The sequence below is a fragment of the Haliaeetus leucocephalus genome, unplaced genomic scaffold (genome assembly GCF_000737465.1).
Source record: "Haliaeetus leucocephalus isolate CR32 unplaced genomic scaffold, Haliaeetus_leucocephalus-4.0 Scaffold702, whole genome shotgun sequence".
NCBI classification, from domain to species: domain Eukaryota; kingdom Metazoa; phylum Chordata; class Aves; order Accipitriformes; family Accipitridae; genus Haliaeetus; species Haliaeetus leucocephalus.
The window spans coordinates 3,149,262-3,219,312 of NW_010973138.1; the positions used below are offsets into that span (position 1 = coordinate 3,149,262).

A 70,051-nucleotide genomic window follows, 5' to 3' on the forward strand; every position below is an offset into this window, starting at 1 on the left:
CCTCCCCGCGGGGACGTGCTACAGACGAGGGGAGCCGGGACACAGCTCCCGTCTCCTTGCCTCCTGAAGGAATGGTGCCACCCAGACAAAGATGTGATCGCCGGGAAATAATGATTGAAAAACAGCTTTAATGTAACTCCCACTCCTTCCCTTCCAGCCTTATCTGCCTGCAAATGTTTTCTCAGCACTAACTGATCTGAGTGCTGTTGTCTGGTATGTAGCTTGAGATGAAGGTTTTGATGGAGCTTGACTGGAGTGCCAGAAAACCGTACACTCAGTTATGGCTCTGACAAATGGATCCCTCTGAGCTGCTGAGTTTAATGTGTTGTGGTTTTTTTTTTAATTTATTATCAGCATGTTCCTATTCTGGGCCGGTGAGAGAGCAAAAGCCAAGGGGAAGGTATCCAAACAGCGTATTTTTGATCTGGCTCAAAACAAGGGCTGTTAACAGGAAAGTTTCAGGTCATTCGTGTTAAAACCAAGTACACCAAAGCTTCCAAATTTAAAAAACAAAAAGTACTGTATTCTCCTCTTTTTGCCTCTTCTCTGCATTTTAAAGAAACACGAGTATTTCTCAGAGGGAAAACAGTTCCCAAAACACTTCCAGCATGTTTCTAGAAAGCTTGCAGGATGTTTTTCCCCAAAGCATCAGCAAAGGAGACATCCAGAGCCACCTACCCAAATTTTCCAGTGAGTGCTCAGCCCAGGGACCACCTCCGCATGGCCAGTGAGGACCAGGGCAAGGGACGGCGACCCGACACCCTGCGTGGCACCACGTGCCTGCAGCAGGGCTGCACCCCACCTCGGCAGGACCCGGGCTGGCAGACACACCACCGGGAGCAATGGCAGGTCCGTCTTCCAAACGTCAGCAGGCTGGGAGGTGAGATGAGCCTATCTCGTGGGCAATTGCCCATTCTGTCTTGCACATGTCCTGCAGAGTCCTGTATAGAGCCAGCAAAGGCATACAATGTTGTTAGACAAGTTTAAAGTTCACTGATACATCAGGCGTGCTGTTAAACGCTCGTCCTGATGGGTAAAGCATGCCTTAGGGGACAGCTTTGGCTCAAGCCTGGGGTTGCTCGTTGCCATTACAATGAACAGCTTGATTTCACCAGCCTATGTGAGATCGCACCTGCCAGCAGAACTGCACCAATGCAATGGAAATGAAAACCAAGCCCAGTTTAAGTCGTTGGACTTTTCACCTGATTTTCAGCTGAGAGCTGTATCATTACAAGCATATCATGATTGATACAGGCTGCGACACTAGCCCATACCCATCATTTTTAAAGAAGCATTTGGGGCAATACGACACCTGCAGGAATGGCTCCTACCCCTTTTTTTCCTGGAGAAGAAAGCTCCAAATCCAGCTAAACACAACAAGCTAATCTGCCGTCGGGCATGGTGTTGGTATGAAATGGGACGCAAGGCAAATCTGACGCAATATTACCTTCAAAGAGATTGAAAATTCAAAAAAGTTTTCCTAAAAGCTCAACAGAAATGAAATAATTTTTTACATCATTCCTCTTTGAAATATTTCTGCTTGGTTTCAAGATGAATTCCAAGAACTGAAATATGTTTTTCACAAAAGAAAAAAAGGCCATTCAGTGAACATATCTTTCTTTAAAAACCTGGAACTGATCTATAATGTATTGCCACGTCAGCATCTGGAATAAAATTATAATTATTTTACCTTTTTTTTTTTCAGGGCGACCTCATTTATCAGTACAGTCCTCCATCCACCTGCCTGCAACCCTGCTCTAATACACTACTTTCTGTTACCTAAGAGTATTATTTGCAGTGATTTAGTAAATTGAGCAAAACCACTGTCTCTACAAATATTTATAAATGCCTTTTAAATATTTATACTTTAAAAAATGTACAGGGGTTTTTTCCATATTGGGTTTTTGGGTGGGATTTTTTTTCAGGTGAATGACAGTGAATACTGGTAGCCAGATGTCCGTCTTCCCTGTGGTTTCCTGGGTATCTAATTCACACTTGACATCTCCTATATGGACAGCTTGCAACTTTTTTTTTTCTTGTTGCTTGAGGACTTCTCTGGCACATGAGGCAGGGAACTTGTGGATGAGGACCCAGCCTGCAGAACAGGGGCTGCAGGTCCCTGCTCCCGTCTGGTGGGAGGCAGCTCCCTCGGGACCGCCGGGATCTGCAGCACTGAAGCCCCCCATGCCAGCGGGTGCCCTTGGTCTGTCCTTCACCTGCTGCTAAAACACTCCTGTCTCTGAAGGCATGCCTGGTTGGGGTAGGGATCTCCCTTATTTTGGTATGCTAGGCTGGTGCTCACAGCGCTTGCCTTTGATAAGGGGCACCCTGGGCGTATTTAAGAGTCACTAAATAAGATAAGTAGCCGGTGGGACAGGGAGCGGACCCTGCTGAAACGCCAAGCTGAAGAACCCTGAGCTTTGTGCTCTGCCCCATCGGCAGCCGCGGCTCAGCTCTGCCCGACGGCAGCCACGGAGCTCGGGTCTCTCCACCGTCAGGATTGTCATGACTTGCATGTTTAGCCTTAGCCCTCTTCCACTCTGCCCCAGTAAAGACAAGCTTGAAGTTGCAGACATCGTGGGAGTGTACACAGTGTCCGGCTGAGTATTTATATATTTATTTCTGATTGCTTGCTTGCTTGCCAGATGACCTTTTAGGAATGGCATTTTTTTAATCATTAAAAGGATGTTTAAAAAAAAAAATTGCAGATATATTCAACTTGCTCTGCTTATAAGCATTTTATCTTCTCTCTAGTTTATTTTCTCCCTCTCAACCCTCTTTTTTCCAAGAGAACGAAACCATGATCTGCCCTGGATCAGGGTGTGTTGTGCACACCCAGACACAGGGGTGTCAGCATACCCAAAACTCCTCTTTTGCATAAGTCAGGCCAGGAAAACTGGCTGCCCACAAGTTCAAAGCTTATTAATCTTTCACACACCACAGTAAAACATAGATGAGTAATAAATGTACCTGTCCTTGTTTCCTCTTGCCCATTAAACCAAGTCCCTGGTTTTGGGGATTCAGGAAATGGAATTGTAATTAAGAAAGGAAAAATTCTTTCTACCTGGAAGCAGTCCTCGCACTAACCACTGCAAAACATATCCCATAGTATTTTACTGAACAAATGAATGTTGCCCAGTTGGTTCAGCCCACAGCTCCACAAAGCACTGCACTGCCCAGCAAGGGCATTTGCCTGCATGCAGCCGCTAAGGACACAGACCTCTTCTGCCAGTATTATTTAAAAGTCTCCACGTTAATTAAGTATGTCCAACTTATGTTTTCCTCCTCTGCCCACTTGAGCATGGAAAAGCTGTGGTTGGGCAGATGAACCCACACTTCTGCCATGGGTTACCCACAGCAGCCTCACTGCCTCCACGCCCTGGGGTCTGCACAGTCATTACAGGGAAATTAGAAGCTAATAAAATGCAACAAAAATCTATGGCAGAATAGCAGTGTGTGATGAATGCCTCAGAGAAATGTGTACATCTGAATCATCACTATTGGGCTTCAAATATTAAATCATCAAATCTTTAAGCAATCGGAGATTGCCATATCTCTAGCTCAGTTAGCGTAAGGTTTCCACTTAAAGTGTTGAACTGGGATGCCTGCATTTTCATCCTTCCCCAAATTTCTAAGTACATAGAGTTGCACTTCTTGTGTTCCTGGAGGTAATCATGAAACCATGCTACTTGTTAATATAGAAGAAGACACCCGGTGTAAAAAGCTGATGCAGTTTCTTAGGTGTCTAAGAAGATTTTTGATGACTGAACATTTCAAAAATAGATAGCTCAGCAGCTTTAAATAGGTACATACTGCACTTTTCTGGTATATTTTGAATGTTAACCCATACCCTCTGCAATGTACTTAGTACACAGCACATTAATATGAAGTGACTGTTTAGGACCATCTATCACTTTCCACCCCACTCTGCAAGTCAGCGGTTTCACCGTCCATGCCTACCCTATACAAAAATACAGCCATCCATCTACTTTCTTATTTTCCTTGCCCTCCCCCAAAATTTCAAATGTTAGGCAGCAAGCTTTCATAGTGTTATGGTCACCCACAAAATCAAGACAGACAGAACAAGTGCTCAGGGCAGCCCCAGAGAGTTACGGGATCAGGGTACAGCAACAGGTACCAGACCGACAGCTTCAGAGATAATTTATCTCTAAATAATGGTACCATGACAAATACAGATCAGTAGCACTATCTTCCAGGCTGAAACAACAGCAAAACCAGTAATTCACCAATGCTGGGCTAAACTTTGCATCCAGGAGCACAAAGACTTATGTGGGGGTGGCGGGCAGGCAGCAAGGCAGGGCAGGGCACGGCAGCTTCTCCGGACAGGTGGCTCCGAGCAGCTGACAGGCTCAGGGAACCCCAAATTCCCTGTCGGATGATCCTCTTCCACTGCCGAGCTGCAGAAGTGCCATGGGGCCGCGTTTGGTAGCTCTCATGCCCCAGCTCTGCTTCCCCAGCTGTCCCAGCTGCACAGGGACCCAAAATACCCCACAAGGCAAAACCCGACCTACACCTTTTGGGGGTTAGAAGTTCCCTTTTTGGCAGCATCCTGCCACGGAGGGTGTCTCTGAGCCCATGCACACAAAGGAAAGAGAGGAAACAGTTCCTTTTAACAAAATTTCAGGCAAAATTTGAGGACATCATTGAGCTTTGTTTTTGTGAAACTTTTTTTTTTAAATCAAACTTCTTTAGAGAAAATGACTCGTACAAAAAAATTCATCCAACTCATAGAAAAGAATTGCTACAGTCATTATTTTTGCCCAAAAGGCAGCTGGGTTTTCTTTTTTCTGTGAGCAAGCCATGTCACCGAGGCACAAAAGCCTCCCCCTGCTCCCTTGGGTACAGCATTTGGAGAAACTTCTTCTTCCAGGCCCTTGCCCTCCAGTGCCCTGCTATCTTCAATCACAACCTAACTGGCAAGCCGGTGGGGTGGGTTTTTTTAATATGTCAACAAGTACGGCGTCTTATTGAACTTTTATCTTTACTAGTCTCACTGAGGTTAGGGAGAGTTTACCAGGCGACACACAGTTTATGAGTGATTTTCCATTAGCCCGGTCTGAGGCATTAGCATCCAACCACCCTCAAGGGCGGTGTCTGATGAGGGTTTGGCGAGCGTAACCCTCCCCTGCTGCCTTTGGGGTCAGGCAGCATCGTCCGAAAGCAAGCGGTCACGAGCCCCCAGCCCCATCCCGCAAAGGTTGTTTGCTTCGCAAAGGCTTAACCAAACAGAAGGGAGAAGTCAGTGTTCGAGATAAGTCATCTCTTAATGCTGCATTGCACCAGTATTTCCAAGGCTGCTTCTCTCCATGCACACACCTGCAACAGCGCCTAATTTCAACAGGCGGCGAACAAGCTGGCTTCCTTCCCATCACACCCCATGATCTCTCAGTGGGTAAAACATAGAAAAATAAGCATAAAACCTTGGTTTATAGCAAGTACCATTGACTTCTTGCCAGTGAGCAGGAGACGGCTTTACACTTGCAGAGGCACTCGCTGTTTTGGCGCAGGAGACTGAGAAAGGGACACGGCAGCTATTGCCCCTGGAGCTGCTTCTCCCCCTCCTGGGGCAGGACCTGCTGCCCAGGTGCCACCCCACTGGGTGACGGCATCAAGTGAGGAAGAAGCACTTGCTGAGTTTCTGCCGTCGGCTTCACATCTAATTTGGAAATGAAAAATACGGCCTGACAGGCCACCCTTTAGAAGTCTCTGACCTTCATCTATGGCACGTCAATAAGCCCTGCTGCCAGCTTTTGGGACTTGGATGCACCCCGCGGGTTACTATCGGGTGGGCCTGTCTGTAACCCAAAGTGGCTTCGTCACCTCCCAGGGGATTATCCCAGCGCACATTTCTGAGTCCTGACGCCGATGGGGATCAAATGTCTGCCAGGCTCTCATGATGTTTGAATAGTAGCGGACAAGACTTCAACATGCACCCTTAAGACACCATGCACCAAAACACCTGTGTTTTTAGCATGAGTCACTTGAGAGAAGGTGTTGATCTGACATTAGGAATAGTAACAGTCAGGCAAAGATCATTACAGGTTAAAAATGTACTGCTAAGAACAGGAGTGCAGAATACTTTGCTAAGGATATATAGCACTGGTTGAATTAACTTTCTTCAGCTACCTCTGATATACTGCAGGCATCCCTAGGTAGCAGATCTCCACCAGTGAAACCCTGGTTGCTAATGGCAGCCAGTTTCTCAAGGGAAGTTCCCAGCTTCCTTGCAAAGTCCTGCAAAGTCTCGGCTGTGTCACCACAGGGAAAAGCCACGCAGCAGTGTGAAGGGGACCTGCCATTCCCTGGCTCCCCAGCTGCTTCCTCTCTTCAGGTGAGAGACATTTCCAGATCCTAGAAATATTCCTGCTGCCATCCTGTTTCTCAGTGTGCCAGGCAGCCTGTCCTGTATGTTCAGTCTATGCTGTCGTACAGTCATAATCTCTCCTTGCTTTATTTTTCATGCAGCTCCTCATGCTACGTAAGGTACGATGTGCAGTGGGCATCTGTTGAAGAGACATTATTTCCCCTTTCTCCAGAGTAAGATTCTTTTCCAGCTTTATGTTTTCTCTCTTCCTGAGTACAGAACAACTTTCAATATCCACCATTTGGGGGAATTCCAAATTTGGAAATTTGGAAATTTTGCTTGACTACACCAACCAACCAAGGTCCTGTTGCCTCCTCTCATAAGTTGGACAGTGCAAGACTTCGATACCTGGAACAGCTTTTCCCCGATCTTTCAGTGTGAATTTATCCTTTTTGACCAGGGCTTCAAACATTACACAGTACCTACCCCAGAGGAGGTGCCACTGCAGTGCTTTGCAACGCTACTCAGTATTCCCTTCACTTCTGAAAATAGCTCCTTAGCACATCTACTCATTACATTTCTTTTTGCCGCTGGTGCATCACATTACAGCTCCCCATGGCTTGGAGATGAACCTGTGCACACAAGCCTTTCTCCTCCTGTGCCAGTCCTAGGAGTACAGGCTCCCAGTTCGTAGCAGAAATTCTTATTTGCCCCCAAAGCACATGATGCTGGTACTCCATACCACCAAATTTTATCTCACTTCTGTACTTCAGGGTCTTCTGCTTCTTTCTGGGACACCATCCTGTTCTTCTCCACACTGGCAACACTCCCCAACTCCTCACCAGTGCCAAACTTCATCAGCACACGCATCCTGTGCTGGGGCCGCTGGTTAAACACAGTTTCCCGGACTCATCCTTGGAGGTCTTTGCTGCCTTGGGCACATCCCGGCCAGCCCACGGGGGGCTGCCCTGCCACTCCTTCCCCACAGCCTTCTCCTCTCCCAGCGCCGGGCATCAGGCAGAGGCGTCCTTGCCACTTCCAGCAACAGCCGGGCAATACATAACCCACCCTGCCACGGTCTGCATGGCTGGGTGACTCCTCGTTCAGATTTTGGCCACCCAGGTCCCCGAGCTCCTGCCAGAGCTGCTTCCTCCAGCTCCTGCATTTGTCTGCAATGGGCCACACTGGCGGCTGCCCTGAAACCAGCCTGAGGCTGGCCAGAAGCTGAATATAATTTTCTTTTACTGCCTCTAGCTTTCATCAAAATCTGATTAGGAGCACATGGACACCAGTATCAGACCCATTTAAGTTGGATGTAGCCAATAGTAATGCAGCACGCCACATCATTAAAATCCAGCAATGCTATAATCCTTATGGAAAAGTACTGGATGGAGTGCATAGAAAGCCAAAACTTCTCTAACACACCATGCTCCATCACTGACTGCTGGGAATCACTCACATGCAATGGCCAGAAGATGCTTCCTAGCCCAAAGGGGATTTTCTTCCCCCATTTTCTTTCTCGCTTTTCTTGCTTTTCCTTCCCTCCACCCCTGACCAGGTAAGAAACATCACTGAGTTAGTGCCAAGCTTTCACTCCCAAGGTGCTGCTGCTAAGTTAGCTGTAAGGGCTGGAAGAGCCCCCCTTTTTTGGGAGCCCAGGAGAAGCACCCACGAGCAGCCTGGCCCTTTCCAGCTGCCCCCCCGCAGCCCCACACACAGCCCTGCTACCTGCTATTTGCCATGCCCAGCACATCAGCCGGGGCTGCCGCTGCAGGGATTATTGTCTCCCCAGCCAGAGGGATGCTGGAAGAGGAGGCATCTGCTTTATTTATTTCTTTGGAGGTTATTGTGAAGGTGATTGGCTTTTGTTAAAATAAAATATTAAAAGAAAGAAAGAAAGAAACAAAGAAAGAAAGAAAGAAAGAAAAATCCCCGGGGGGGAGGGGGGCAGGGAGGGAAATACAGGCTGGACAGCAAGAATGGAGGTAGCTTGCGTGCTTTGTGCTGCCTGGCAAGCCCTGGGACTGCTAACTTTATCAGGGTAATGTGATTTTAAAGGCTAAGGCCATCAATAGCATTGCTCAGCATGCTGCTCTGGCTCTGTGCTCACCTGCAGCCTCTGATCTGCCCCACCAGGAGCTGGTGGGTGCTGAGCCATGGATTTTGTCACACACTTGCACACAAAAGCTCCTCTGGCACGGTAAGTCACTATTAAGAAAAACTATATATAGTCTCTTCTAGCCTTACTGCTCAAACATTGTAAAGCTTGAAGGTTAAAAAAAATAAAAAAATTTCACCAGAAAGCTGGAAATTGGAACTGAGAGAAAAATGGCATCCATCCAGGATCCCGTCCTTAAAGTCAGCGGAGCGGAAAGCGCCGTGCTTTGCTACCAGCTCCACAGCCGTCGCTCCACATGAGCAGTCAGCTGGGAGTCGGGTGCTCTGGCTCTGACAGCCGCCCTCACCCCTACCTTGGTGCACTCCCGGTATCTTGAAGTCATCTCCCGTGCTCGCCGGGACCCCCCCTCTCACAGTGACCCCTCGAAGGCTGCTCCTGCAGGACAGGCAGCACGTGATTGCAGTCGGAGAGGTGAAGTCCTCCCAGCCCAAAGAGGAGAATGGGCCTTGAGTGCCCAGCTTGGACCACCATCAAGTCAGCTTAAACTACCAAGCGTTGCTGCGCAGAGCTGTTTGCAGCAGCGATACGACAGTTTTTATTCTAACTCTGAAAGCAGCGTGCTTACCAGCTGCCAGTACATAGTGTCCACGATGGGAGGAAGGCTTCCTCGGGCTCCTCTCCAGCCACCGGTACCTCCCAGCCATCTGACAGCATCGAGGAGGTTGACCCTGGGAAAACTACTGAACAGTTTAATTTCTCTCCAATGAATTTCCCTTAGAGTTTTCTTAGGAGAAAATCTCTTGCACAGTTTGTTGGCTCAGAAGTGCTCTCATGCAAGAGAAAGCATGGCAGAGGTTGCCTTTTGGAGCTGTTATTCAAAACCGTTTCTTACAAGCAACAGAATGAAGGTCCTAATATTTATTTTCCTAGAAAACAAACCATTGGCTAGCCCTATCTACTTAGTTACTTCATGATGATACTTGTAGTTGCTTCTTTTACACTTCAGCAGTCTGTTAAACTTGACAATCAATTGTTTAAAAGTGCAAACAGCCACCATCCCATGACATATATGGATCTGTAGGAAGCATAGCTTGAAGCCTTTCTAATTTTAGCTTGTTTCAGTATACTAGAAGTTTATGGCATCAATCATCCAAGGAAAATGCTTTACATACCAAAGTGTCACAAAAAGCAGCGTGCTGTTTTGTGTTTAACTGGGGTGCACCAGAATAATTTTGCATCCAGAGTTTCCTGAAGCATGTGAAACACCGTGTACCAGGTGCACCCTGTTAACCAACTGCAGTTGCTTTCTCCCAGTAAAATATAAATGATATAAAAATCCAGACAGTATGTTTTCAAATGCATTTAAGTCAATATCTCACATATTTGTGCTCCTGATTTTCATTCAGCTGTAGTTAGAAAAGACTTAATTCTTTGCCTAGTCACACTAAATTACTGCAGAAAGTATTAAGCTTAGGTAAGCAGAATTAGCGTTATGGCTAAAATCACCAAGCAGCAGTCAGCTTTCAGTTTATCCTCTGCATACTCACAACCTCCTTTTCGTCTGGCAGAAAAGATGATCAGCACGTGCTAAAGAGCATTGTCCCAAGGAACGCACCAAAGAGCTGTGTTGTGAGTACGACCATCCGCTACCCCGTTTGCATTTTCACTACACATTAAGCATAACCTCGGTCACCAGCTGAAGACCAGGGGAGTGCGTCACTCTTGTATGGGAGGCTTAGCATTCCTCACATTCCCTAAGGGGCTTTCCAGATTATACCCTCTTGAGAAGATGGTTGCCATATTTCTGCCTTAACAAGTAATACCTGAATATGCAAGGTGTGGTGGTTTTGTTTCAAGCCCAAAGCCTGTGGCCCTGCCTGATGTACCGAGTACGCTCAGGCTCTTTGTTCTGCACATCAGTAGGGGGAAAAGAGGAGCCCGAGGTTCATCGGCCGTGCAAAGCTCAGGCAGCCGGGGGATATGTCAAGGCTACCACGAACATGCCGGCTGTTGCACAACACACGCTCACTGCACTGGATTTACCACGTTTCCAGAATGATTAACAGTTCTGTTTTCATTTTGTCTACCATACTCGCAAAAGTCCAGCCTTTTGCTCGAAACTGCTGCAGCGATGACTGGCACCCCAATTCAGCTGCCAGGGAGGTGCAGAACATTTTTCCCAGGAAGAGTAATCACCTGCAGGAACATAAGAAATGGTCAGAGCAGTGGCTCACCTAACCTGGTGGTACTCAGTCTTTGAAAGTGGAAATGGGCAATGCTATTTAGGGACAGCAAGTCTGCTGCATTCAATTTCTTCTGCCCCCAGTCCCCAGCACCCATGTTTCATTGGATTAGGGATATTGGTGGGCACATCCCAGGCTGTAGTATCTACTTACGAGCCTCCTGTTCCTGACATTGTCCAATACCTTCTTGGGCCTGTTGACATTGTCAGTCTCCGTAACATCCTGTGACAACAAATTCCAGAATTTCCCAACCCACCGTATAAAAAAGTACTCTTCTTTATCTCTTTTAAGCTGATCGACTAATTTCATTGTGTATACTAACTGTGTATACTAATTTCCATTATTGTATTGCAGGATTTTTTTGACTAACAGTTCTGCATTCATCTTATTCACTGCCTTTCTGATTTTTGTAAATGCCTTGGCTTCCTCTCCAAATTGAAAAGTCTTTGCAGTCTCCTGATGGAGCAGCTGTTTCATCCTCTCTAATTGTTGTTTCCTCTGTACCTCTTCTTATGCCACCACATCTTCGCTGAGATGCAGAGAACAGACTGCACAAAGCGCTCAAGATGTCAACTCAGCAAGGCTTTATATGGCTGCACAGTCAATACCGTCTTCCTGATGGTGCCCAGCATTTTCCTGGGTCTTGGCTGCTGCTGCATGTTGAGCTGATGATTTTGGTTAGCTGTAAGTGAGGAGCCCAAGGTCCTTCCCTCAGCTGGACCTGCCAGCTCTGAGCTCAGCATCACCTACAAGTGTAAGAGCAGCGCAGACAGAGCACACTGCTTCCCTATCCATCCCTTCCCAACAATTGCAACTTTAGATGTATCCTGAACAAAAAAATGTACCCACTCAGGACATTCAGGAAACCTCCACAAATTTTTCGTCCACTTTATTTGCTCATCATTGTTCAAGCACTCACAGTATAGGAGATCTCAGGCCGAAAAGCCAGCCTCTTCTCAATCAGAGTTAAACATAAACTTGTGTTTCCTTTGGAGATTGTTTTGTCTATGAAGCTATGGGCTACTTTGGCAATAAGCATTTCTCATCCCCTCCCTTCCTCTATAAGCAGTTTTTATAAATCTCATAAAAAGTAATTGAAAAAGGGACTGAAATCCAAGCTCCTTCCTCCTCAGTGAACTTCTAACCAACAGTTACAGTGTGAACACGGATTAAATTTCTCTGCCTCCCTGACCCAGTGAATATGAATGTATCCATGAAGACTGACAAGGCATCAGTAGAAGGGACTGGGACAGCTCTTTCATTCAATGAAGGTTGTGTATGCTCATGGCTGGGTTCTTATACACAATACCAGAAACATCAGCAGGAACCTAAGGCAAGGTGAAGGGCTTTGCATAGCCTACAACCATAACAATGAAGAAAACTTAACTTTACAGATCTTAGCACAGCTTGCTAGGGTTAAATTAATGCTTTTGCAGACAAAGAACAGATATGACAGAAAATGCATTTATTTAAACTGCTGTACAATGGAAATCTCAATCATTTTCAAAAGCCAGCTGAGGGAGAAGTGACTCACATAGCTTGTATACAGGAAGCTTCTTTGCAGTTTTCAGTGCTGAATTTCTTTTTCTCTGAATACGTCACTTGTGTGAGTGCAGTTATCTGCTGAGTGGCAGCAATGTTTGGCAGCATATAAACATGGAGAAAGACATGGTTCCTGCCCTGAGGAGCTTACAATCTAAAATGTGACATGGACGATACTATTCCAACATATAACAATCAACTGAAATATCATCAGTCAGATATAAGAAGACCCATTTTAACAAGTAATTGGAATACCAAATATATATATAAAGGCCACAGGTAGTACAGAGTGGTGTCTTTGTTCTGTTATGTATTTATATATAAGTCTACAGGCATGAAAGTTAGTGATGGTTTGCTTGAGAGTGAGTTTATTTTCTTTGGCGGGGCTGCTCCAGCTTGTGCTTCCTGAACAAAAATAAGGAAAATTAGATTAAAACTTAACACTCCTTTGATTTTACATGTCTGAACACTGGACAACACCGGGATGAATTAATTCCCATGCAACAGAGGAACCCAGTTTTGGGAGATGTAGCATGAAAGAAGTGACAGATTTTCTGCCCTGTTGAGGCACTGGGTCTCCACATCAGCATATGGTTGGTGAAACCCATGGCAACCATCTCAGAGGCAGAGTTAGCTGGGAATCCCGCTAGTTCTAGAAAGAGCGTATCACACTCTGTGTCTGCAATCAGGACAGAGTCCTGCCACCCAAGGGCAAAATCTGCTGGAAAGTCCAACATTCTTGTAGGTTAACAGTTTTTCCCTACTAAGTGATTGTCTGATCTTTATTTCTGTGCAGAGGAGAAGAGACAGTAGGAGGAAGAAGAAAACCTGAAAATTAAATTTGAAACCACATGCTGACAAACCTTGAGCAATGCTGGATGCTCATACAACCATCCAGGCACAAATTGTGCCTCACAGATGCTTCCTTTTTTGAGGTTTTAAAGTCACATTTGGCCTGGTTTTTAAGGCAATCAGAGTAATTTTATAGTGTGCTGTATTTCTGGTCAGGTTCTTCTCTCTTCCTGTCATTTTTTTTTAACATTTCAAATAAATTTGAGAGAGGTCTTAATTTGAGACACAAAGCTCCTAAAAGTTTCACTGAAATCAGTAGCTGAGTAGGAGAGGAGGGTGACGGATTCTTATCCCAGATGAAAGAGAAGCTGCAATGAGTCTAACAGTTAAGTGTACTTCTGGCCCATCAGTTTGGCACTTGTGCATATATACTGACCACTCAAGCAGTACACACCTAAGCATGCTGCAATTTGCATTGCTCATACTTAGAGGACACAGCAGAGAGCTACGGGGTACCGTAAGAAGATGTTAAGGAATATGCCCAAAGCAGATATCAGAAGCCGGGCAGGGAGGTGAAGGTTGTAAGAGTGAAGGGGAATGGATCAAAGGGCCTGCAGTATTTGGCAGACATTAGGGATCACAGAGACAGCTGTGTAGGAAAGTCAGATTCATTGTTGCCACAGAAATGGGGAAAACTAACAGACTCATTAAGGACAATAGTTCTGACTAACAGTTACGTGTCAAATGCGTAATACCTTTTTTTTATTTTGGTATGTTCTTTCCATTCTTGTCATTGCATATAAGAACAATATATACAAAATTTTCAAGTTTATCTTGGTTGAAGAACATTTTGAAACTGTGCTGCGTATCTTAATAGTTACCTGAAAACCTGTTCAAGAAAGAATGTGTCACAGGGAAGTGTACTAAGACTCTTCTTGCTCCTCCACCTCTTCCTTTTCTTCTCCCTCTTCCTGCTTTTCTTCTTCCTCCTTTTTTATAGAAAATAGTTGTAGTTATCATGTAGGAATTGAAGGAAAATAAACAGTCTTGAAATGCAGAGCTCTGCTTTTGCAACTGTTCTGTTTCTAGTAAATGCAATATTATTTGAGCTTAACAAATAGAACAGAGAAGAAATGCACAGAGCTTTTAATCTTAACATGCCAAGGCTCTAGCTTTGTGGAGTTAATAGGCAAGTGCTGGAATATAAAAACCCTCTTCTTAGAGAATTTAGAACATGATACCTGGTTAGGCTGCAAATAGATGTTCAAGATCAAAATGAGAATTTGAAATATATGTAAATATGACAAAAAGTTTAGTATTTTTAATTATATGCTTTCTTGGAGCAGTAAACAAGTCAAGATTCATGGCATAGGAACTAGACTTCTGAATAATCTAAAAATCATTCAGAGTCAGATAATACAGCCCTGTTTCTGTTTCAAAAGCTATTCTTCCTCTCTTTTATATAGGAGAAATGGTACAATTTAAAGGCAATAGACCTTTGTTTCAGTCAGCCAAATGAACAGTTATCTGAAAGCTAGCATTTATGTAACACAGACAGCAATCTGTGTTTATTGTCTTTTAAGAGCTAGTAAATGAAGCTTTAAAGTGTAGTCCTACTCTGAAAAACAACCGAAAATTGCATTGTAGGCTTCTCTGCTCCTTCTCTTCCAGCAAACTGTTCAAAGGCGCTCCTGTGTGTATAAAATGTCCTACCTTTGTATACTACCTAAACTACAAAAATTACACCAGGAATTTCTTCCTGGCTTAACCAACCAATCAAAGAATACATAATCAGTTTTCAGTCAGGACTGCAGGTAGTATATGAGCAGCACAGACCCTGGGTTTTCCTCTCAGACACATACGGTCTGTAGAAGAGTTACGCCCGAGTCACTGAAGTAAAATGCTGTTTAACCATGTGCTTGGGAATGGATCTGTTGTAATCAGATTCCTGGTTTGAATAGTTGTTTTTCAGGGAAAACCACTGCACTAAAGGATCATCCCTGCAAAATCAGAAATGTAATACAAACTTACGCACAGGTCAGCTGGATTAGAAGTTCTTGTGCAAAGGAATATTGCCTCTTTCAGCATTTCCCCCAGCACTCTTTGAAACAGGGCCAAGCAAGCCCACAGACAAGCAACATCTTTCAGGTATTAAAAACTTCAGTTGAAAATTCAAGTCAATGACCTTTTACAGAAAAAATGGGTGTTTTTCTTGCTTGAAGCATCAGTTAGTGGTGCCAGGGTGCACTAACCAACCTTAACAGCCCTCACCAGCCTCACCAGGAGCCCCCACGCTTTGCCATGGGCCCATGAGCTCCATTTCAGCTGCCAGATCCACAATGCACAACTCTGACAGCGGGCACGTGTATGTATACACATGTATAGATACATGCATTGCAGTTTGGAAGTGGGAAGATGTGAATGTGTCCTCTTATTAATTGCAGGTTTGTAGTTGAAAGCAGCCTAAAGTAGTCATTAGTTTTACTGGGAGCACTGAAGAAAAAGTTCCAGGCACAAACTTGCAATGCTGGGCAAAACAGAAAAGTGTATAAGGAATTGCACCTGGGTCTTACAAATTCTGGCAAGGAAAATATTTCCTTTATAGGCAGAACTGCCTAAATTGTCAGAATGACTCTTTCATGCTCACAACACTAAAAATGTAATCAGCATGATGTCAGTTAGCAATTGTCAAAGATATAGTTGTCTTGGGAGTCCTTGGAAAATTTTATTAAAGAATCTGTGAAAGACAATTTCTCTTCCATTTACAGTTTTTAATGATTAAAGGCCTATCTTTGTTCCCAAACAATAAGACTATGACATGACAAATAATTATCTCTAGCAGAATATAATACTAGTATGTTTAGTTTCATGAATAAGAATTTACTAACTTTTGAGTTACGCAATGAGACTGAAAAGGAATTAAATGCACACAAACAAAAGATGAAAGCAAAATGTACAAATATACTATACCCCTGTTGCTGCTTGTTCTTCCTGGCTTTCCTATACAAGATATTCAAAAGAATATGTTTAAAAGATAGATCAAACAAAGAATATCAGAGGTCATATAAGGCAAAACGCAGCAGAAATTAAACATTGAATTTAGGAAAATTACGTGGAATTCAGTTAATTTATTTTGAGATAATGTCCTCCAGATTAACTCACAAAGTACATTTAAGCTAAGCATTTACTTTGAAAAAGAGCTATAAAATCATTATATACAGCTCCCTTTTTCTCAGTTACTTACAATCAAATTTGCTTCACTGACAGGCAAAGCATTAGAGCTGGGATTTTGTTTACTTTTTCAGGTGTTTTGGGGCTTTTTTTTTGTAATTAGCTGGTCTGCAAAATGAAAGTTAAATCAGAATTCTCCAGACTCCTATCTATGTTATATATATTATCACTCAGAATCTGGCTTGCAATTCTGTTAACTGTTGTAGGCTGGAACAGATGCCTTGGCTCAACAGTACTGGGGAATAAGAAATAAAACAAGCCGGTTTTAGACTGTAGATTGAGCAAAAGTGATGAAGACAAGAGAAATAATAGAGAAAGAAAAATTCCAGTGAATGGAATTTAATGTTAGATACCACGCTGGTTATTGGAGAGAAGAGCTAATCTTACACAAAATCATATCATAGAATCATAGAATGTTTTGGGTTGGAAGGGACCTTAAAGATCACCTAGTTCCAACCCCCCTGCCATGGGCAGGGACACCTTCCACTAGACCAGGTTGCTTAAAGCCCCATCCAACCTGGCCTTGAACACTTCCAGGGATGGGGCATCCACAACCTCTCCGGGCAACCTGTTCCAGTGCCTCACCACCTTCACAGTAAAGAATTTTTCCTAATATCTAGCCTAAATCTACCCTCATTCAGTTTAAAGCCATTACCCCTCATCCTATCACTACACTCCCCATTAAAGAGTCCCTCCCTATCCTTCCTGTAGGTCCCCTTTAGGTACTGGAAGGCTGCTATAAAATCTCGCTGGAGCCTTCTCTTCTCCAGGCTAGACAACGTCACCTCCCACAGCCTATCCCTACCCCTCTCCCAAAGAGAAAGAGCGAATGGAATAGTACCATGCAGAAGGCATGAGTGGTTGATAGGAGTTTGCATAGAATGAGTTGAGATAAGGAAGTGAGCTGCAGTGCCAGGGTTTATATATGGCCTGGGGAATTGCTAAGATGGGATACAGACTCGCATTATAATATGATTTTTTAACATGTTTCTAAAATAATTCTGCCCTGAAGTAAGCCTAATCTGTACTGCAAACTGATTTAACTGGGACACCTCTTAAAAAATATTCTAACCCCCAAGCTAAAATCTAAAGTTAAAATCAGATAGTAAAAATAAAGAAAAATTATTACCATCACATCTACTGACCAGTAGAACCCTTGCTGTGCATAGGAGGTCACAGTTTTTCCTCAAAAAACTCAAAAACAAAGGGACAGACAAAGCAAGAAGGGACACTATATCCAAACAAAATGGTTCCTCAACCTTCTCCATCAGAGGATGGGGATTAGAAATAAAATAAAACAAAAAGATTAGGAGGAAGTCAAGGATAAGCTTGATGAAGTGATTAGGGAAGGAAAGTATGCAACAGGTTTAAGGTGAAAAAAAAATTCATAATCTAAGGAAATCCTAGTGCAGCTGTCCTTTGTTGACGCAGGCTGAAAGCTGTTCCTGTTACTTACTACCAGATCTGTGTAAGAGACTCTTGTGGATTAACCCCAGCCAGCAACTAAGCACCACACAGCTATTAGTTCGCTCAGTCCCCCGCAGTGGGATGGGGGAGAGGACCAGAAAAAAGGTAAAACTCGTGGGCTGAGATAAAGACAGTTTAATAGGACAGAAAAGAAAGGGAAAAAAATAATAATGCTAAAAGAATATACAAATCAAGTGATGCACAGTGCAATTGCTCACCACCTGCTGACCAGTGGCCAGCCAGTACCCGAGCAGTGATCTGCCCCTCCAGCCAACTCCTCCCAGTTTTGTACAGCGTGACATCATATGGCATGTTGGGGTCAGCTGCCCTGGCTGTGTCCCCTCCCAAATTCTTGTGCCCCTCCAGCCTCCTCACTGGCAGGGCAGTACAAGAAGCTGAAAAGTCCTTGACTTAGTGTAAGCACTGCTCAGAAACATCTAAAACATCAGTGTGTTATCAACATTGTTCTCACCCTAAATCCAAAACACAGCACTGTACCAGTTACTAGTAAGAAAATTAACTCTATCCCAGCTGAAACCAGGACAGGGACTTTCTATTTCAACATCTGCTCCGGGCTTTCCTGGATGCTTGCCTGAATGCAGGGCTGGAGCTGCTGAAGTCTAATGTGAGTCTAATGTGAGTGTGTGGAGAACAACCTGTCACTGTGTGCACTTATCTCTGCCCCTTTCAGGAGGCAGCTGCTGACTTAAGAGTTTTGTTTCTCAGAGGGCTGGGGTCTCTCGCTGGTTTTCTCAGGGTCATACCAGCCTGAGACTGAAAGCTGGAGCTTCTGGACTTCTGCATCTCTCAGCAAGGGCAGCAGAAGCAACATGCCTCTGCTGAAGCTGCAGCCTCCACACGTACCCACGTTGACCACTGGCTGCCATTCCTGCTACTGAGGCATCGGAGGAGCCTTCTGAAGTCATCTGGGACCTTCCGTGTAGCTCCACGGTTGAGACAGTAACAGTTTATTTTGTTATCTGTCTTATGCTCATTGGCAAAGACTAAGATACCTTTACCTCACCAAGACACTTTTAGAATTTCTAGAATTTTTCCATAGCACTGGCATTTCTCCTGCAAAGTCACTAGAGAAAAGCTGGCTGGGTTACACCCCACAAGAAAGAGTCCTTTTTAAGCTGGTTTGAAACTGAGTGCTAAATAATGCCAAAATGCCAATACTAGATTCCCACTGGTACATTAATTCAGAAGCAGAACATAAAACTGCAATGTTTAAATTATGGCATTTTGATCTGAGGGTTTGTGAAAAGGGTAAGTTGACACTCCAAAAGAGTCCTGACTACTGTTCAAAAGATGCAACTGTTTGGCTACAAAACACAGTGGGCCACTGATAAAAAGGTCACCCTTTCAGAACTCAGTATGCAAAGACCAGCTCTTAATAAGCTAGAATGAAAAAAGACATGGGTGGGGAAAGTACACAGAAAACATCTATTCAGTGTGGTCAAGCAGTCAAACAAGTTGTGCTGGGCTGCAGAATGAGAGAAAGAGAGGGAAATACTGAAAATCCTGTGTTGATACTACATGTATCCTTTAGGACCTAACATCCAGTGAAGATACTCTAACAGCAATCAAACAGTCTTTAAATGTATTTAACTTCATAAAACCCTGACCAGGTAAGGAAATGTTATTCCAGCTTTCTGTTATAAAGGTAAAATGAGATACAAAGACAAAAGGCAGAATTCATCTCACTGTAGCTGCCTCAAAGTTATTCTTCTCATCTAAACTCATCCTTTGTGTGCTGTCTGTAGTGAATGAGAATACCAGAATTTCTACAGAATGATTCATGGCATCCCAACAGAAGTGATAATTGGGATGAACTGTGGCAAGGTGGGCAGATGCCACGTCACTGAAGTGATTTGTCCTAGGTGACATGGAAAGTGGGTGGTGGAACAGAGTGAAAAATGGGGTTTGTGCGTCCCTGGCAGAAGCCCCTCGTACGTTGCTGCCTGCAGTGGTGAGTATCCTCTCTAAAAATGAGTGAGACGGGAATAGAAACAGTGCTTTTTTTCTTCCCCCAGGAGCTAACATACACCTGGCATGATGAAGGTGGGTATCAGAGTTGGACAATTTCAGGAAGACTTTTCCTCCTTCTTATGTAAGACCATGTAAGAACATTTTGACACTGCCAAGACTATGCAGGTGAAAGGGGAGGATTTGTAAGACTAACTATATTTTATGCCCTCACAAGCACAGAAAAATCTGTTCAAACACACTGTCTTGCCTGGTGCTGTCTCCTCTGCCAATCCCCTCCCTGTAAAACTAAAGAAGAATGTATTTTCCACTTACAGCTCCAATCCATTCTGTGAGAAATGGAGCAAGGTGCTTGTTGTATAGGAGTGGTATTGCATTATGTCATTACAAAACCTCTCATACACAGCTGCTTGACACATTTGCAGACATGTTCCAGCATTCTGTTCTCATTTGAAAAATATTAGACTGCCAGCCAGAATGGCAAGTAACCTAACCCAGTCAGGGGATGCACTGCAGTTTTATGCTGGGCTTCTCTTAAGAGCTGAGTAAAAAGGTATTTGATGGCACTCATGTGTTGGGTGAAATTCATAGAGACATGAAAAGTTCTTGGATACAATTTAAGGAGAAATTTCAGTTCCCACTGGGGACTGTCTCTCCTCACCGCCATTTTGAAATTTTAAATGGGACTTCGCAGTGCCTGCGGCTTGCATGAGGCTGTGTGAAAGGTGCTTTTCCAGCCTAACAATGACCGATTCTGTCATTGTTATAAAGGACAATGGGGAAAGGCTTACAGAGAGGTGCTTCCTCTGGAAAAACATAGCAGCTAGATGGAAAAAAAACAATACACATTTGTTTTGCTCTTTAGTGAAAGAGATGATGCATTTATGACAGATATTCCACTGGGACTGTCTGATCTCCAAACCACAAAAAAAATCCAACACGTGTAAGTGCTTGATCCAGCAGTAGGCCTGCATCTTTGGGAAGAGAGTCACCTGACACTGCAACATCAAAATAAACCCATCCTTAAATGTCAACTTGTCAGAGCAGCAGGAAGAATAAAGCAGCTGGATCCCTATCTCCAGACCCAAGATCTATTTCTGCCTAGTCTTTACTGAGTCTAGAACCTGGCCAGTAACATAAACACCCCACTGAGGAAGGCACCGGCACACAACAGAATGGTCTCTTTTTGCGGGATCCACCTACATTTCAACAAGTACTTTATTGATGTTAGCTAACTGCAGGATATTATACTAGGGAATTGAAGGAACTCATATGGTTGCTTCCAAGAACATTTAGCACTGCAGTTTGAGATCTGTCCATGTGACTGTAATACCAGACCATGATGCAGGCAGAAAGGGTAACAATGGTCTCCATTTCTGCATGGCCCAGGGGTTTCTTCATGACCTGGAGAAGACACTGTCAGATCTGGCTCGCTGCAACAGCAGTCAATGCTGGTACATGACAACAAACATTAACAACTAGATTTACGAGCAGTGCAGATGCTGGCCATTGATAGCCGCAAATTTTTCCACACAGATAGGACTCAAATGTCTAATCCTAAATTATTCTTCATAACTAGAATCTGGTTTCAAATGAGCATTAAAAAAGAAAGCTTATGGTAACAAGTGGTAAAAGGAAACTGTTGAAGACAACTGCTGTTATTCAAGATTCAGAGCAAAGTTCCCTGGAGTTTTATCTAGGTTTCATATCACCATGATGTCAAGGAAAATGCATCCAAAAGACAAGCAGGACCACGCTGCAGTCAGCCTTCCCACCGTGAAGCACACTAGGAGGGCCTGTACGTTTATGTTCCATGTGCTTAGCATGTAAAATCCTCCTATCACGAAGGGAAAAAGGAAAAATTACCTGTTGATCTTCTGAAGGTGGCTGAGCAGACTGAGACTCTTCATGAGCCCCTTCATCTGCCTTGTCTTCTGTGTGTGCCTCCGTTTCATGCGTGGCATCAGACTTTTCAGTCTCCTGGAAGCAAAGGAGAAGTCATTGTTAGTTTCAGGGCACATAACCAACACTTCATTCTATAAAACTCTTGACTTTACAGTTTGGGGAAGTGTTTTTCTAATTTGCTTCAGTATTCAAATGAAAATATATCCTTTTGGACATTTTGCTGTGAAAGGAACACTTGTTGGCATGTTGATCTGTTGGTAAAGGCATGGGGTTTGTGTAGGGAAAACATGAATTCAGGCACTTATTCCTCTTCAGAGCATAGTAGATTCTCTAGCTTTTCTATGGAAAGTTTAATGGAAACCAATGCTCACCCTGATAGCACATTCTAGTTTCAGAAAAAAAAGCTTTTTCCACCAGCATGCATTCCAATTGAACTTCATCAAGAAGCTACAGAAAAACAGAAGTAATAAGGATTTCATATACAGTCTCTTAACTTTCTTGTTTAAAATCATCAGGAAACTGTTCCGCATTTCACACACCCATCTATCAAATCTATTCCAGCACCATGAACAAGCACCTTCTATAAGGCTCTTATTTTAAGTCCTGCTGTACTTTCAGCTAGGTATCTGTGAAAGGTCACAGTGAATCACGCACTGTGTCAGATAAAAGGAGACCTGAATGGCCTCAAGCGGAACAACAGAAATAGGATGAAATGCAATAGCATGAAGTGCAAAGTCATATCACTTGGGACAGGTAGTTCTGGGAGAGAGATTAGAAACAGCTGTTTCTACTGCACTTTGGGAGCTCGTTAGCTGTTGATCATCAAAGAAGAAAAAGATGGATGTATTTAAATAATCACAGAATAACTGAGCCATGAATGTGATGTGACAGTGAAAGAGGTAATAAATGTGATCCTCAGATGTATGAGGTGGAGCTGAAAGCAAATATTAATGTCATTGTGTAAGGCCAAGGCAAAACCTTCTCTGGATCGCTCTGTACTGTTCCAGTCACTCAGGCTCAAGAAAGAGAAATTCAGACTGGAACAGGTGCAGAGCAGGGCTACAGAATATTTGAGGGAGTCGAGAGCCTGTCTTATGAAAGGGTGACAAAAAAAGCTTCATTACTTTAATCTGTTGAAAGTAATGCTGTGAGGGGATACGATGGGTCTCTAAAAATAGATCAGAGTAAACATCAGGGAGGGATAGGATAAGGAAGAGCGCTGAGGTAGATGCAAAATGAGTATAAAACAGCTGTGAATAAAAATTTTAATCATCAGCAGTGTGAAATTTTAGAAGGGCTTTCTAAGGAAGAAGCGGAGGCAAAGGATCTAATTCATTAAAAGGGAATTTGACCACTTTTGAGAGGTGTTATCTGGTGTGGTTGCCTCCAGCAACAGAGAATTGGGCTCAGGGGAATTCCTGTCCTGTGTCATCCTAAGTCCTACATGCTTTGGGCAGAGCAGCATGTCCCTGACAGAAGACGAGCTTCTTTCTCACCCCTGTGACCAAGCCCTTACAACTCATCCATGTGGTCCGTTTGGATTTTTCTGCTTTTCCATAATTTCATTTGTCTCTACAGTTAAGCAAAAGCCCCCACTCAAGATCCCCTGTCCTTTAAGCTTCACAAGTCTTCCTCCAGTGTCCTCATTATATATGATTTCTTCAGCCGGTGTACTTAGCCTGCAGAAGTGTGACACTAGCATAGCTATCTGGCTTTTAGCCCCAGAGCAGACTTGGGTGAGTGCTGACTTAGGGAACTTTGTCCCGTCATGTGGTGTGCAATATAAGATATGTCCTCCTGCTGAGATGCTCTGCTGGATGGGGACAAAAAGTATAGAAAGAAGGTTAGGAATGTTTGGAAGCAGATACCATGACAGAGGGAGAGGGACAAAATACTTCTTCAGTTTTATCCTTTTCCTGAAACTTCACCATCTGTAAGATTTGGTGCCCTTCTGGCAATTTCCTCCTGAATCACGGAAAATATGTTTTATATGTAAGGAGCTTGCAATGAAAAGAGAGTAGGCACATAGGCTCATTAGTTCCCCTTCCTCTCTGCAGAGAAAAACAGCAGCAGCAAGACGCCCTGTCAGCCAGCAGCAAGCGTTGCCCTCCCTGCAGTCCTTCCCAGCACTGCGCTGCCCCTGCCCTCCTGGCAGAAAAAGCCTTCCCAGGGCTGCACGGTGAACTGGAGCAGGAGGCTGATCAAGATTAAAGCTTTAAAAAGAAAAACATTTCTATCATCTCACACAATTTACACACTCCATTACACAGCTGCATGAATGTTTCTGCCAGCATGTGGGGGATGCCTGGGGAGAGGAATGAGCAGCTGGGAGTAAGCAGAAGGAGCCAGAGGAAGGAGGAAGGAGAAAAGACTACTTCTTTTTCTGGCAATATTGTCTCATTTCAAGTACATATAAAACTCTGGGCTCACTGCATTCTGATCCTGGTGGCATTGTTATTAAAAACAGATCTACAGAGTCATTTGTTTGGCTTAATTTATCTTTTACTTTTCCCCCACAAGCTAAGAAAATATTTGAAGATTAAAATATGTAGTAACACAGACGTATATTGAAATTCTCGTGTAACATTGTGTTAATACATTGTTTTCTTAAGCAAATCATAACTTCCTTACAGATACTTTCTTTGTAGCAGTTCCTAAAATGAAAAGGATAGTGTTAATGAAAACTAAATTGGTTAGATATTTATTTTCAGCATGTATATTAACATTTCATTTTAAAATCTATGTACTCGATATTTTTGGCAGATACATAAAATACATAAAAACTGAAGACAGCATTCTAATTAAAGTGAACTTATTGTGTAGAACTATCTCAGATGAATCATATACTTACTCAGAGCACGAGGCAAAAAAAAAGTTGTAGTTGAAAGAACTAAGAACTCTAGAAGCAGCATGTTATCAGCCAGAACACATGCGCATGCACACACACATACAGAGTTCTTGTTAATTATATGGAGAACTGTGATGTTTGGAATATCATCATTATACTAGCTCTCCATAAAAACACAAAATTTAATTTTTAACTGATTTAAAATGAAATACCATTTACAAAGATTGGCTGAAAATTTGTAATTCAAAACAGTCTTAGTAGAAGTCTTCTTCAACTAAAAGACTAAAGCTCAAGCATCTATGGATTTGGGGATATCAGGATTATGGATATTAAGACCAAGAATACTAAGATTAAGGATTTAAGTATATACAAGATTTAAAAACAGACCCTCAGCTCAAGTAAATCAGCTTCACTGAGTTCACAGAGCAATTGCAAACCTAAATGATCTTGCTACAATCTACTGCCTCTCTGGACTTCTGGGAAACAGAAGCAGTATTCCAGGGCAGTTAATAAATTTCTCTAAAATCCTGATTGTCCTTGAAAATAAAAAGCAATTAATTACCTGCATTCAAACCTTGCTAAGATACTCAGAAAGTGTAGTAATACAGCATACTGTTTGTCATCTTAGTTTAAGTAATAAGCATCTCATTGACAAAACAATTCACCTGTGCCATTTTAGAAACCAAACAGTGCAACTGGAGCTTGTAATGGGCTGTTCACACATTACCAATATTTCAGAGCATTTTCAAGAATATTGAGAACAGTCTCAGACTAAGCATAAAAGTGATGGGGCCTTTAAAAAGAAACATACCCAACTTTAGGGGCAGTTGAGACTGACACATCTGACCCTAGACATACAAACTACATTGATTATAGCTCAAATGTACACAAGTATACTATTGGCACATCAGTGTTCATGCCACTAATCCAAGATTAAATGGGATCATTCAGAAATCCATCACTAACTTGAGTGATCTTTGGGTCAGGCATAAAGCACAGCTGTCCTCTAAATCCCAGCCTGCCATCAAACATGTTTAGAAGCCAGAAGTATTCTAGACCAGGTATTCCTTCAAGTGAGAAGGTATTTCATATTAACAGACTAGAGAACTTATTAACACAAACCCTTTGCCTGCTTCTTCTCTTAGGCACATAAAACTGTGCTACTCATCCCTGTTAAATGATGCTTTAGAAAACAGTGTCATGGGGAGGCAACAAGAGAGAGAGCATGATGTGAGCTAATTGACCCTTTCTGAAGTACCGAAAATATTTATTGGTTTTCTGCAATGTCACTGAGTTTTATGACCACATAGCACCCTTTAAGGATAAAAAAATGTACTTGGTATAGAGGGAAAAAAATGTGAAGATCTTTGCCTGACTCTCACAGTGATCTAAGCAAATCATTAGCATTTAGAGCCTCAGCCTTTCCACCAAGATCTGCAGAAGTTTACACATGCCATCCAGGCATCTAAATACTTCATTGTATTGGATCCGGAAACATGGTGATGGACACAGCAACTGGCCATTTGTACAGTGGTACCTGACCAGAACCCTTAGCAGAAATCTGAACAGGGCTGGCTGCAGAGAGGGGTGGGCGTCTACTCAGGGAGCTGCCCCACAGCCTGTTCTCCAGCCAGCCTGGTTAACTTTGATGTTTATTTGCTATTTCCTACTGAAATAATTACAGCTTTTTTGTAAGTAAGAGGATACTTAAATAAATGTGTAAAGACTACTTTGCTTGTGTGCTGCAGGTCTGAGAAGGGTTGTCTTTGTATCTGTGTGTATTCAGAGCTTCTTCACATGTGTCTCAGAGTCAATCTGCACCTTGCTGACAACTTTGATGTGTCCTAGACATATCAGACTCACCCTGTAAATGTAGATCAGCTTGCACATTAGGGTCTGGCACCATCAGAGCTCAAATACCTAGCAGTAACAGTTCAATGTAAACACTTGATGAGTAGATCTGGTGACAAGTCGTAGCCACCTGACCCAGAGAGAAGTCAAGGCTGCAAAAATGAGAATTTGCAGAACTGAAACATGTATTTTGCACTCAGCAGGCTGACGTGGCAATGCATTTAACTACAAGTGTTTTGCTGGGAAGTTATAATTTGTTGAGGGAGTAGCAAAAAGTTCCCTGCTTGCTCTAGACAATAGACTCAAAACAGTCCTGGGTCAGGATCCTAGTGGACAGTGCTGTGAAACAGCATCATGGTCATTAAAGAGCTTCTCTACTGCTGATGCAATATGAGACAAAAGATGGATGCAAAAGGAAAGAGAATCTTCTGAGGCATGAGTATAAAACATGTATCAGCTTCATATTAACATTTTAATGTCTCAGTGAGGTAAAAACCCCTAGAAAGCAAATACTTACTGACTGTTTTGTGGTGTTTCTGTGCTTTATAGTTTGCTTCTTTTATAAATTATCACCACATTCCAGAAAAAAAAAAATATTTAAGAAGGGATTAGTAGGAAACCCTGTCATATGTGTCATCATCACCATCTCTTCCACACCTGACTTATTATTCCAGATTCAGGCTGTGGGAAATCAGTGTCACGAGCCATTCATTGTACTTCATGCTAAGGTTGAATTGACAGCCTAATGAAAGGAAAGCAGAAGCAGTGCAGCAAGGTTATTTGTATGACAAAGCACAGCCAGACTGTCATCAGTGAAGCTGCTGAGAAACACTTCTGCAATAAATGCTAAACCACTTGTATATGTCTCTCTCAAATTCAGGAACAGATTCTAAAAGGGAGACAATGTATATATACTTCCACTCTTTACACGGATTTTTTAAAAACACTCTCACTTATTTCCACTTTCTGAACTGAAACAATTGCCACCACCACCAGTGCGGCAGTTAATCAGCATAAACCATAATTGGTTGCTACCAATAGCACTAACATTAATCTTCCCAGCAGAATGTACTGAACATGTTATTTTCAACATTTACAAAGTTGTCACAAAGTAGAAACTGTAATAGCCTCTGCTGACAGCTGGGAGTGAATGAATTCTAAAAAATTGTTACTTTGCTTCATAGACACGCTATCTAATAGGAGCTTGCATGAAGGAGCAGATAATATATGAAGTGGGAAGATGGAAAAATGCAATTTTCTTTATCTATCTCATTGATTCTCCACATATCTTTTATAATAATTATAATATGTAATACCTGCAGTCCTTTAAGCCTTTCATGGCTTTGTGGATGTTAATTAAATGAATTCTCACAAGACCCTTGTGAGGTAGGCAAGTAATTTTTATTTCCCTTGGTGGGAGATGGCGCAGCTAAAGCAGAAAGTTTAAATCACTTGCTCCTTATCACTCAGGGACTCAGCGTCAAAGACATTTATAGCAACTGTGGCTCTCCCCTGGGTATCTCTTCATCTGTAGCTGTCAAAGCACTTAGCAGAGGCTCCTTTTTCTCTCTGCTTTTACAGAAGAGGAAAACCAGGGACATTTACAACAGCGTTTCACTCAAAGTTGCTACACAGTTGGCAGCAGAGTTGGACCAGAAGGCAGATCTCATGCTCCAGGGCAGTTCTTCAGCCAGGTCACCACAATGCAGCAGAGTCCTCCTATCACTCTGGCTCATCACTCTCTCGATTCATTTCTTTTGTTGAATCACCCATGTTAAAAAGATGGCAATATTAGATTGTCATCTAACATGATCTCAGGATAAGAAAGCTGTAATGCTCTCAGTTATAAAACTTCTAATTAGAAGAAGACTCTGTTAAAGATAAAACACATTGTTTTCTCTAAAATGAAGAAAAAGAAAAAAATAATAAAAAAATCTTTTTCTTTTGCCATATATATACTAGAGCATTGTCAAAATACAGTGGACGGAGGACAATGGGTAGACTTGCCAAAGGGATTTTGTGAAGTCTTGAGTGAGACTTTAAGTTACCTCCTCAAGGCAGAGGGAGCAAACCTCATAGTGCCAGTCTGCGTGTACACACAGAGGATGGAACAGATTCATACCCCAGCTCCTCTGTTGGTGGCCAGTACAAACCCTGTTTGCCTAAGGTTTGATGCAGTCAGATGAAGGTTTCTTGTAATTAACACAACCTATAAATTGCATTAGGAAATTCTGCATTGTTTAAAAACAGAACATGATAAAATACTGCCTTGTGTCAACAATAACAACAAAAAAACCATCAGCTGGAGGCATGGTAACAAGCCTGCAGTAAAAGAAGGGGAGAAGCATTTTCTAATATTTAGTGAAGCAGCCACTTTCTTCTCCCTTAAGAACACTTTGCTGCACCAGCACCTAATGTAATGCTTGTCACTGCCCCTTATTTGACATGCTGAGTCACTGTCTATCTTCAACTTTTATTAAAACCAAATAAATGTCCCCCACAGAAGGAGAGCAGTGCATACCTTTGTGCCTGGAGGAGGAGCAAGACCCAGGAACGAATAAATAATATTTTCTTCCTTAGCAGAGAAAAAGGATTCAAAATCCTAAAAAAGGAACAAACAAACAACAGAGAATTGGTAACAAAAATCAAACAAAAAGCACAGGAGGAAGAGACTAGCCCAAGCAAATCTTTCTTATATTGATGAGAATGACTATGCATTTGTACAAGTGCCTACATTATATAAGGCCCAGGAAGAAAACTCAGATAAAGGAAGTTTCATACTGGCTGGCAAAATGATCAAATGGGCAAATCTCTTCAGAGATTTACACTTTAATTATATCACATCTATGTCAGAATCAGATAAAATTAAGCATCTCATTTTAATGTGCCTCAGCTGTACACACCAAAGCAAAGCTATCCCCCTTTAAACGTTAAAATAAAATTTGCTGTGAATAAGAACACAAAATAGGCCCTCAAAACCCTGGACAGCTTTATGGCAAATAAAAGGCAACAGTCAACATAACAGCACAAGTGAAATGATAATGATGAAACTGTTTATTTGAAAGAAAAGCATTCTGGTTAGAATGCAGTTACTTTTCAGCCAAACTTGGCAAAGGACTGTGTTGTTCCCTCTGACATATATGCACCAGCCAAAATGTCTTGTCCACATGTGAACTGAAGTTATAAATCATTATGTTAAATGCCTGTTTTCTCTTCAGTGCTAATATAACTGAAAACACTTGAGGGATGGCTCCTATCCTACCATCTAGAACTTGCATGGTCTTTACTGTATTCACCTGTACAACTTTCCTATCAATTAAGGAAGGTCTGCTATCACTAGTTTGTTACTGGGGAGTTCATGGCTCACATCTTACACAGGTAAAAATCAACATGTATTTAAGATCTCAGCAGAAACTCTGGTCATAAGTGACTGGCCCACAATCACACAGCAGCTCTGTGTAGGACAGGGGACTGAACGCATGTCTGCCGAGTCCTAGACTACTGCCTTGACTACGTCATCATCCTCCTTCTTATCCCAAGTAACTCCAGAACTAGAAACCTGTAAATAATAAGGTGCTGAGTCATCCTTGAGACTTGTTTGTGAAGCTGGGTTAGGACCTGAGTTGTTTTATTGGACTGTTTTAGCATTTCTAGAGAATGAATTATTGCCCAAGGGTAATCCTAGGGAAAGGCTGGAGTGGATGGTTTAGAAGACACCTTAATATCAACAAGACTGGAATCAATGACATTTCAGTCCAGTTTGAAAGAGGTAACATAGCTTAACAGACAGGATAAATGACCGCCTCTTTCACTGATTTACCTAAGAGACAGATTGGCTTTCACACAGACCTAGCTACAGGCAATGGGAACTGTCCAGTCTGGGAGAAGCCCCAGAGCACTTTTTGCCCTGACCAGGCAGAATACCTGCTGCTGTTCCAGGCCACCCATTTCTCAAACCATGTCTTTGTTGTTTTCATGTTGCTGTGGGGTTCTCCTTCTTATCTAACCCAGGTCCACCCTAAGTATTTAAGAAAGCCAGTGTCTGAAGTCTAACCCATAAACTTAGGAGCAATACAGCAAACAAGAACACGAGGATTTTCTGCAATTCAAAGGGCTGGAATTTGACATGGGCCTTTGTCAGGCCATACAAACACAGGAAACTTGTGTCCTCCTGCATACCACATACTCGTAAAACAGCCTAAGCAAACTATGGCACAACATGTCAATAGCTGGGAAACAAAGAGAAGACTATAACAAGGAAGGGCCATGAAGTGGCCTTGGTATTTTATACATCTTGTTAGTTCCTCCGCAGAGGAAAAGCAGCAAATATTGTAAGTGTACTAAAAATCTCTGGAGACACACAGCCTTGTAGATAACCAGACCTGAGAGCACAGGCAAGTGGTGTGAATGACCAGATGAACCCCTTATCAGAAGAGGATACAACCTTCTATCATATCAGGTACACCTTGGCAACTGGTAGTGTACAATGACATCCCACAGTAAATGCGGTATCTCACAGTAAATGGAAGGTCAATTACCTTGCTTACACTGAGAAGCAAGCTATTATGTATTTAGCATGGAGTAAAAGCATGACTACAGTGACCATGGAATAGTTTTTCTATTGTATATTTGCACTCTTACTTTCTTAATGGTGACTTGTTCACATCTCCATTCACTGAATGACCAAAGATAACTGTTCCCAAGGCAGGCAGTAAGAAAAATGAGCAGTAACAATTTATTTCAGGTATGCAATAATATTATACCTGTATGAGAAGACGTAAAAGGTCTAGGCAGAGGCTAATGGTGTCATTTGTCTTTGGAACTAGTCTTTGAAAAATACAGTGAAAGATATTTAAAAAAAAATCAATGAGTTTTTCTTTATGATATGAGTGAAAATGCACATATACACTCTATGCCAGCATCCTTTGTATGACCACTGTGGAAATGCCAGACAGCAAAACAGCAAACTCCAATTCAACATCAGTGGAAAGTTCTTCCCCGCATGAGTGGTATGGCACAACATCAGAGCGCACAGAGAGGGCATGGAAACACCATCCTTGGAGACTTTTGAAACCCAGATGGCCAAAGCCCAAAGCAATATAAGCTAACTTTAAAGCTATCCTCGCTTTGAGCTGCAGGCTGGACTGCAGACCTCCAGAGGTCCCTACGATTTCTGTATATTTGACTTTAGCAGCTATATGAAGCATGAAATAAAAGTCTTACCTAATAATTCAGAGATTCTTTAAAAAAAGTATGTACATGGGTAGTTTATTCTATGGATTTCAGTTTACAGAGAAAAGCATAGATTTCAGTTTACAGAGAAAACCAGAAGTTTATATTCCATTTCTTTGCTAGTTTTCCAGGGCTTTTTGTTAAGAAAAACAAAGACAAGAGCAACAGAGTGCTCAATATATTTAGAAAGTGACACAGATGCAGATGTCTGTCTAGACATGAGCAAAGAAGCAGCTTAAGAAAAAGATCAAATAAGATCATAATTGCCAACACTGATGGATTAGAATGGATACTTGAAATTGGTGCTATAGCCAGGCATACAAAATGAATCCATTTCTAATCTGTTTCTTCAAGTGGCAATACCAAAGATCTGAAAGAAAAATAGGATTCAAGCTATTTATAAGTAAGTCTTAAGCTTCTCTGACCTCATGGAAAAGCTGTTCACGGTGTATTTTCATAAATGCCTCCATAAGAAACCTCCATTTTACTGTACAATTTAGGAAGTGAAGCAGCTCTTCAGCATCAGCCAGAAGATGCAGATACTTTTACGTATCAGCAGAAAAGGAGATTAGCAACAGGACTGCATTTACTTGCTCATTATGTCAGTCTGTTACAGCATGAAAAGGAAGCCTCCTCACCAGTCCCCAGAATCCCCTCTTCCCTTACCTCCACGCCCAAAATTTCACTGAACTGCAGAAGAAGGGATTGGAGAAGATCTCAAAGGACCATTTCTCCAAGGTAGGAACCACGACGCTATTCCTGATAGGTGTTTCTCCAATCCATTGGTAATGACCTTTAATTAGATAATGAGATTATCTCCTGACAACTACATATTTTTTTCTAATGTCTGACTTAAAGTCTCTTTGCTGCATTTTTTGCGCATTATATCTTGTCCCACCTCCAGTGGGTGTGGAGCAGTCATATTTACAAAATCCTAGAACCACAGGATGGTTGGTGGTGAGAGGTGGAAAGACACCTCAGTAGACCACCTCTAGTCCAACCTCCTGCTCAAAGCAGGGTCAATACTGAATTCAGACCAATAATTAATTCCTTTTTGCTGCAGCCCTTAAAATATTTGAAGGTTGTCATGTCTCTCTCCAAATCCCTCTTTCTCAGGGTGAGGAAGGAAATCTTTTATCTTGAATTTTCATCTCCCAAGGCCAGTGGTCCCAGGCAAGCATGCTGCTAAAGCATATACACATGCACATGTGTGAATGGGAATGAAACATACAGGACAATCAATAGGAAGAGAAGTGAGGGAAAAGAGTGATCTCAGAAAGGAGAATGATGAGTAATGAAGTGTAACAAGTTTGACCTAAAACCAAAGGACTATCTGGGAATGAAGAAAGGAAAAAATCAGTAGGAAGGAGAAAGAGAAAATGTCTTACAAAAAAATAGGTGTAAAGAGCTTGACTTGTTTAGCATAGCAAAATGAAGCTTAATAGAGGATATGATTCCCATTTAAAAATACATTGGGCTAGAGCTGTTTAAGCTAAAGGGTGATTTTGGCATGCCAGGAAATGGTTATAAAGTGGCTTCATTTACCCAGGCTACAAATTTGAAGGTTTCTAGATGCCACGAGTCTGAGGCCCTTGAAGACTGTACTAATAAGAGCAACATATTTTAAAGGCATTTTCATGAATTCAAAATACTGGATTGGAGTCCATGACTCAGACAGAACTTTGCAATTTGCAGCCCTATTTTTAATAAAGCAGCTGAGGGCAAAGGAAGTGGTATACAGGGGAAGAGTTAAGATATACCATGTAAACTTTAAACAGCATAAAACAGTTCTGGATTTCAGAATGATGGGTCTGTTGGACCTGCACAGATTATGCAGGGAAGTAGAATGCAAATCCCCAGCTTTATATTGTAGACATGTTGCAGAAGACATCATGTCACTTGGAGGAATTTTGCACCAGTCTGCCAGCCTCTGGCCATGTTCTCAACTAGCCCACATAATCCCACTTCACACTCACTGTGCAGTTCCCTTAAGGCACCTTCCCCTGAGGAGAAGGATAAGGCTCATGTACTGATATGGATCTCCTTAACTTATTTATTTTGAAATAATGATGCTATAAATTAATCTTTGTTATGCACCTACTGGGATCATTAGCTATGAGCTCTGAGGGCTGGGTACATTAGAACTCCGGAGACTTTTAGACTAATTGTAAATTTGATTTACTTTTTAAATCAGTAGCTGCAACCCCTTTCCACATGGAGATGCCTTTGCAAAGGACTCTGTCTTAACTTAAATTTATTTCAAGATGTAGATTATCTGGCTTCCTGAAATAGCTTCAGACATGGAGTTAAAACAGTATATTTATCATTTACTGGCAAGGCTGACCAGCTGAAACATTTTGTAAGGCAATTACTCTTTAATTCACTATATAACCTCTCCAGGGAATATCAGAAATATTTATAGCAACATTGGCTGCCACAAAATCCAGAGTAAGATATATCAAAATATACCTTTTATTTGTGCAGACTGGATGTTGAAATGCACATGAACTCTAACCTACCAAGTTCTCTTTTAAGATTCCTGTGAGAAAATGAGGAAACAATTGCACTCCATTATTCATACTAGCAACTTTTGTTCTGAGAGCACTGAAGTTAATTCTGAAAACTTAGTGGCATGTAAATCCCTTCTGTCTCAAAACAACCTTTGCAGTAGTTCACACTGGATTTGTGGAGTAACTTAAAACTGGGCTCACTATGTGATCTGCGTTTCAGAGTACTTTGCAAGTTCATTTCAGCGATCATATCAGAGTACTTTCCAGACTGTATTTCCATCCAGACTATAAGAAAAAACTGTCTCAGATATCTCTTCTGATTCATGATTCTAATATTCATGCTGATACAGTATGAGCTATCACTGATTTGAACAAACTCTCTCAAGAGAAATAACATTTTACAAGCATATATGAAAATATAAAAGCATTTGATGAGCGTTACAATTTCTGTTATGAAGAGTTGGATATTTATTGAATAAGCAATATAATTTCAAAAATTCAAACCACATACTAGAAATATTCCAGTCAACTATAATTCCTATTTATTTGTATAATATAATGGAAAAGAAAGATTCCTGTCCACAACCCCTGGTGCCTCAGACATCTGCTTGACTTCCTAGCAACCCAGATGAGTCTGTGTCAAACAAACAAAATACCAACACTCACCATGCAAAATTAACTGAAAGTTCAAGAAGCAAAGTGCAATACAGCTAGAGATAGCACATCAGCCTTGCTATGAACGCTAGTCTTGAGTAGCTTGGTATTGTCAAACGACATAATTGGGCATTTACTACTCCAAGTGCAGCTGAGCTGTCCTCATAATCTACATTTGGTTATCCTGAGGTACTGTGTGAAGAAGCCATAGTATCACCTAGGCAGTACTGCCTTTGGTTTTCAGGAGCTGAAGTGAGAGTGCAGGCAGAGAGCCAAAAGCAGGACAACTTGTGAGTGAGCTACACAGCAGGAGGGAGGAGAGCGTGAGAGGAAAACACAGAGCTCCTCGCAGGTGGCAAACTCCATGCCTTGCAGTGAGCTCTGGGTCCTGCATAGGCTCTGGGTCTGCGGGGGATAATCCATACAGTCTGTTAAGCAGAGTTTCTCTAGTCAGTTTTCCTTCCATGCGTATTTTTCTGTTAAAAAGGAGTAATCTTTTGTTTCATTGCTTTTCTGCGCCTAAAAAAATGTTTTCTAAGAATTGTTCTTTCAACGTGAATCTCAAATTTTCTTAAGGAGTTTGTCTGATGCTTCCTACTAACAGAAAAGAGTCACCTTCTCTGAAAGAAGACTTTCTGAAGGTATTTAAATTTCCAAACGGTTTCTTACCCCACAGTACCGCTCCTCGTTGAAGATCTGTGGAGGGAGAGGAATTCCATTCTGAGGCTTTTTTTCACCTGGGACATTCTCTCTCATCCATTTCCTGTTGTCCTCATCACCTGCTATGTCCATTTGCTGAAAGTCAATCTTGTTGGCCTCTAAAAAGCCAACTACTTCTTGCTGTTTCTTTTTGATCTAGTTAGGAAAGAGGAAAACAAAATTCCTTCTTTAAAAAGAAAATCGTTTTCTAAAAGCAATTGCTATTACAAGCAGAACTAATGCAAGTATGTCAAGTTGGATCCACTACTCCAGTAGGTCCCAAACTTTTTGAAGCTGAGATTCAACACTGCTTCTCAGCACCCACAGCACTGCAATTACTTCCCCCTGCCTCCCCCCAGCTTCTTTCTTTCCTCCCTGGAAGCAGTCATACCTCCATCTAAGAAATGAGGCTCAGCAGGGAGCCTCCTACTCCGTTCCCAGATCTATGAGTGTGGTCTACAAATACCTAAACTAATCCTGCCTAAAGTCAGCACAGGTCTGAGAATGTACATATTCTCCTCAACATGTAACAGTCTCCTTTTTCCTACTCATTACATACGACATTTAGCTTTCCATGAGCCACATGTTTTTCTCTGTCCCTGTTCTTTAATGCTGGGCATAATTAAATACAAGTGAAAGCTCAATGAAAATCCAGTACAGCTTAACTCCTGTGCTTGGATATTTCCCACATTACAGAATGATGTTCCAGTTGGACCATGAAGAATATATTACATACAAATAAAGCATGTCATACACAGCTTCTGTGCCACCTAAAATTCAGTCACGGCCCTTATTGCCCTTGATACTAGTTCTGTACAGACCTAGGATGCAAGCATCAACCTCATAACCTATCCATTTACTTTGAAGTTGTAATACTCACTATACTTCTCTACTAAAGGAATGCTACGCCTAAACAACATTTAAAGAACTATATGTCTAACTTCTCTAAGAGCTGCAAGGTCAAACTTTAGCCCTACAAATACTGCAGCATTTGAAGCAAGCACTGTTTGGACTGATCTATACAAATTCTCTCAAGCTGCTCTTTGGTCACAGACAACTGAATTACTATCTAGCACAATCACGTTCCAGACATGACTCTCTTCTCCCAGTCAAGCTACTCCATGCAGCAAGTTAGTGTCTTATATAGACAGTAGCTAGAACGATGTATCAAGGTAATTTTTACAAATGAGCCATCATATGATTTGAAACCATGTCTTTCACAAGTCAGACATCTGAACAACTGAATTTAAAGTGACACCAAACTAGTGTAAATCAGTCTGAGACGGACAATGATATGAGAAATAATTAATGATTATGTATTTCTATAATCTAATAAACCTGAAAAGCTGAAGTGGAGTGATAGCCTATTATATTGGAAGAATGAATTTTCATGACTGAGGATAAAATTTCTTTTTCTTGTTTAAATAAGGAAGTACCTATCTATACAGCTATGCTTGCTTATAAAAAATAACAAACATAAAATGCTGTACATTTTTATGACAACAACAGAGGTTTATGGTGAGCTAAAAAAAGTATATCACTTTGAATGGAAACACTAATCCAAAGCGTTCAAAAGCCATGCAGTTGACAGATCTCAAAAGTGCTCATTTACATTCTTATTTTCCCTTTTTAAACAGAGGCCATGTTCGTAATGGCTATTTAGCTGCACAGTTATTTGCAGAACACGTTCAGGTGACAGAAAGGATTACTTGAGCGACATTCATTGGAGGAAGTGGCAGGATAATGTTTGCATAAATGGTTAATAAAATCTGCATGAGCCAGTACTAAGAGTTTCACCACATGCTCTGAAAGCCAGTGCACTGAAGTGCTGTCAGCTGCAATTTCAGCGTCAGCTTGTCTCTTTGGACACAGGCACTGAAGCAGATATGGCTCCTGGAATAGCTAGTGTCCTGGACAGATAGTGCCTCTGAGGAGATAATGGAAACTGAGCTATAGATTCTGTGCTCCCTTGCTTTTAGAATTAAACCTGGATAAACAATTTTTCTTCAGCTTGAGTTTCATAATACACAGGAGGTTCAGCCAGCACCAGGACAGAAAGCAAAAATTAGGAGAGGGTTGCGTGAAAAATGAATGTTGGGGAAAAATAAAAAGTTACATGCAATTATGCCTGCATAAGGAAAAGGGAAGATGTTTCTCATTATGATAACAACAATAAACTATGCAGAAGATGTACTATGTCTTAAGGCTTACAATTACTAGGGTTTAGGCAGAGCAGAAGACTTGGGACATGCTATGTATGAAACCATAAAGCAAGCCTCTGCTGTGGCTGGCACTAGGTAGCTGGGCAACCGAAAGAATCTCTCCAGCAAACAGCACTCAGAGAGGGAATCTTCCAGGACGTAACAACACAGAGGACACGGAACGTATTTTCCCAGAATGGATGAGCTTGCAGGAGCTTGTTTGTGCCCTCACTTGTGTCTGGTGGCATGGGAAGAATTCAGATTACTTGGGCATAGATTCCTTGGGAAGTGGTGGTGAGCAGGATATTATTTCATCAATGTCATTTTGCCTTTCAACAAAGTTTAAGTTCCACCATCCCTAGCTGCTGGTCCCTTAAAATATGAAAAAAAACTGTTTCAAATAAACATTATCTAGCTAGAGTGTAAGAGCTACAGGTAATATTAGTTTCACCTGATGCATAATTAAATATTATCATCTATATCCTCACAATCCAGAGCATTCGTGTTGACCAACTGCCTATAGCAGAAGCAAACAGTACAATAGTCAACAACTTATAGCAAGAGGAACATTAATGTTGATAGGCAGAGTTGCTGTAGCTTCTGGTTTTAACACCACATGGACAACATATTCCTGATAATTATTCTTATTTATCACACTCTAACTTCTGATTTGACTTGAAATTGATTTGAAATTTGAGCTCAGGTTTATATATGACTAGATTCAGTCACGCATGACAAACCCCTACCCTGTATTTTAGAGGACATAATTCAAATAGCCTGCATTTTCCTCAGTTTTTCTGAGACCTACAGATCTGAAGGTAGGCAAGTTCATAAAATGTCACCAGCAATGCTGGGAATAAAAGGATTTTGGAGGTGCCCTAACTGTGAGCAGCAGTAAGCAAGAACTTGGAAGACATCCTCTCTGTAAGACACAATCCCCCTTTCTCCCGTGATTCACGGTACTTTAGAACCTTGCAGGATATTACCCATTTCTAAACACCTCTGTGGCTAGTAACAAAATTATTTTATTTTTTTTATCGCTTGCTTCAAGCCAAGCATTTAGTACTGTTTAGCGCTATAAATAAGTGTCTCCACTTCTGCTTGCCTTAATGAATAGTTCAATATCAGCTAAGTATGGAGAAGAAAGATAATAAAGCTAAACTTATTTAAAATAAATTTCTGAATCATTGAGGGGAAAAACATGGACTGCAGATTTGCTCTAGAGCCACAGTGAATTATACCATCCAAGCAGCTGATCCAGAGCATCAGAATGTTACTGGGTTCATGGCATTCACTTTTAGGAAGTATTTATTAACATGATAACCCGTTGCAATTAGTAGCAGTGTGACTGTGTAGTATATAGAGTAGAAACTTTTTTCATTCTTTACCAATGATCCTCTGCTGATTTACACCATAGGATGTTTGGCCCATCTTATTTTGAAATTCAAAATGAACAACATGCATTTGATCAGGATCAGACACACTGAAGAGAGCACAGTGCTACTAGGACAACTTAGACTTCCAATTTAAGCTCTTTAGGGATTAAATTCATTCTTCTCAGGAAAAGCTGTACAAGGCTGATACAAAATTTGTTTTTAATAGGATTTTAGTGATATATTGGGGTTTGTGCTGGCTCCTTGCACAAGTGAGTTTTATTTTATATATACCAAAACTCATTAAAGGTTCATTGAAAGGATACCTTCCATCATTTTAATCAGCAAATGTGGAAAACTACTCCTGCTGAACATTGTGTTTACTTGGCATTGCAATTATGTATCAGTAATCTGAACACATGCTGCCTTCTGAGCTATACATACACCCAACACACCAGAAAAGAGGAAATACAGAGGCATATTGCAGTGTAAAGATGCCATACCCTTCCTTCCAGTATATGTCTGGGATCTCACTAACAGCTTTTGTGGGTTGCTAACATACAGTGGAGATGGCATTAATAAGCTTAAAACCTATTACAGTTCACTGGCATTAGCTATCTTTCTTAGCAGTAATAAACCACAGCAGCAATGCTAAACAGCTCAAAATGGCTGGATAAAGCTCGCATGTTGCTCAGTGTTCCATGTAGCATAAACATCCATCCCTTCACTGCAGTCCAAGAGGAAAGGAGTTAGTTATACCTGCTAGCTGGGAGGAGATAAAAGGAATGTGTATAGCAGAGGAAAGATCTTGGTTCAACTAGCGTTAAATATACAATACGCTTAGTTTTAATTGTGTAAGTGATCTCTGAATATCAGTGTTTATTCAAAGCTCTCATACAACTGCCTTGCTGAACTACAGCCCCAATCCTATAGGTGGAGTGGCAACAGCTCGAGGCACATGAGGTGGTGATGGCCCCACCACACATACTGAACGTCCGCACTGGGATTTCGGTCACGGTCACAACTTCCCCCAGAAAATGGGTAAGTGGCAAAGGAGGTAGAGACAAGTCTTCTCTGGCCAACCAAAGGAGACCAAAAGAGGAGACCAAGCAGGAGCGGAAAGACTGCCAGTCCACAGCATATGGCAATTCATAAAGCCACTTGAGCAGTAACTGCTAGATTACAAATTACCAAACCTGCAGTTTCCAACCCCTTCTTCTTTTTTTCCCTTGCATCTGACATTTCTTATAAAAAAAAGGAATGCTAAAATGTCAATAGTAAATTTAGTGTCAGGGTTAGCAATAGGCTGGTGAGACAAGCTGATGAGAGAACTGCAAACTTCATCAGCCATATTCCAATTTGAATTTTAGTGAATGACCCCCAGTTCATTTTCTAGAGATGATGGCTCCATGAACAGGAGGTGCTTTTTGGAGCTTTTCAACTCTGGAAACTTCTTAAAGACATGGAGCTGGTGTCAGAGAGACAGAGATGTAGTTACAGCTATGTGCAAGCACCAGCCAGTTTGTTTAGCCATGTCACTGGGAGTGAGTGACTGCCAAAGGAAAACTGCAATCTGAGCTCATCTGGGAACTGGATATAAAAGGAAACAGTCCTTTCCCGGTTCCCACCTCCCACGGACTTCCAACCTTCCTACTATTCACATGCCCTTCCCTTCAGCTGATACACTATGCTGACAGCTACAGCAGTAGACCTCAATACTAAAAATCATCAGTATAGCATTTCAGGAGACACACCACACACACACACACCCCCCCGAAAAAAAACAACAAACCAACCCAAGGAAAAACAAAACCAACAACAACAACAAACAGGGAAAGGGAGGGGGGGGGGGAAGAATTTTTTTCTGCATAACTTTATTCAGCTTATTTTGGCTCCAGGCTCTTTCTTAGGCAGAGCTCCCATTTTGCAGGAGCAGTGTCCTAAAGTATATTTTAAAAACAAATACGTTAATTTCTACTGTAAACAATCTACCTTAGCTTTTGTGCAAATACAATATCCACTTTTTCCTTCTTCAGTGAATATATATTGCATGTACTTTTTCAAACAGAAGTAAATCTATTAAGTGACAGATAATTTATATGTAAATGTTATAACTGTAGTAAAGCCTCGCATGCAAGCAAGCTACATTACCAGGAATTCTCTACATCTTGAGCAGCTTTCAAGAATAAGGTGATCAGTGCAGACTAGAAGAAATCCAGTGTTTTTTTCTCACATGCAAACTCAGGCTGTCCTGGCATCTTCCAGGCTAATTTACCAACCTGATCCCAGCAGAAAGATGAGTATGTCAAATGAGACACCTACCGCTGTAGACCCCGAAGATGTGGCTACAAAGACTTTGATCACCATGTTGACAGTGATGAAAATGAATCAGCAGAGCACGCCTGCTATCCACAAGTCACCACAGTCCCAAGAGGAATCCAAGTGTTCGGCACCTCCTGGGCTAACCCACGTCCTAAATGAATGCCTCCCTCCAGCAATCCAGCAGCTTTGGCCTCTCCCTCTCCCCGCTGTCCCGGGTTTTCCCACTCAATTGGCTCTTAGGTATTTTGGGATGATGGGCCAGCAGAGGATTGGTTAGTAAGAGGAGCCATAGCAAGGGTTTGCACCTGCCCCTGGCCTTATTGCATTAGATTGACAGGGTGGCAGTCCAAAAAAGGCAAAGGAGAGTAGTGCACCAATGAGACAGGGCTGGAGAAATATTTGGGAGAGGGGGAAGGGACAAGTGAGAAGGGACAAGAGACAGGGAGCTGGCAACTTAGCCCTGGGGGCGACCACAAAGCTGTGGGTAACGTTTAGTGTTGCATGGGCACTGTGACAGCTACCTCCTGCATAAAAGGGCTTGCACCCTCTCCCTGACCACAACAAGGAGGCTTCAGAGTTATAGCTGCAAATTTTACATTATAAAAGGGGAAGGAGGACGGGGAGGGCAGGGGGAGCATAGATGCAGATGTAATTATAGCAGAGATCATATTAAAATAAGTCTCAGTTACAAACACTCTCAGCTTTAAAGAATTCAGATCATCATCCACACTGCAGGGCTCAGGGACTTCTCTGAAATAAAGATGTGTCAGTACACTTCCTAATACTGAGGAGGGCGATTTGGCCAATTCTATGTATCCAGAACCCATTGTTGTATTTTCTCCTTCTTTTTGCATCACCAGTGAAAATTGCCAGGGCACAAGGTGCAAGAGGAGGTCCAGAATATTTGGTAAAAAATATCCCATTCTACTGTGTTATCCAGGATGTTCTTTTTCCATCTGGTTGTCCCCTTCTACCCCTGAGATGGTCACAATTCAGTGGCTGCCTGCACGTATTTGCTTAAGGAGGTGTCTGAGTATGAAAGGTATTTTAGGAATGTTAAATGGTAAAAGATTACTTTTGAATTTTAAGGGCCAAGTTTGTTTCTGGTGTAAGTGAGCAACATGCCAGTGAGCTCAGTAAAGCTGACCCTGTGTCAGAGGTGAAACTGGCCTAGGTTTTAGAAAGTGCTTACACACATTTCAAATGTTAAAATTGAATATAGCAGTGTCCAATCCTGAAAATACTTTAAATGGAACATAATGTTTTCTCTCCAGGATTGATTAGGTAGGACCAAAGGCACAATAGCAAAGATGATCGTGAAAGTAATTTTTTAGTTTGTGCAAACCATTACGTGAAGTGGAAATGCAGTTTCCCATGCATGGAACAGGGATCCTGAAAAACCTCACTGAAAACTAAAAATAACAGTATGGATAGTTTGCACTGTTTACTGTGGTTCATCATCTGTCATTTCTTTCTTCTTTTGAGAGCCAATAGGAGGTCCAGCAGAAAGAAAACCTGTTAGAATCAGGTACTTTTGGAGTTTTTTCCTGTAAGACAAAACCCCCACCTTAGTGCCAAAACATAAATTATTGCCAGAAGTTATTACACATGCTTGTTTCCCAGGAGATTTTATAAGTATAGCCCAGTAAATTCAACGAAAATGACTGGCCCTTTAGAACATACCGTCTCCAAATTAATTTATTTGGTTACTAGTGCCCTGAAGAAGTACAAAGGATGCAGGGGTCATTAAGCATACTGACAAGCCTTGCAAATATAGCGATACTAATAACTAATACTCAAAGTGGTAAATGTTTGCACCATCAAACATCCACGGTCAGGACTGGGACAAAATTGCCAATTAATGCTCTCTCCTGTCCTACTTCACCCCTGAAATGCCTGCTGAACTACACAGGGAAAAACCAGGATGCGGCCCAAAGCCTCTGCCCACCCAGGGCTTGGCAGGTGAGAACGTTAGGGCACGATTCCCACCGCGTCCAGCCTTGGAGAAAAACATTGCTCTGGCTGCTTTCATTCCTATGGGGTTTTCCCCCTTTTTTCAGCATAAAAACTTTTTATGTAAACCCGAACTGTGAGTTTGGAGCCTGTTGGGTTTGGCCTGTGCGCTCCCAGGGCGCGCGCCACGCCACGCCACACCACCCGCCATGACACGACATGAGGTGAGGTGAGGTGAGGTGCCTCCACGGCCACCCTGAGGCTCCGCGGCCCACAGCCCGCGTGGCAGAGGGACCCGCTGCCTGCACACCACATTGCCAAATTCCCATTAAGGCCTGGGCGGGCTGCAGGAATGGGAGGGTGGAATGATGCCCGCAGACGCCTCGGCAGGGTGCGGGGCGAGGGAAGGGGGCGAGGGGAAGGCGCCGGGGTGGAGGGCGAGGCCGCCGCGCCGGCTGCGACTACAACTCCCAGGGTGCCCCGCGGCCGCCGCTTGCCCCCATGGCAACGGCGACGCGCCTGGCGGCCGAGGAGGCCAGTAATGGCGGCGGCGGCGGGGGAAACGCTCGGGGGCCCGGAGGGGACGGGGCACGCCGGGCGGAGGTGGGGAGGGATGGAGGAAGTTTCTTGAGAGGGCAGAGGGGATGGTGGGATGCCCCGCCTGGGGGTGCCCTGTGGCGAGGGGCTGCTTTCCCGCTCTGGAGAGGGAGAGCAGGGCAGGGCGGTGGCAGGATGGGTGGCAGGGCCTGGGGCTGAGTGTTGGGGCCTGGGGCTGGGTGTTGAGGTGCTGAGTTGGCTGTCGGGGCGGGGTGCTGATTGCCAGGGCGTCGGGGGGGCTGCCAGGGCACGGCAGGCACTTTGAGGCCTCTGAGGAGGTTAGGGGGAGTGGGGTGGCGGTTGGACCCCACCAGCACCCTGGGGAACCCTACGCTCGTGAGGATGGTGGGGGAGCTCTGGCTTGTGTGGACCACACCAGGGAGCTGTTTGGGGCCCTCGGAGGAGCCCGGGGGCAGGTCGGAGGGCCCTGGATACGCCCTCGCCCTTCCCGCATGAGCAGGTGGGCACTGGCACCCAGCTTGGTTCCCCTGGGGCTCAGGGCTCGGCTGTGAGGCCGAGGGACTGCTGCACCATGCTGGTGAGGGAAGTCAGACAGTGTTCTCCCACCAGGACTCCCCCTTCATTTACTTACTCTGGTTTTGCACATGGACTAGAATTAATTCTTCCTGTGACAGCTGTGCAGTTTCTGGATGCTTGAAATGCCATTTTCATCTTTGACAGATAGATTTTGCCCTAATTATTTTTGTTCCTGCATCTTTTCCTTCAATATGCATTCTCTTGGTGTTTGTTCATTTCGGTCCCCCTTCAGCTACTGCTTTTTTTTTCTCCATTTCTGTAGTAATATCTTTCATTTAATTTCTCTGTTTCTTGTCCTTCACCTTTTGATTTTCTATCTTCTCTTTTTCCATTTTATTTACTTCTCAACATCTGCTCTTGAAGCTGGATGGTGAGTTTTGGCCCACACTTCTAGTCAAAACAATTTAAAGCGGTAGTTTGAAATTTAATTTAAGCTAATTTGATTTAAAGACAATTTGGCCAGAAAGTGTTGACAGTGCCAAATCAAATTTAAACAGAAAAACAAACCTATGTACTAAGCTGGTCTTTGCCTCATCCTTATCTTAAAATAAGAGTTCTCATCTCTTAGGGGTTATTGCACTGGCTCAAATTTAGTAGGTCCCTGGGCATTCCTCAGTCCTCCACAGGGAAGGGTTGTTCATGGAAGGGATTGAAGAGTAATGAAACTGGTTTGAGTCAACCTAGAACATTTTGTGCAATCCTAAATTACACTTTTTAATTTTCTTTGGGAGTTATGTAATTCCCCTCTCCCCTTTAAGAAATTTCATTTAATTTAAAATAAAATGCCACCACAAAGCAAAAATGCCAACAAAGGGGTTAGAATGTTCTAAAATTATCTTCTCACGTTTTTAGTGAAGCCTACTTGTTAAAATCCATCTGAACTAAAATATCATTTTAACCCCCCTCAAATTTCTTTTACATAATTGCTATGCCCCTTTTAGATCCCCCCCCCCCCCCCACCCCCCCCCCCCCCAAATATACAACTTATTCTACTACTGGGTAGAATTCTGCATCTATAAAACTATGGTCTGAGTAGTCTTCATGTGCAATTAAGAAAATGAAATGGATCGAACTATATCTCAAGAAATAATTTTTACCAGAACCACAGTGTTTAAATAATGCTGCCAGGAGTATGAAGTAGTCTGTTCTTCTACTCTTCAGTAGCCTCAGCAGGGAAGAAAATTGAGGTGTGACATATTCAGAAAGACATAGAAAATTAGTCAGCATTCTGTATTTTTATGCTAAATATATGGTTTTTTAAAAGCCAAACAATTAGGAGAGTTCATTTTGTTTAAAAATTGGGCTATTGAGAAAAGGCAATTCCAGAGGAAGCAGCAATGTTACTTAGAACCTGATCAAACAAAATGAGATCATCATCTCATCAGAGAACCACATCTCTGACAACAGCAGTGCATTACAGATGATATTTTCTGAGCTATATGGGTGCATAGACATGGAGATAAGTGTCTTGCAGCATTTTCAAAAGCAAACAAATGTGTCAAGTACAGTTAACCTGTGAAGAAATTGTTTTCATTAAAAAACCACTGAAATTTTCCCTAATGTTTCTTCTGAAATTGTGCAGAGACATTTCTATTACATTGTGAGGTTTTATTTAGTAAGCTTTGTTGTTTTTACAAACAATTCTAATTTGAAAACAAATAAAATAAAAAAATCCAAAAAGTTTAAGAAAACCTTTATTCCAGTCTCTAAGTCAGATATTCTGTTGTGCAGCTTTAGGTGCTGCTATATCCTCTACCTATAATATTAATATGGCAGCTAAGATTTTTTTTTTCTATTTTTTATGCATAAGTAAATTTTGTGATCTGCTTTGTGATCTAATTATTGAAAAATATGACTAAATGATATTTTAATGACATAAATGGAAAGCTAAAAAATACTATAAAACCACAAATTTCCAGTTTCTAGAGATCTGAAAAAGTGATTTTTTAATATTGTAAAGCACTTTGTAGGTATTGAGCTTAAATACAATTACACTTCTTTTAATTTACATTAATCATGGAGAAAATATATGCATTACAGGAAACAAACTATGGTTTCTATCTACATTTAAATGGTAGTACCTTGTAAATCTTTAGAAAATACATGCCAGTATCATAGTAAATTCTGAGATAAAAACTAGTATATTTCATATTGCAGTTCATTCTGGAAACAAACTTACCCACGTACTACAGACCACACAATTATTTTAATGGGTTAAAGAGTAATAACTGGGGTTTTCTAAAGGTAACTTAGTATTTCTTGGCATCATTTAGTATAGTTGAAAACTCTTCAGTATTGTTTATGTTAACTGTAAACAACTCAATAGCATTCTGATAGGTTATGGAGGTCAACTTTTAAGCCTTCTACCATAACACGGTGGTGAACTCAGATGATTGTTTCCTCCATATTTTAGTGACAGAAGATAATAAGTCAGAACATGGCACAAAAAGCGGGGATACTAAAGATTCACCAAAGCACAGAAGTATCAGAAGCAGCAGCTGTAGCAGAAGTAATGATTGTTGGTGACGCAGTAGAGAATACAGAAGTGAAAATTCTCATGCTAACTGTTCTGAGGGCTTTGCCAGTGACTTGCTCTGAAACAGTTAGAAGCAGCAAATGTTTAGAAATACCAGGAGCTGAAGAGAAGAAAACACAGGAAAAAGAAAAAACGAAAAAGGAAAAGAAGAAAAAAGGACAGCGTATCTTCCCCCAAGATGATAACAAAGGTACTTTGTTTTCTGGTAGTAGTAAAATGAGACTCTCTAGAGAAATATAGCTGTTTCCTTTCTTTCGCATTTTTTCAGTAATTAGGACAGGACAAAGAGTTTTTTCAGTGAAGAAAAACAGTAAATCATGTTTCAAACACTAGGAAGGTTACGGAAGAGAGAGAGAGAGATTCCCTATTGTGTTATCCCACGATACTCGACGATCCAAGAGGCGAGATAATCACCTGAGATGTGGAAGTACCTTTGCAATCCTTATTCCTCAGTTTTAATCTGAGGACTTGAAAATGGCTCTCCCACATATACTGCAATTTCTGTTTTTGACCGTGTATCACATGATGTGTCTGAAAAAGCCTTTCCTGAGGAAGGTTACTCAAAAATTGTATGTCTGCACAAAAGTGTCAGTTTTGACAAAAAAGCCAAGTTTTGACCAGCTTAGTCGTGGTGAACCATGTAAAATTCAGTTTGTCCTTCAATGGAGTGACCATATAGCACAAATATATTCCCTTTACATAAGTGTTAACAGTGAAGAATCTTTTCATGTCTGCATGTTTTCGTATCTAGACCCCTACTTTCTTAAGTCCCACCATGCCACACCAAAAAATTAGTGTAAAACCAATAACTCTTTTCCTGCTATGTGTCGAAATTTCATCTAGATCTACCAAGTCTACAAAGTGCAAATCAACCAAAAAAAGAGAGAGGAACCAGTGATTAGCTCTTCTATTATATAAGTCGTATGCTGCTGTCAAGAAGTCATACTGGCATGAAACTAGCAGACCAGAAAGAATGATGACATTTTTTAAATCTATTTAGCAGAAGAATCATTATTAGCTACTAGCTGTGTTGGATATTTTAAGTGGCTATTTTTGCTTGTTCATGGCTACTTGAAATGATTGATTTCCCAGGAACGCAATTATACCCTGCATTTTCAACCTGTATAGATTTTGCAGTATTTTTGTCAGCTTTTGCAGGAAGGTATCTTCCCATTTCTTTTACATCCTCTCATTCCATTCTAGCAAAACAAAATAGTAATGTAATGGTTGTTCTCATTTTTCAAATATTTGTGTGACAACATCTGTGGTCATATTCCTTCCTGCAGTGGAATCATATTACAGAGAACATGCAGGTGTGATGCTTGTATACCTTCCATTTGCTTTGGGTTTTACCTCTGGTGAGTTTTCTTCACAGCACCTGTTAATTTTGCTTGCTGCAGAAGGTCTTGAACATGTCTGACCTCAACTGACTGCTGTAATTTCTTCTCAGTTTACTTGAACCTCCATGACAGTCCTTCTTAATACGTTTAAAACATAAATAAAAAAAATAACTGCCCTGCCCAAATCACAGTCTCTCCTCCTTTTGATTCCTTATCTCAGATTCTGTCTATCCTTTCCTTTTGCTATCACATCGAATTTGATAGTGTATTCCCGCCACGTGGCTCTGGATGAGCGAGGTCCTACCAGCTCAGCCCTGCTCTCTCTCCTCTATCAGCAGGGCCATCAGAACAAAGGCCATTGGGTTTGTGTCCTGAAACAGTTGAGTGGATCAGGTATTTCAGGAATAAGAGCAAAGGATAGACAGAATTGTATAACTGACACCCTTCATACTTTCCTCTAACTTGCTGCCTCCAGGCCCTGCCGTGGGAAAGGGAGGTGCAGACCTGGGCTGAAGCTGTGGAGAGCATGAGGGCTGGTGCGACTGCTGCCAGCAGGGAAGGAGCGAGCGAGCAATAGGTGCTGCTGCTGCTGCAGGGAAGAGCCCTTTCCCTGCTGAAGCCACTACTCCACGCATCTCTGTCTTCCTAAATAACACTCTTTCCATAGCTTTCCACTATTCTGGCTTAGGTCATGGAAGCAGCGAGGTCACGGCGTGGCGGTGCCTTAGGCAGTGTCCTGCTTTACTTTTCCTACCACTGATTTGATGTTTCTTCCCATCTGCAATGGGATGTTCTGGTTGGGGCCTGCTCCTGTAAAGGGTTTGTGTGCAGAACACCCATTGGATTCAACAGAAGTGCTTGAAAAGATCTGTCCTTTTCCTCTGGTGCTTTTTTAGGTTAGGACCTTGCTTATGTTATCCATAAAATGTTATGTGATCTATAAATTATTCTAATAAACTTCTAGTAAAATACTGCCTGAAATGTCCTGAGAGTAATAGTGACATTGATTATATGCCTGAAAAAGGGGAGCACACTCAGATTTACAGTCTTGACTATTTTCAAATTCTAATTATGTTTCAGGAAAGGAAAATGAGAGTAATTCACCCAGAATGCTGGCCATAAAGGCAGGCAAATGGCAGTAATACACTTAGAATGCTAGCCCATAAAGATTTTTTCAATTGCTGTATAGAAACAGTGTACATAACTGTATAACTGTTCTATACTAATAAGCAGGTAAGGTTTAAAAATGTAGTTCAATTCAAAGCTGACTTGAAAATTCTAAAAAGCTGGTTAGACAACCTAACTGCAGAGAAATTTAACCGTGTGCTATTGTGATCACCTTGTTTTTTGAGTTCTTGCAGACCTGTAGATTACTATGTTGGGTTTTTTCTATCACACCCCTATTCAAGGTGTAGGTCCTCCCTCTTGGGAATCTTTCTAGGTGGGTTGAATTTGGTTCATCAGTCCCCAGATCATGCCTACATTAGTGAACTGCACAATTTACAATTCATTTATTTCCATTGATACTGGAGTAATGTGTTAACATAAACATACTTTACTAAGTTATCCCCAGAGTATTATTGCTGTTTGCCTCAGAAGACACCACCTGTGTAGTTACCCTTATTAATGAAAAGTGAGCCTGATGGCTGTTTCTAATGAAAATGGCTTCAGAGAATGAAAGGAGGGAACCCTGACCTCCTATAGACCTAGTTAGCTGTGGCACAGTGCAGCGACATAAATGCACACACAGAGATATAAATTTTTAATAGATTTATCTGTGAAATACTTGAACATTGGAGTCTTAGTATAGATCTTGGGCATTTTGTCAGATATACTAGTTAACTACCTTGGATGAGCAGTATATGAGCTTATGTGAGCAGTAAAGACATACAGTGATTTTGCTGTCTCAGATGATTGCTAGATATCAATGCCAGTTTACTTTGCTCTGAATGCAGGAGGAAAAAAATTGCCAGCTGAGAAAATACCACATCAGAATTCTTCATTTTTGAGCCTGCAGAGCAGTATGATTTCCCAGAAAAAAAATGCAGTGGCTCAGCAAAGATCATCAGCAAGCCTTCACAAAATTAAAGAGCTGAAAAATGAAATATGTTATTTACAACACAAATTAGAAGCATCAAGCTTAGAAAACCACATTTTGAAACAGCTTCAGTGTCGACACTCGAAAGCAATAGGCAGATATGAAAATTCAGGAAGTAACTTGCTGGATCTTTTAGGGAGTCATTATGATGAGGTGAGAGCTTTAAGGAAACTCCTGAGGATGTCTCAGGAGAATGAGAGAAATACATCCAGGAAGCTCAGAAAAGTTGAAGCAGAGCTGCTAAAAGCTAAAAATTCTTTGCAGACCTTGCATATGCTTTCAGAAGACAAAGCTCTTGCAGAGAGAGAGGAACTTGATCACAGATTATCAGCCCTTACAGAAAAAATGGAAGAGAATGATAAGAGAATACACGTAATATATGCATATCATTGTATTTGTGGAACAATAATAGGAGAAGTTTCTGTGCAAGAATAGTGGAAAGTTTTTAGCTGCTTCTTGTTACATTAATTATTCTGTTACAGCCCTGTAACATTGAACATTCTTTTTAATCCAGTGCTGTCCCGAGTGTAAGGTACTAAAAATGGCGGTAGTACCCCCTTCCACTATTTTAAAATCTGGCAGAAATGTATGAGTAGATTAAGTTCAGCAGTAAAGATCTTTTAGGAATTAAGTTGTATGCCTTAACCCTGTGTAGCATATAGCTGGAGAGCGAGCACTCTTCAACAGCGTGTCTACTCTGCTCCCTGCCAGCAGCATGGGGTACCCAGGCTTGCTTGGGCTGTCTAGCCACAACAGCAGGATTAGTCATACATGAAGACCACTAAAGCTGGCTTATCTGGAACTAGTGCTGTTATTTTCACGTGGTGCTGGTGAGCAGCATGGACATACCTACATCTCCTGTTCACTAGTTACTGTCACTCAGTGTAGTCAGCTGTAGGGTGGCTGCTGAATTAAGCCGTAGTCAGGTGTCCTAGATTTTAGGGTTGGTTCTACTGTTGGTTTATTATGCAACTATAGTAAAAGCCCGGTGGGAGTTTAAGAGGAGATAATTCAGCTCCTCTTAATATCTCATGCTTCTTTACTTTTATTGAACCTTTCACAAAAAGACAGTAATACAGTTTTTAATACAAACCTGGAAGAGTGAAATTTCCATTGTCCTCCAGGAATTAATTTCTATTTTCTATGGGGTATATTATGCATAGAATTAAATAAAGAGCCAGGTAATCTTAGAGGCATTTCACCATCTGAACAGCTGGCTCTGAGGTACATTTATTACATGAAAGAAAATGAAAATATAAACAAACAGCTGAATTCAGACTCTCTTTTGAAAACTTTCTATTTACAGAAGTCCTAGTGAGAAGCTATAAAAAGCATGCAGGGTTGGGTGTCCACCTTGCAGTTTTAGTAACTATAATTTCAGTGCATGGCACTGGGTTCTGATGACAAAGTACTCAATAAAGTACTCAATAAATCACTTAACTTTTCATTGACGCTAAGCCTCTTTATGCTGCCGCAGTTAACATCTCAGTGTGAACAGAAATGTTGTCTTAACATTTCTCAAAGATTATTGTATTCATTAATCCATCAGAAAGGTAACGTACAGCCCTATGTTTTATGTTAAATGCAAAAAATACTTTTTCTTTGTTTAGTAAAATTAGGTTTTAAACCAGTTTTTGCTCATTTTTAAAGTAATTTTTCAGATACTTCGTCATAATTTCATGCATTGTTTACAACAGAATATAATTGTTAGAAGCTTACTTTTCATTATATCAGCATGCTTATTTTTTGAATCTGGTAAGAACTGAAATTTTTCAACAGTCATACTGAGTACATGCATATGGTAAAATATGTAATTTTTTTTAAGAGCCTGGAAAAGCAGCTGAAGTTGAACAATAGCACCTTTAGTCGTCAGCTGGCAAATGAGAACAAAAAAGCTGTGGAAACTGGGATAATTACAAAGAACTTGCAAATGGAAATTAAATCTCTTCACCAAAAAATTAAGGTATTCAAGATTTTAAACAGGTTTCTGTTCCTACAAGAAAACTCGAAGTGTTTAATGTTACCTATTCCTTTTTCCTCTTTTATATTATTTAGTAATGGAATTTTTGTTCCCTAGTTGAGTGTATAGTCTACCAAAAAAAAGCAAAAATATCAAATGATGAAATTATTGTATGGTCTATTTGTCAAAAGGTCAAAGTAGTTCCATAACTAATCGAAACAGAGATTAATGCATCACAATTTGAACAAATAATCCATACCAACTTGTTACCATTTTGGTAGATCTATGTCAATATATTCATCTACTAACTTTAAATGAGCTCCTTTACAGAAACACTTTCAAATAAAAATGAGCCAAGTATTACAATCTGCAAAACTAGACTTTAACAAAAAGACTTACCCAAATGTTTCAATAGTTTAAATTCCAGCTTGGTTTTTAGACAAATATTTTTGGGACAAATATGCCTAGTTCAACACTTGCTGTGATGCTTGTAAACCAAACATACAGGAGAAGGACAACCTAAAAGTGACACTAAATAGAAATAGAAATAAAACTGCCACAAATGGTATGTCATATGAGTTGTAAACAAGAAAAACAGTACATATTCCAGAAAACATGAAAACCCTTGTGGCTTTTTAATAATCTAAACTGTTTGTAGCACAGTTAAAATATACTTTTTTTATTTCCATGTAAAGTGACCGATCCATCTGTGATCCCACTAGGGAGCTTTCTCTTTCTAAATGGAATCAAATGTCTGTGAAATATGTTGTTATAGGGAGTTTTCCCAGACATTGTGAAGGACAAAACAGGCAACTCCTGAGGATTCACGGAGATTTGCATTTCTGTACAGGGGCATTGTTTGTCCCTCTTACCTATGTATCAAGTGCAGAAACTTTCCTCCTTGTATTTGGCAGCAGCTAGGCTGCCCAGCTGCAAAAGCCCTGTGAGCTGTTGGGAAAGGAAAAAAAGTACACCGCTCTTCCCAGGCCTCGTATCAAAGTCCCCTGAACAGCACTTGCAGGGCTATTTCTCTGCCAGAGTCTGATCTCCTCCTATGTGAGCAGATCTGGGCGATGGGTATAATTGTAGTCCCAGGAACAAAAATGTGTTATTATTCTGAAGTACAGTTCTCACCTTAATGCTTCTCTAAAATATTTCTATTATTTCATGTGTTTTCCGTGTGTGCAGTTCTCTTAATCTTATATTTAGATTTACAAAACCTTCTATTGTTTTACCACAAAGATGACCAGACATGCTTATTAACCTTATTTCTGTGCCATAACAGAGTTTATTCTTACATGTTCATAGTTTTGGGCACCTGGCTCATTCAGATCATTCAAGGTATTCAGACACACTTTCAGGACAACCTGTATCTCCAAAGTAAATGCAGCTCCTATTTTTCACACTAAAAACTGATACAGTGAGAGTATTACTGAAATCTCTCTTCTGTGTTTAAGACAGATTTCAGTAAGGAAAGAGGACTCTTGCTAAATAAATTTTAAAAGTGCGCCTCTGAAGATTATGTCTCCCAAGTTTATATCTCCCAAGCAATAGGTTGTAAAACAGAACTGAGCTCATTGTAACCAAGGGCACTGAGTAAATAAATTTAAAAAAAAGCAAGTAAAGACAAAAGTTACTTAGTCTGAAAAAAACCCCTCAGAACAATGAATGAAAAAAATCATTAGAGAAGACTTCATCTTCTGAACACTGTGTTATGAAAAAATTCATGTAGGTATACAGATGTGTTCTTAGCCTTAAAAAGGGGGAAATTTGATTTGGCTCATGAAAGAAAATGACAGATTCCTGTTTATGTAAATGACAAAGTCACCACATTGCCTGGCACAAAGCAAAATCACTGTGAGTTTTCTCCCAACATAGGAAAATTAAGTTGGTAAAAAGTAATTCTTAATGCATATTATAAGTTTAATGGTGTTTATTTCTTCTTAGGAAAAAGATCGTCAACTTTACATAAAAAATATCTGTGCAAATTGGATGCCTAAAATCCCCAAAGACAAAAGTGATTCAGTACCTCATGAAAAAAGTATGTGTATATTCATTTTCCTTTTTTGTTTAGTTATGTGCAACTTACATTGTTTCATAACTGGGACTTATATGCCAAAATAAAAGCCAATATAGTACTTTGATATGGGCTAAAAATATTCTGTCACATGTAATTTAAAAAGAAGTACTTGGTTTTTTGCTCATTTGTTTTATGAATACAAATACATGACCCATTTTTAATATTTAACCCAATTTTCATCATGAATAGAGTTTAGCATACATAGTTTTAGTATACTAACAGTGACAGTGAAGTAGTGCTGCTATTTTAAGTGTCCATTTGCATCAAGAGCTGTTTGCCTATTTGTTTTTTAATGTGGTGAAGCTATCAGTCCACAAAGCTTTTGCAGGCTAATTTTTGTTCAGGCTGTTCCCTTTGACTTTACCTGGAGAAGTGGCCACCCTAGACCTAGAATTCCCACAATGTGACTCACTAACTCAAAGCACCTCACAAACAACCCTCCTGTAGCAAGTTCCTAGTTTTAGTACAGACCTTCAAAGTGCTTTTATATGAGCAAAAATAATGAATTTAATTGGGTCTTTAAAAACTGTTTTCTCATCTTTAATATCCTTAGACCCTGTAGCTTAACAAGTAGCAGAGATGCTTCAATGTCCATTATTGAAGCTCCTACAACTTAGATTTTGTTGGGGTGAAAGGAGAAGAGGAGTTTTCAGATACAAACAAGGTTTAGGAAGTTTAAAGGCCAGTCTGATGATCGTACTGTCAGCTTATCTGAGAGAAGAGAATGTTTATCCTTACTAGTCCTTTGTTTCTTAGCGTAAGTAAATTTAAATGGGTAACCAGACATCATAATAATCCAGTTATTTTATATCGTCTGAATTAGTTCTATCCACAGAATTGATGCTATTTAGAATAATATAGTAGAATGATAGAAAAGAACAATAGAAAGTTAATTCTATCAAGGAAAAAGAGCTCTTTGGTGAAGAGTGTTTCTTTCACGTGGATGCTCAGACAGGTATTGGAGAGAAATATCTATTACGTGCAATTTTGTCTATCAAACATTCCAAGAGCAGCTACCTTGTGTGGGATTCAACTGCCTAATTATAGGCATCCAGTGCCATTTGAGATGTCCTAGCACATTCTGCCTGGCCCTGTAGTTGTTGTTCCAGAAGGACACGGGTGTCCCATTGGTCCTGTGTAATATCAGCCAGCCTTATGTGGATACCTTGAATACTCGAAGGCATCTCAAATAGCACGAGGCGCCTGTGTTCAGACAAGTGGATCCCACCCCTTGAACTGAGGGAGCAACAGCTAAAAGCAATTACAAATCATACAAGCCAAGAACTGTTCTGTTGCCCATGTGCTCATTATATTCATCAGGGACAAAAATGTTGAAGAAGATAGTTTTCTTAAAGCACTTAAAATTTCTGATTGCCATATGCTTTAGATGTAGCATCTAGAATTTACTAATAAATGTGGTTTATACAGAAACTGATAAACATATTTCAGGTACTTTCCCCACATTGAAAGTAGTATTTTGCCTCCTACTCAGGATCATAAATATTCTGTCAATATCCTAAATGAGAGCTTTCTACATGACAAACTTATATCCTTAATTTTGGACAATGATCTGAACATTGACTTTCCTGTGTCAAGCACCTCTTTAAAATACTGGTCAGATATTCCTGCTCCTAAACTGAAGGAGGAATTGGAACTTTCTTCATATGAGTACAGAAGAGCACTTCAAATTTACATGGTAGCAAATATATCTGCTGGAAATATTGCACATGCCCACAGAATTCTTCAAATTATGGTATCAGTACAAAGTCTTATCATAGTCAGTTGCTTATTTCTTTCCTCTTCATTGCCTTTGCAAGTCCATTACTCTGCCTTAACTACAAGTGAACTACAGGGAAAAGGTTGGTAATTCAAGTTGTAAAATTAAGAAACACAAATTCCTATTTCTCATTCCAAGTCAGACACAGTTTTTTATGAAACTCTGAATTCCAGTTTTAGTTATGTCACAGAACCAGCTGTGTTTTCTTTAATTTTACTCACATATGGGCTTGTACAATATCGTTATTTAAATTGCAGCACTTAAATCACTGTTTACTACATAAGTTCTTCTTTTCTTTAGGCAAGATAAGGGAGCTTAGTTGGAGTGAGACCTGATATTTTGTAATGAAAAGGTTGCAAGCAAAACTGTCAGATCTCTTGGTATTTTTGGCCAATAAAAGTTTCATTCTCTGCCAGTTAATGGAAAGAGATGATTTAGAAATCTAGAATTGGAATGACTGACAATTATTTTTCCTTTTCACTATTGACTTGAATTTTCCTATAACAGACCTAGAAAGAGCTACTTCTTCAAGTAGTTATTTTCTATTCTGTGTTTGCAAAAATTTTTACCCAGCAGGAAAGAAAAAAAGAACTGTGGGGCTGCATTTTTTAACACTCCTGATAAATAACTGAAGGTAGGCTTGCTTAGGTTATCAGAAAGCTCTATGTACATAAATAAAATTGATCTATTGAATGAAGCCATTAAATTCATAAGCTCTTCAGGAGAGCAGTTTGCTCAGTTGTGGGAAGGTCACACCAGCTCATCTAGAGGTACAGCTCCCCCTAGTACTGAATCTGGGGAACGCTCCGCTGGTTTCTGCTGAAAAAGCTGTTGAAATAACTAATCGCGGGTTGCCTTCCAAAAGGGAAAACTAATTCCCTCCACATCACCACAGCAATTCCTTCAAGAGTAATCCACAAATTGGTTATCAACATCCTTTTTACCACCAACCTGCAAACATTTGAAAATCACCATTTTTAAGGAAAGCCTTTTTCCGATTTCAGAGATCAAATCTGGGAAAAAGGTGGAATGCTGATGTAGGTAAGATCACATTTTTGCTGCTGGGCTAGCAACTTTCTCAGCTACTGTACTCATGTCAAAATTATTCTAAAAATAGAATAAAAGAACAATATACTGACCTTTCCCATCCCATCTCCATTCAGCTATTTCTTGAAATCTCATTCAATCACTCCCTTGCAATCTCTTGCCAAAGACTGTATTTCAAACAGTGTTAAGCATTTCCTTTGAAGAGCTTGGTTCCATAAAGACTTACATAAGCACTGAACTTTGAGAAAGGTGAGTAATCAAGTCAGAAGGCATAAAAGCAAGCATGTTTATTATACTCTATAAGATCCAAATTTAGGAACCGGAAAGCTGAGGCCTCATGCCAGACCTCTTAAATTTACATTACATTAGAAATGTTACCACACAAATTAAGCCCATATGGGCTCTAGGGTATAGACATATTTGTCTGACTTCGCATGTTCCATCTGAACAGGATGGTATAGATCTAAAACTTAAGTATATTTATGATGTACTGATGTATGGATGAAAACGCTCAAAAGTCCAGGTAGCTATGTTTGTGTTCTAGTTTCAGCGTTATATAGATCAGGCAGAACAAAGAATTTCTTTATTAAAGGGCATTAAGACATGCAGCAAAAAAATGTTTAAATCCTAGGATGCATATCAGTATCATCGGTCATTAAATATATCTTTTGTTTATACCAACAATATGATTCCAGAAACTACTGTGTTACTAACGATTGTCCTTTTTCAATAGGTATTAGTATAAACAGATCAGTACAGGTAGATAAACAGAATTTTAGATCACTGCTGCTGTCACAGTACCAAACTCAGGAAACAGAAAAAAGCCCAGTTCAGCTAACAAAGGTATGAAAGATCTGGATCCAAGCCCTTGTTTAAACTCTCAGCTAAGCTGTATATTATTCCATGAGTTTCAGTAATATGCCTGAATAGCCTGATCTGTCATCTTAACTTTCTAGGATGTGGATTTTGTGTGAATGTAATTATGTTACAGAAAATATGTAGGACAAACGTTATGATACAAAATAAGAATGTAACAGTAATAGAAATTACTAATCTTTTTTAAGTATTGCACTGACTGTGTACTTTTAAAAGTCACTAAACAAGTATTCCCTCATTATTTTTACCTTTAATTGCCAATTATAGGAGAAAATGTCTTCAGAAGATAAGAATCAAAAAGCTGAAGCAAACGAAGCATACACAGATGCCCAATGTAGAACAGAAAAGCATTCAACCAAGAAAATACCAAGGCCAGAAACTTTTAATAGAACATGTAGAGGTATATTTTAACATTTTTCTCAGAAATTAATTTGATCTTTTCAAAAGTGAATGAACTGATGGTATCAGTACTTTACATGGGTCTGACAGCCATTAGCTGGCACCTGACTGACAGGAACTAGGTCAACAAAATAAAGTATTAAGAGTCACTGAAATCCAGCTGCTGGTGGTGCTAGACTGACTGCAGAGCCGCTCCATAGTATAAGGCATCTTCATGCTGCTGTACTTCTAAAAGCAGTTCCCGGTCATGTTGGTAAAAAGTCAATGCTTTATCTGTAAAAGTATACTTTTGTTAATAGTTTGCTAATTCCATACTAATCAAATACTGATCTTAAATTGTTGGTTGTGAACCTTCATCATAGCTGATGTCAACATACATTTCTGGCTCAGGATCTATTGCTGAGAAAGGAAAAGGGCTTCTTCAAGGGCTGGGAGTATCTCCATTACAATGATCACTGTAAATAGATTTTATGTAAATCTTAGCCATTGACTGTGTTCTCATATAAAAGTTATATGCAAGGGACTTACTTATCTATAAACACCTTTATTTTGAAGAAATTCTGTAGAACAGAAGAAAGAAGGAGCCAGTGCATCTATTCTTTTATCTGAGGTTTTTTTTTCTAAAAATATTCATGTTATTTTCATTATAGTAAGCCTTGTAGAAAGAACGAAGATCTGAATGCCATCATGCTAAATACTTCACAAATGGTAGGGGATATTACGTGACCTAAAGGTCATGCATTTACAGAGGTGAAATGGGTTGCTGAGGTCACTTACTAGATCAGTAACAGAGCTAGTAATCTGGAATGCGTTAACTCCTGTGTTTTGTATTCTGCCTTTTCAGCCTGCAGCCTTTCCAGACCCCACCAGATAACCAAAGTCACCATTTGTCTTTGAAATCCCCTTTTAAAACTGACAGAAAACACAGGTCTTCTGATTCTGCCTGTGAATCTCTCTCCTCACTGTTTGCCAGACTCTATTACGGCTTTCTCCCACTGTCAAGATTAGACCTAATTATTGAAGTCTTATTTAGCTGTTTTAGTAACTGCAATTTCATACTTCTCCTTTATGCTTGTACTCTGCCTCATTTTGAAGGTACTCTTTGTGTCTCTCCAAAGCACAGAACCTATTACAGTTTGTCCCCTGCAGCAGACAAATGTATTTAGGCATTCAGTATACACACACCTTTTTCTACTCATTTATAGGTTAGAGAGTTGCAGTGTATTCTGCTCCATGCAACAAGCAACTGTGTTGTCAATTAAGGGAAAGAAAATCATACATATACTTAAGTTCCATTTAAAAGCAAGAAAATTACAACTGGAGTTCAGATCTCATGTGGTTTCTCCATTGCATTGTACAGGACTTTTCTGGCCCTATATATTTATCCGTTACTGATTGTATTTGCATGCTAGTTCATGTAATAAATTAAACATAATGAAAAAGGTAAAAATAAAGATATTTACCTGGATTCAATGGCACAATGATCTTGCTTAAATCTTGCCCCATCCTGTTATATTTATTAGTAAATAGCATTATTATAACCCTCAAGACTGAAATACCATCAACAGTAACAACTTAAGCAATGAAGTGAAACTTGCTGTCATTAATGCTTCATGACTCTTTATGTTCCTAGGCAATTTAAGAACATTCCTAAAACCCACAGTATTTCATTTTAGAGTATTTAAGGGAGGGCAGACTACTGATGGAAGAATACACTTGTCTGGAATTTATGGAAGAGTCAGATTTGCTTAAACGGGAGCTGAAAAAAATGATGAAAACTGAACAAACGCCTGTAAGTGACAATGTAAAAGAGAAGAGTCAAGAGGAAGATGCAGTGGAAGAATATGAAAAAGAAGAAAAAAAGCCAGATGAACAGCTGAATAACAGCGAGAAGGCAGGGACTAAATGTGTTACTCCAGGTCCAAGAAACAAAACACCCATTAGGCTGAAAAAAACCCCCATATTCTCAGAAGCCACTGAGAATTTGCATCGTGGGCTTCTTACATCAGGTACAAAATCAAAAAAAGGCAGTCTTTGCAACCATAGACATGCAGGTCAGGACTGCAGTGAACCAGCTGAATCAAAAATGAAAAATTCCTTTGGGCTATATGAACCATCTTTTGGTAAAGTTACCAAAACAAGGCAGAAGGACAGTTCCACTGAAGCAGAAGGCTGCGCTCACATGACATTCGCTGAAAGGAAAAAAAGTCTTATGAAAGAACTCTCTGGACCAGGCTGTGTTTGAAGAGACAACCATTCAAGTTCTAACATGAGAGGAATGAAGAAAGGGAAGTGAAAGGATGCAGGATTACACAAGCCAAATTTCAAACCACCACTACTAGTTTATAGTGTAAAGCACGTAACACTAATGAAATCGTTACAAATAACCTTATGAGAATACACAAACTGATTATTTTATTTGGTTAGTTAAGTACATCAACTTATCTTTATTCTAGAAATATGGGTAATTTAAAACATTTTTTTAAAAAACAATGTTTTTACCTTCATTAAATGCATATTAAATCTTACAAATACTGACAATTTCTTTCAATGATTTTTCCAAAATGATAGTCAAATCAGTTGTCACAGAACATTTTTCAGTTCTTGGTCTGTGTCCATGCATGTGCACGCATATGCGTCTTACTAAGAGGGCCTTAACAATTACAACATTTTTACCTGCTATCAGGTGTCCCAAGTTACATCCTTGTTTTGTAATTTCCTTTTTTTTTTGCATTCTCTCCGCAGTTTGAATTTTGAAGCTGATTATTTGTCAGCTAGCTGAAGTGAGCAAACTGCTTTCATAGGGTTCATTATTGGGTTAGTACCAACAATGCAATAAAAGAAAATAATTTTTATTTTCTTCACTCCTGAAATAGCTTCCAGAATTCACACATAATAAAAATAATTCGCTATTACATTGTTTTCACTAGCATTATAAAGCTCTAAAGCTTCATTCTTTTCCACCGTTAGAATTTATCAAAGCAGTTTGCCTGGTAACTTCCACAGCTGACATACAAAGATGAATGTGCAAGAGTAAACTATTGTTTTGGAGAAGTCAGGCATATCCAGTTCTCAAAAAGCCTTTAAAAATCCTGTGTTTAAGGTTATGTAAGTGAGGGTAGGAGGATTACATTTTGTTCCTCATAGTAATTAATGAAACACTTGCTAAAATGTTGTGAAGTTAGGGAAAATTATGTGTATTCTATTGATTTTAAAAGGCAGTAGCACTTAAAAAAAACTTAAAAAAAATTATACTGCAAAAGCTTTTAAAGTGATTAAGACATTTAGATCTGAACCTACTTGCAGTGTATTTCTTTTCAAAATTTTGAAGGTTTTTCTTGAAGTAGCGCTTAAGCTGTTCAGTGCACAGGTTTCAAAATGACTTTGTGCAGTCAGAAAAGTAGGTGTTTCTCCTCTATAAACTCTCGATACTTCTGCAATGCCTTTACTGCTGTCCCAAAGCTAAGAGCAAACAAGCATACATAATCCAACACTCCTGTTTGTACTGACTGGGTGACCAAAAGCCTTTTTGCCCTTACTCACGCAAATGTTTGACTAGAGCAGCCAACAAACTGCGTATCCGATGACCCCATGCTCAGTGTGGATAAACAGCAAATGCCACTGAGAAGATTTTAAATGATGCTGCTTTTCTTGACTTCACTGTGTTAAAAGTCTGTAACAAGCTAAGTAGAAATATCAATAGCCACATCTTTAGATTTGGAAATATGTCAAAGGCATAGTTAAATAATTTAAAAAAAAAAAAAAAAGAGTCCTGTTGATCCAGCAGTATCTCCTTATGCAAGAACATGGGAGGGGGGTAGGGGGTGTTGGTTTGGGTTTTGGTTTTTTTTTTCTTGTTAGGAAAACTGTAGTTAACATTGATTGTTAATCAATGCAATGAATAATGGATTAGAAAACCCAAGATGGGTTGAAAAGCTTTATTTTGTTAATAAAAACACAAATATACATAACATTCAATCACAACATTTTTTTTCTTGATATTTAATGCATCTATTTTCATGTTGGCTAAATGTAATCCCTAATACAAACCCAATTTTTTTTTTTAAATTAACATTTAAAAAAACCAAACACATTTCATGCATACATACACACAATATACCATGACCTTCTGAACTGATTTCTAAATGCAGTGCTAATTATGGAGGGGCCCCAGCCCCTTCCTTCCTGCAGGAAGGCAAAGGACCTGAACTAACATAACAGATGCATTCCACTGTACAGAGTGGGAAGCTGAGCCAGAACCACCAAAGCCCAGCAAAAGAGGGAGAGGTGTCCCCTAGAGCTTTGTTCAGGCTCACATATAAAAAAACGTGGAAGATAATGCAACTTTGTCATTGCTCTACAGGCACAGTACTAGGAAGAATTCTGTCCTCCTTTAAATGCAAAATATTGTGGCTCTTTCCTGTATCTAAATACAGCAAGAAGGATTTACTCCAAAACAGAAAATTGTTTTCTCTCCTCCTCCTGCTTCCTACCATTCTGTTACTACTTCAGACATTTAAATCACTAATTTGCCTTTTTACATTTACATAGCGGTTTTGGGCTATACTGGATTGTCATTAATGTATGCTAACCCCCTTAGAAATGTAGTCCTCTGAAGGAACAGCACTGTCTTCTACTTTCTCTTTACTAACATAGAGCTTCAGAATGTTGGCCAGATCTTTCCTCCCAAAACATGCAAAAAACCAGTTTCAGTGATCCTCACTCAGTTTGGGAAGCAGAAAAAATGTCAAGGAAGGAAAGGTCAGTTATCAATAAAAGTAGGAAAAAATTCAAGTGTTCAATGAGTTTTAAAAGTCAGGGAGGAAAAAGTATCCAGCCATCCTGCACTAGGCAACTGAGTCTCAGGAGATAAAATCTTGATTCCGTGTATATACCAATAACGCATTTTCTAAGACAGCCCAAGAATACACCAATTCTGTTGTAAAAAATAGCAAGGAGGAAACTAATTCTGTTCTACCCTAAGCCAACCAAACCACCTACCTCTATCCTCTAGTACCACTTGCACCAAATATAATCCCACCTTTGGGTGAAACTACCATATTATACAGCAAAGAAAGAGCAAAGCTCCCCAAGTAATTCCTTATGCCAGTGCATTTCAAACTTAAAAATACAAATCCGACATGTTCCAATTTTGGTGAATATATGCCATGACAAATTCTTATGGTTCTGCCATGAATCAGATGTAAACGAAGTAACAAAGATTATCTCAGACCTAGTCTCATGAAAGACAACCGTTCCTTCTTTTTGTTTTTGTTTTTTTTTTTAATTCATTTAAAACAGCAATAATGAAAATGTAGTTGAGGACTCTGTGGATTACTGGGATTCCTTCAGCTGAAAGGGTGTAGCATGATAGCTACAACTTTATTACAAACCACAAGCCAACATGTAATTCCAACACCACCTGAAAGAGATATAAAACACGATTTAAGTCATTGCATCAGCAACCCTGAAGCATACATGCATCTGAAAACAACTTTGGAAGTGTAAAAAATGAAACGTAAGAGTTATGAGGTGAACAGGAACAAAACAGCTTTCTTTTTATATACAAATGTCTCTCTTCAAGGCATGGCAGCTAACTCCATGCTGGTCCCAAGAAAAGCTGAAGACTGTGTGGGGAAAAAGAGTAACAAATAATGTGAATATCAGCCAAAGTAAATTTCCTAGGAAATTTAAATTGGTCTTTTAAAAAGTATGAAATCCATACTTCTCTCCTTTTCCCTTGCTCCCCATACAGCTATATAGAAAAAAGCTACTGAGACCTTCGCTACTGACCCAGATGCCCCACACTGCTGTTTTACAGGGTCCTGTCATTCCAACTAGCGGCACAGAAATTTGTACTGGTATGATGGAATAGAGGGTGTGCCCTGACTGTAATACACAGCACATCCATATTGCAAACTGCATAGAATCATGCTACATAGTATCACGGAATACATAGCTATTCATGGCACACATGTGAAGAAACTACCTTTTTGGTGATTTTTAGACATTTTTGTGTTTATTGCCTAGAATTCAAAAGCGATCTCTTTACTGTGATTATCAGCCAAGACAAAGCAGGAGATTTGAAGGCAGACACAGATGTGAACTTTTTAAAATCCCTTCAAATGCTATTTAAATAAATGTCCTCCAAGGACTATTCCTCCAGAAGCAGACTCTTCTCTTGTCCAGTAAGCATGCTGGATATCAATCATTCTCTAGAGAGCTATTAAAGATACAATGACATACAATTCCAACAACATATTTTGGAATACCTTCTATGGCAGTTAGGACTTTGAAGCCTAATATGAAGATTCACCAGCAGCATTTTAGCTTGAAGGTAAATTTCCACACTACTTTGTCCTGTCATTCTGCCTGTCTACTTATCCCGTTAGCATAGAGCCAGCGCACTTTTCACTCACAAACAGGTGTCTATAACCTGTGATATCGTTCTGATCATTAATTCATTAAACTGCTCAAAAGAAAAGGATTTAAGTAGGTAAAAATGCAACAGAACTGTGATGGGAAAAAGGGTGGGAACAGACAAGACAAAATGCCAAGAGAGCATACCTAAATCACTCTGGAGTTACACTACTATGAAGCCCCAGCAGTTTATGTAAGCAATACAGACCTATGAAGTATCTGCCCATTTTTAAACCCAATTCTACTATTTCAGTGGACTCCTTAATATAAAAATATTTCTGATTTGAAATCTTCTCCAGGGTCTATTCCATACAGATAAAGCTGCTCTGTTTGAGAAGAAATAAAAATGACAAAGAGCCCATTTCACTGTCAGTTAAATAAACAAGAACTGAATACATAGGAAACAGCTGACCAAATGTTTGAAACTCCTCCTCGTGTTACGGGAGTTAGAAGAAACATACAGAAGCAGTGCTTTTAATCTATGTATGCTCTTTGTCACTACATTGTTAGCATCCTCATGGGCTTGGGAAATGTATTTTTTTCCAATGTGCAGTCCTTACCTGCCACCCCGGTAGGAAAGGCTACCAAGCGCTCCAGCGGAGCAAGCCATTTGCTTGGAAGCACCGTAACCGGCTCAGAATAGTACTTCCAAATCAGAGAGATCATCAAGGCAGCCTAGAATTGAAATTTTTATTAGCTTGGATAACAATACACATCAAAGTACGTTTTCGCTGCTATTCTGAACCAGTAAGTAACAAATTCTGATTAAAGGGAATAGTTTCTTTGTTAATTTACATTGTTCTTAAGAAAGTTCAAAATATTTTTAAACTCGGTATGACCTTAAATTTATACACAACATTAAGAGGTAGCAGTGAGACGTTGGCAAATACTGCTTTCTTTTGAGACCCTGGTTCCAACCTAGCATAGACAAATATAGCAATAGTAATTGTTAAATTCTGATGACTCTTTTTAGCCATAATCCCTGCCTGCTAGGAATCCAACTCACTCTAACATTACCCTAAAGACATCTTCAGGTTGACCACTGTCATCTTTATTAGCAGACAATTCTTTGGCATCAAGTCTGAACTACAGAGACAACCTGATGAGGCACCATGGGGAAATGTGTGGCAGCTGTAAGCAGACATCTGCATCCTCAGCAAAAGCGTATTTTGTTTCCAAAACCGTAAGTAAAATATATTTGTATGTATTGGAACTTTCCTGGGTCCAGTGCCATGTATAAATTAAAAAAACCCCAGTGATTAAAGAGTTAAGACAAACTCCTACTTTGTCATCTCAAAACCAGAAACGCAAAGCTAAAGTGAGACTCAAAACTCCCTCCATCCCCAACCACCAGGCCTTATCAGCAACATCTCTCTCTTCTACTTCAAGAAGCTCTTTCAGTTTGGCATGCACTGTGCCACTGGTATGTCAAACACCTGTGTGACTAATCACCAGCCAATAAACGCAGGAGAGAATTGTAACAGTACTAAGGATTTGGTTTAGTAATTTGTATCCATAATAAAATATTTACTTACTTGTAAGATGTAGAATACAATATTTATAACCCACTTTATTTTGGCTAATTGGGCAGTTCGTGCTTTCACTGTTAAAAGAAAAAAAAATTACTCTGCATTATTTATTATAGCGAATTATACTTACATAAAACTAGTAATTTATTAATATTTCACTCTTCCAATCAGGACATTACACTATTTAAAAATATCTTTTCAAATGACTCATAGCTATATTGAAAGTACCCTTCTGCAAGAAAGTGCTAGGTCTGTATCACACCGTAGTTTCTTATTAACGTTACTATGAAAAGTTGCAAAACACTGATATCCTAGACCGAGAAATGCTACATATAATCAAGAACGCTATTCCCAAATGAGAACAGTCACTGTCGTTACTAATTTAAGACCCTGCTTTAGACGAAGCATAAAGTAAATTTTTCCCTTTCCTAAAAGGGGACAATGATGGCTTTCGCAGATGCACTTTTTGCCTTATTTCATTCAGGAACACAGTTAAGACTGTTCCTTCACTGAATGAATCTTGGTTATGCCTATTTTTCTTCTGTTACAGTACCTCAGACCAATATAAAGCAGCCCAGTGAAGACAGCACAACTTCTAACATAACAGTGGCCTAAAGTTTTCTAAAACATTGTTGATTGCTAAGTAAACTACCCAGATCTCATTTAATTGAAATTATTGGATTAAGAATTATACTACTGAAAGCAATCCAAAACTGCCAGTTGTAAATGTTGTCCTTTCTCCAAGCAAGGAGCCTATAAACATTCAACCATTCTGCACAGAGGAGGCAGACAAAGCAAGTAGTCTCCTATCCTGTTAGGATCAGTTAGTGAGTTTGGGCAAAGACAAGAGCAAAAGCTCTGGTGCCAAAGGTTTATGTGTACTTTCTACCACAAGATGAGGGACTATAATACTATAAAATCCTAATCGAGGCAAAGCACTACAGCTTTATCGCACAAGCTACTGCGTAAGACCTAACAGGATTTCAAAATGACAGGAAAGATCTCATCTGGTTATCTTATGGATCAACAGTTTCTCTCTAGCGTTTTGTAGTACACTAACCAAACAGCCCCAACCAAGCAATGCAACCTTTTGCAGTGAAGATACGCAGCAGAGGACTTCCTCGACTTATTCAAAACATGATTCAGTGATGAGCATTATGGAAAAAGAGTAAATAATTACACAGTGAAACCCAGGAAACTCCTTGTAAGAAAAATTTTATATCTAAATCACTCCCTTATCAGTGTATGCAGAACTATGTGCAATTGAAAGACAAAAGCAAGCTCTCAAAAAACTTTAAAGAAAAAAGAAAGAGAGAAAAAATGGAAGGGAACACTGGAAATGGGTAAGAGGGGGAGGAAAAAAGTTGAAGGAGAAATATACTTAAAATTGAAAACACTCTTGACAAAATGTTTTCCAGAAACTAGAAAAGGGAATAAACATTGCACTCTACCATGAGTTTTAAGCTTGTCGGTCATTTTGTTAATCTTTCTTTCCAGACGGGCATATCTAGCAAACTCATCCATCATACTAATGGTTGAGAGTTCTTGCTTCATGTTCTGAATTTCAGCTCTCATTTGGGATTCCTGCTCTGCATCCTTTTGTAACAATCTGGATATCTAAGAAATAAAGAAATAGTATCAGTTATTTATCCAGAATTCCACTTATTTTCTTTAATATGTATAAAGTACGATCTGCTGTTTATATACTCAAAAGCCTCCCATAAAAAAAGGCCCTTTCATGAAGACACAGGAAAACCTCGGCTTAACATCTGCAACATGTTCTAAAAGCCAAAGAATTTTTACTCTCTTGTTCTGACTGAAGCAAACCAGAAAGGGTTTTACCGTCCCCGTAGGGCAGTGATTTTCAACCTTTCTAACTACAGTTAACTGCCTCTTCCTTCTATGTTTCTGCTTTCATCTCTTCATCTTCCCACTCTCGATGACGCTGCTGCCTTCCGAGATCTTTCAAACCTCCCAGGCCCTGCCTGCCACTGCATCCCGAGCTGAACTGCTGTCCTCCCTCCTTGCAGTCCTCACCATGCACTGCTTGGATGACAAGCACCTGGTATGTGCAGGAGAGGAAGGACCCGGGAAGCACTCCTCTTCACCACTACTCCTTCCAGCTCCAGCAATGCCCCTTACTCATTCACCATTCCCATTTCCAGCTCCAGCAGCCTCAGCCAGGGTCTAAACTAATTAGTATGTAAACTTTATTCACTGAAACCCAATTTTAGACCTCACCAATAATGCATGGCTCACCAATTGGGAATCACCCCTCTAGATTACAGATTGCCTAGTCCGGGCTGTTAGAAACACACAGATTGCCATGCTGGCTGAGTTGTGATCCATCTAGTGCAGTATCTTACCACTGCCTCAAAACCAGAAACACAAATTTGCATTAGTTATTTTTCCTACATCTTACCCACGTGTTTAAATGGGGTTTTCTTATAACACTTGGTTGTTATAACATTGGTTTCTTGGCTAAAATTATTTCCTACTGACAGAAATGTACAAAGGTAATCACACCTTGCGTAAGCAAACATTTTCTCCCCTTCTTTTACTTTCCTACTTTCTTTTTGTGAGGCACTACCTGCTTATTGGTTCATGAACTCCTTTCACCATAGAAACGAAGATACAAAGAACACAAACTCTTTTTCTTGCTGTTCCTTAGCAAATCTTTCTAGCTTTCTCAACACATGTGCAATTTTTTCCCCACAAACGATGTTCCCAGTAGTGCAGTCAATGAGAACATTACACTACCTTCTGTCACGAACCACAGCAGAAAGTTGAGCAGAGATTTTCATTAGTCATCTGTGGTGTCACTCTGTTCAACTTCCCAAATTGTTAGGAGTAATTTATGTTTTAACGGATTTTTATCCGTTATCGAATGGTGTGCACTGATCTGCGTGACGGTGAAGTTATTCACATGAAAGAGCAAAACAACGGGTATTTTAGCACGCTTGCTCGCATGTAAGTTTATTCGGCAGTCACAGAGTTTATTGGTCCATAACTCTGTTACCCACGCTTCCACAGAAATGCTTAAGATCAGACCGGAGGGCATCCCAATTAGCGACTGCGACACTGGGTTTTCTCCTACGGTACCCAACCCCTCAAGCCCTGCGTCCGCTCACCTCCCTTCCAGCAGCAGCGGCGTGCAGGAGACAGGGAGGGCCGCAGAGCTCCCCTCCGCATCCCCCGCGACGCCCTAAGGGCTGGAGCCTCAGGGGCATCAGTTAAGACACCGGTAACTCGTTACCCGCAACTCCGCTTCAAAGACCGGCTCCATCGCGGCTGCTGGAGTCGGCCCCGTCGCGGTGCCGGTTCGGTTTCGCGATCCCCAGTTCCTCCCAGTATCAGCCCTCCCGAGTTTCCCCTCCCCCAAGGCGAGGAGCCGGACCAGGCCCTGCTACTCCCAGCCGGGGATGGTCACGGGTACGGCCGGGCACCGGGCGACCTCCCGAACCGCCACCGCTCCCCCCGCCCCGCTTCACCTCATCGCTCAGCCCCTCAGGCGGGGGTGACGACGCCCCCGGCAGGGGCCTGCGCAACGCCCTGCCTGCCCCCGCCGCTCACCCCCTCCTCGGCCACCCGACGGCCCG

General features: G+C 40.7%; 3 protein-coding genes across 5 annotated transcripts in view; 1 reads left to right on the plus strand and 2 right to left on the minus strand.

Moving 5' to 3' along the window:
* Positions 1-12,133: 12,133 nt before the first annotated feature.
* SH3BGR (SH3 domain binding glutamate-rich protein) lies at positions 12,134-41,348 on the minus strand. Its single transcript, XM_010580409.1, has 8 exons — positions 41,304-41,348; positions 35,378-35,563; positions 28,834-28,914; positions 21,575-21,688; positions 15,992-16,021; positions 15,910-15,929; positions 13,903-14,010; positions 12,134-12,634 (listed from the first exon to the last, which is right to left on the minus strand). The coding sequence occupies exons 1-8, from the start codon at positions 41,346-41,348 to the stop codon at positions 12,598-12,600; spliced, it is 621 nt and encodes a 206-aa protein (XP_010578711.1). The 3' UTR covers positions 12,134-12,597.
* A 5,554-nt stretch (positions 41,349-46,902) lies between these two features.
* LCA5L (Leber congenital amaurosis 5-like) lies at positions 46,903-60,748 on the plus strand. Its single transcript, XM_010580314.1, has 7 exons — positions 46,903-47,089; positions 50,201-50,736; positions 52,190-52,327; positions 54,272-54,365; positions 57,962-58,071; positions 58,372-58,504; positions 60,180-60,748. The coding sequence occupies exons 1-7, from the start codon at positions 46,903-46,905 to the stop codon at positions 60,746-60,748; spliced, it is 1,767 nt and encodes a 588-aa protein (XP_010578616.1).
* A 2,982-nt stretch (positions 60,749-63,730) lies between these two features.
* Positions 63,731-70,051, minus strand: part of WRB (tryptophan rich basic protein) — a 29,743-nt gene continuing 23,422 nt past the window's right edge. Inside the window, exons 1-5 of one of the 3 annotated variants that reach the window (XM_010580316.1) lie at positions 69,584-69,829; positions 67,904-68,069; positions 66,459-66,526; positions 65,484-65,598; positions 63,731-63,925 (exon numbers count right to left, since the gene is read on the minus strand). In XM_010580316.1, coding sequence (XP_010578618.1) covers positions 63,852-63,925; positions 65,484-65,598; positions 66,459-66,526; positions 67,904-68,069; positions 69,584-69,682 — 522 coding nt within the window. In that variant the 5' untranslated portion in view covers positions 69,683-69,829 and the 3' untranslated portion in view covers positions 63,731-63,851. Of the gene's footprint in view, positions 63,926-65,483; positions 65,599-66,458; positions 66,527-67,903; positions 68,070-69,212; positions 69,295-69,583; positions 69,830-70,051 lie in introns of those variants that run through there. The other 2 variants (XM_010580318.1, XM_010580317.1) reach the window with 2 other exon arrangements.

What these genes read in the sequence shown, in the direction of transcription:
- SH3BGR (XM_010580409.1), bottom strand. Translation starts at nt 41,348, where the DNA reads ATGGTGATCAAAGTCTTTGTAGCCACATCTTCGGGGTCTACAGCG. An exon ending in ACGAGGAGCGGTACTGTGGG is followed by an intron (nt 28,915 to 35,377) that starts GTAAGAAACCGT and finishes TTCCTTTTTTAG; the next exon opens with GATTTTGAATCCTTTTTCTC. An exon ending in TCTCATTGCGTAACTCAAAA is followed by an intron (nt 14,011 to 15,909) that starts GTTAGTAAATTC and finishes TCTATAAAAAAG; the next exon opens with GAGGAAGAAGAAAAGCAGGA.
- LCA5L (XM_010580314.1), top strand. Translation starts at nt 46,903, where the DNA reads ATGATTGTTGGTGACGCAGTAGAGAATACAGAAGTGAAAATTCTCATG. An exon ending in AGAATGATAAGAGAATACAC is followed by an intron (nt 50,737 to 52,189) that starts GTAATATATGCA and finishes ATTTTTTTTAAG; the next exon opens with AGCCTGGAAAAGCAGCTGAA. An exon ending in TTCAGTACCTCATGAAAAAA is followed by an intron (nt 54,366 to 57,961) that starts GTATGTGTATAT and finishes CTTTTTCAATAG; the next exon opens with GTATTAGTATAAACAGATCA.